This window comes from Balaenoptera acutorostrata, chromosome 6, assembly GCF_949987535.1.
Source record: "Balaenoptera acutorostrata chromosome 6, mBalAcu1.1, whole genome shotgun sequence".
Classification (NCBI taxonomy): domain Eukaryota; kingdom Metazoa; phylum Chordata; class Mammalia; order Artiodactyla; family Balaenopteridae; genus Balaenoptera; species Balaenoptera acutorostrata.
This window is the reverse complement of record NC_080069.1, coordinates 102164411-102236499: the sequence shown is the minus strand read 5'-3', so window position 1 is coordinate 102236499 and position 72089 is coordinate 102164411. Positions and strand designations below refer to the sequence as shown.

Sequence of the window (72089 nt, the reverse complement as noted above, 5' to 3'; positions counted from 1 at the left end):
TGCTGCAACTAAATGATCCCCCGTGCCCCAACTTGGACCTGGTGCAGCCAAATAAATAATTTTTTTTTTAAGCATCTTTGTTAGGTTCTTTAACACTGGAACTACCTGGGTTAACTCAAGGTTACAGTAAAGATGTTCAGGGAAAACAGGAAAAAGGCAACAGTCACAGCGTCACCTGGACTTGCCTGGGGCTACTGCAATATCTTCGGGATGGGAGGCAGCCCTGGCTGGTCAAGAGCAGGCATTCTTCCCTCTGATACTGTCATCCTCAGGGTTCAAATACTTTTCATCTCTTTTCTTTGACTGCAGATTAATTGGCTCTGTCTTGATCTGCTTTGAGGCTGATTAGCTGGGCCTATCGCCCTCCTACATGGGGAGGCTTATGCAGTAGAGCTTTTACCCCAGGCCACTTCACAGGCCACTGACTAGCTATAGATGGTGCCCAGGGAGGATGGTGAGGTCACATGGCACTAAGCACGCACAAGGAGGCCCTCTGAAGGAAGTGATGGGCATGCGGGGCCCTGTGGCCAGCAAGCGTCTTGCATGGCTTATCGAGCACCGTGCTGGGCATCCCAACCAGCAGGAGCTCATTAAACAGCTGCTGAAACATGAAAAACACTTAACCTGAGATTCTCAGTTGCTTGTGTGGCTATGACTCAAAGTCCCCACTAGAGGGCAGGAAACTTCAATTTAAGATGATGGATTTTTTTTTAAACAGGTGAATAAACTGGATAAATTATAATAATTATTAGAATAATGAATAATCATAGATAACTTTTATTGTATGCATTCTAAGGACCAGAAACTCCCCTAAATACTTTATATGCATTATGTAATTTATTTGTAGTATTCTCTTCACCTAGTTCTTCTCAGAAATTGTAACAACACAATTGTTAGTTAACTTGTTTTTCATTTCTGTCTCTACCACTGGATTGGAAATTCCATGAAGATAAGGTGTCCTTAGTTTACTCTTCTATACTGATTAGTGAGTCTGAAACATTGTAGTTGATAAGTGCTTTTTGAAGGAATATTGAATGAATTGAATCTTGCCCTCAAAACCAAAGGTGGGGGCTGTTATTATTATAGTACATGGTGTTTTGTCATTAGTAAAATTTTTTAATTTTATAATATCTCTTTTAAGGTATTTAAAGTTAATTATTAAGTGATTGTCCCATAGTGTTCCTTCAATAGCCTTTGTATGTTATATTTTGGGGGAATAATGTTCTTTTATAGGGAATGATAGGCATTGTCAAAATTAAAATCCATAACATCCTCCTTTAGAAGAACTTGTACTATTAATTTATTATCTTGATTAAAGGTGTTGTAATTATCTGGACCAATTTGTGAATCTGCATTCAACAAGCTTTTATAGTGCAGACTTCATGCCAGGTACTGGTCCAAGGACTACATCTTTACAAAGGTGCTGTTATTAGCCCCATGTACAGATGGGAAAACGGAGCACAGAAAGATTAAGAAATGAGATTTCACAACTATTAAATGGCAGAGTCAGGATTCAAACCCAGGTACTCTGGATGTAGACTCCAGGCACATAATCACTACACTGCGTCTACAATTCACTTAATGATTTTATACAATCATTACATAAAGTGGTAATTGCATAGGTAATGTTGGGGCCCAGAGTGGACCACCCCAAAATATGCTACAGTGGCATAATGATTATTTTTAATTAAAGTTATTTAAGGGGCTTCCCTGGTGGCGCAGTGGTTGAGAATCTGCCTGCCAATGCAGGGGACACGGGTTTGAGCCCTGGTCTGGGAAGATCCCACATGCCGCGGAGCAACTAGGCCCGTGAGCCACAGTTACTGAGCCTGCGCGTCTGGAGCCTGTGCTCCGCAACAAGAGAGGCCGCGATAGTGAGAGGCCCGCGCACCGCGATGAAGAGTGGCTCCCACTTGCCGCAACTAGAGAAAGCTCTCGCACAGAAACGAAGACCCAACACAGCCATAAATAAGAAATAAATAAATAAAATAAAATTAATTTAAAAAAAATAAAAATAAAAAAAACAAATCTTTAAGAAAAAAAAAAAGTTATTTAAGAAATGGTCAATGCAAGAGGGACACTCTGACCCTCCTCTCAGTCACCCTGAAAGCAGGAAATAAATCTCTCATGTGAAAGGTATACTCCCTGCATCTGGAGGTAGAAAGATACCTTTCTCACCAGAGACAGGAATTCAGGCCAAGAAGCCTGTATAAACAAACCCTGTTACTTCTTTAATTTAGTACCCGAAGCCCAAACTCTGTTTAGTTTATTCACTAATTGAGCACCCAAAACCTAAATTTCTTTGTCCTGTCAATTCCTCACAAATTTATTGTTTCTTTGTCTAAAAAGTATAAAAGGTGCCTGCTTTGCCACTTCTTAGGTCCCATTTCTATGAGACCTCTGTCCACACTAATTTCTTCCTTTTTCTCCTGGTAATCTGTCTTGTGTCAATTTTATTATTAATTCAGCCACAAGAGCTCAAGAGGTGTAGAGGGAGAAATGCACCCCCCACCAACAGTAATAATTCTGATAGGCCACATCAAAACAAATTTAGGAAAACTTTTGTGCATTTTTCACAATGAACTTTTAATCCATTTGAAATAATAGTGTTGGGAAAAGAAGGACAAAGACGTCAGAAAATGTCCTTGCCTCCCCAAATCATTTTCTAGACAGGTAGTTATTTTGTCATTACATGATGAAGAATTATAAACTATAGTCTGCTTTCCAAAAAACCACACAAACCAACTAACATGCAAAGATCAGCCTGCTGTAGGGCAGAGCTCTTGACATATCAACAGAAAAGCCAAATGCAGCACAGGCAGGCGAGGTGCTACCCTTGCCTTGTGAACCCGCATGGCTGGCCTTTCCCGGTGTTCCCCGGACCCCCAGGGGCAGAAGGCCTGCCCCAAACGCCAGCACATGCCCGCGCCCCCTTCGGCCACATGCCTGCGGGGCGAGGCAGGGATTCCAGTGCCAGGAGCCCAGTTAGAAGAAGTGACACATTTCCTCACTGCCCTCCTGTTCTCTTTGTGAACAACAAAATGTGTTTTCCAAGAAGTTAAATGAAACTAAGGATCCAGTTGGTGGCCACTGAACAGAGAGAAGAGGGAACAGCAAGTGCACAGTCTCTAAAGTGGAAAAGAATTAAATGTGGTTGAGGACCTGAAAGATGTCCGGTGTAGCTGAAGTACAGTGAACTGGAGGGACTAAGGGGTCAGCAGAGGCCATGCCGTGTGGCTCACAGGGTCTTGGTGCTCCAGCCTGGTGTCAGGCCTGTGCCTCTGAGGTGGGAGAGCTGAGTTCAGGACACTGGAGCACCAGAGACCTCCCAGCTCCACGTAATATCAATCGGCAAGAGCTCTCCCAGAGAGCTCCATCTCAACACTAAGATCCAACTCCACCCAACGGCCAGCAAGCTCCAGTGCTGGATGCCCCATGCCAAACAACTAGTAAGACAGGAACACAACCCCACCCATTAGCAGAGAGGCTGCCTAAAATCATATTAAGTTCACAGACACCCCAAAACACACCACCAGATGTGGCCCTGCCCACCAGAAAGACAAGATCCAGCCCCCCAAACCAGAAGACAGGCACCAGACCCCTCCACCAGGAAGCCTACACAACCCACTGAACCAACCTCACCCACTGAGGGCAGACACAAAAAACAACGGGAACTAAGAACCTGCAGTCTGCGAAAAGGAGACCCCAAACACGGTAAGTAAAACAAAATGAGAAGACAGAGAAATATGCAGCAGATAAAGGAGCAAAGTAAAAACCCACCAGACCAAACAAATGAAGAGGAAATAGGCAGTCTACCTGAAAAAGAATTCAGAGTAGTGATACTAAAGATGATCCAAAATCTTGGAAATAGAAAGGAGAAAATACAAGAAACGTTTAACAAGGACCTAGAAGAACTAAAGAGCAAACAATGATGAACAACACAATAAATGAAATTAAAAATTCTCTAGAAGAAATCAATACCAGAATAACTGAAGCAGAAGAACGGATAAGTGACCTAGAAGATAAAATAGTGGAAATAACTACTGCACAACAGAAAAGAAAAAAGAATGAAAAGAATTGAGGACAGTCTCAGAGACTTCTGGGACAACATTACATGCACCAGCATTGGAATTATAGGGGTCCCAGAAGAAGAAGAGAAAAAGAAAGGTTCTGAGAAAATATATGAAGAGATTATAGTTGAAAACTTCCCTAACATAGGAAAGGAAATAGTCAATCAAGTCCAGAAAGTGCAGAGAGTCCCATACAGGATAAATCCAAGGAGAAACACACCAAGACACATATTAATCAAACTATCAAAAATTAAATACAAAGAAAAAATATTAAAGGCAGCAAGGGAAAAGCAACAAATAACATACAAGGGAATCCCCATAAGGTTAACAGATGATCTTTCAGCAGAAACTCTGCAAGTCAGAAGGGAGTGGCAGGACATATTTAAAGTGATGAAGGAGAAAAACCTACAACCAAGATTACTCTACCCAGCAAGGATCTCATTCAGATTCAATGGAAAAATTAAAACCTTTACAGACAAGCAAAAGTTAAGAGAATTCAGCACCACCAAACCAGCTTTACAACAAATACTAAAGGAACTTCTCTAGGCAGGAAACACAAGAGAAGGAAAAGACCTACAATAACAAACCCAAAACAATTAAGAAAATGGTAATAGGAACATACATATCAATAATTACCTTAAATGTAAATGGATTAAATGCTCCAACCAAGAGACATAGGCTGGCTGAATGGATGCAAAAACAAGACCCGTATATATAGACCTGTATATAGACCCGTATATAGACCCGTTGTCTACAAGAGACCCACTTCAGATCTAGGGACATACAGACTGAAAGTGAGGGGATGGAAAAAGATATTCCATGCAAATGGAAATCAAAAAAAAGCTGGAGTAGCAATTCTCATATCAGACAAAATAGACTTTAAAATAAAGACTATTACAAGAGACAAAGAAGGACACTACATAATGATCAAGGGATCAACCCAAGAAGAAGATATAACAATGGTAAATATTTATGCACCCAACATAAGAGCACCTCAATACATAAGGCAAATGTTAACAGCCATAAAAGGGGAAATTGACAGTAACGCAATAATAGGAGGGGACTTTAACACCCCACTTTCACCAATGGACAGGCCATCAAAAATGAAAATGAATAAGGAAACACAAGCTTTAAATGACACATTATAAGATGGACTTAATTGATTTTTATAGGACATTCCATCCAAAAACAACAGAATACACTTTCTTCTCAAGTGCTCATGGAACATTCTCCAGGATAGACCATATCTTGGGTTACAAATCAAGCCTTGGTAAATTTAAGAAAATTGAAATCATATCAGGTATGTTTTCCAACCACAACACTATGAGACTAGATATCAATTACAGGAAAAAAACTGTAAAAAATACAAACACATGGAGGCTAAACAATACACTACTAAATAACCAAGAGATCACTGAAGAAATCAAAGAGGAAATCAAAAAATACCTAGTAAAAAATGACAATGAAAACACGATGATGCAAAACCCATGGGATGCAGCAAAAGCAGTTCTAAGAGGGAAGTTTATAGCAATACACTCTTACCTCAAGAAACAAGAAAAATCTCAAATAAACAACCTAACCTTACACCTAAAGCAACTAGAGAAAGAAGAACCAAAAAACCCAAAGTTAGCAGAAGGAAAGAAATCATAAAGATCAGATCAGAAATAAATGAAAAAGAAATGACGGAAACAATAGCACAGATCAATAAAACTAAAAGCTGGTTCTTTGAGAAGATAAACAAAATTGATAAACCATTAGCCAGAGTCATCAAGAAAAAAAGGGAGAAGACTCAAATCAATAGAATTAGAAATGATAAAGAAGTAACAACTGACACTGCAAAAATACAAAGGATCATGAGTGATTACTAGAAGCAACTACATGCCAATAAAATGGACAACCTGGAAGAAATGGACAAATTCTTAGAAAAGCACAATCTTCCGAGACTGAACCGGGAAGAAATAGAAAATATAAACAGACCAATCACAAGCACTGAAATTGAAACTGTGATTAAAAATCTTCCAACAAGCAAAAGCCCAGGACCAGATGGCTTCAGAGGCGAATTCTATCAAACATTTAGAGAAGATCTAACACCTATCCTTCTCAAACTCTTCCAAAATATAGCAGAGGGAGGAACACTCCCAAACTCATTCTATGGGGTCACCATCACCCTGATACCAAAACCAGACAAAGATGTCACAAAAAAAGAAAACTACAAGCCAATATCACTGATGAACATAGATGCAAAAATCCTCAACAAAAGACTAGCCAACAGAATCCAACAGCACATTAATGATTTTTTTTTTTTAACTTTTTGGGGTTTATTTATTTATTTATTTATTTATGGCTGTGTTGAGTCTTCGTTTCTGTGCAAGGGCCCTCTCCAGCTGCGGCAAGCGGGGGCCACTTTTCATCGCGGTGCGCGGGCCTGTCATTATCACGGCCCAACAGCACATTAAAAGGATCATAGACCATGATCAAGTGGGGTTTATCCCAGGAATGCAAGGATTCTTCAATATACGCAAATCAATTAATGTGATACACCATGTTAACAAATTGAAGGATAAAAACCATATGATAATCTCAATAGATGTAGAAAAAGCTTTCAACAAAATTCAACACCCATTTATGATAAAAAAAATCCTCCAGAAAGTAGGCATAGAGGGAACCTACCTCAACATAATAAAGGCCATATATGACAAACCCACAGCCAACATCGTTCTCAGTGGTGAAAAACTGAAAGCATTTCCTCTAAGATCAGGAACAAGACAAGGTTGCCCACTCTCACCACTATTATTCAACATAGTTTTGGAAGTTTTAGCCACAGCAATCAGAGGAGAAGAAGAAATAAAAGGAATCCAAATCGGAAAAGAAGAAGTAAAACTGTCACTGTTTGCAGATGACATGATACTATATGTAGAGAATCCTAAAGATGCTACCAGATAACTACTAGAGCTAATCAATGAATTTGTTAGAGTAGCAGGATACAAAATTAATGCACAGAAATCTCTTGCATTCCTATACACTAACAATGAAAAATCTGAAAGAGAAATTAAGGAACACTCCCATTTACCACTGCAACAAAAACAATAAAATACCTAGGAATAAACCTACCTAAGGAGACAAAAGACCTGTATGCAGAAAACTATAAGACACTGACGAAAGAAATTAAAGACGATACAAACAGGTGGAGAGATATACCATGTTCTTGGATTGGAAGAATCAACATTGTGAAAATGACTATACTACCCAAAGCAATCTACAGATTCAGTGCAATCCCTATCAAACTACCAATGGCATTTTTCACAGAACTAGAACAAAAAATTTCACAATTTGTATGGAAACACAAAAGACCCTGAATAGCCAAAGCAATCTTGAGAAAGAAAAACAGAGCTGGAGGAATCAGGCTCCTGACTTCAGACTATACTACAAAGCTACAGTAATCAAGACAGTATGGTACTGGCACAAAAACAGAAATAGATATCAATGGAACAGGATAGAAAGCCCAGAGATAAACCTACACACATATTGTCACCTTATCTTTGATAAAGGAGGCAAGAGTATACAATGGAGAAAAGATAGCCTCTTCAATAAGTGGCGCTGGGAAAACTGGACAGCTACATGTAAAAGAATGAAATTAGAACACTTCTAACACCATACACAAAAATAAACTGAAAATGGATTAAAGATCTAAATGTAAGGGCAGACACTATAAAACTCTTAGAGGAAAACAGGGGCAGAACATGCTATGACATAAATCACAGCCAGCCCAGGCATAGCTTGTGTTGTTTTTAAAGTTCACCTTAAAATGCTTCCTTCAGAACCTGTACTTCTAGAAGAAATGACAAAGTTGTCATCACAGCTGGAAGAAAACTGGATCCATTTACAGTCACTCTTCAATCAAAGCATGTGTGTTTTCAATTACATTAAAAGTGCTTTGTTGTAAAAATAAACTTAGGTGACTAAATAAAGACTTTTATAATAAAGAGGTTGAGTTTAACTTATAACCTTGTTTTCCAAGTTTCAATGTGAAAAGAAAATAAATGCCAGCACTACCAATTAGTTAGTCATTCTCCACTTTAAATGCTAAATACTTTCCTGAAATAAAATTATACCTATTTTTTGTTTTAAAGGCATAAAGAATATTCTCAAATGATTTATTTTCTGAGTCTCTTCACATCAGTTACTTGGATATGACTTGTTTTGAATTGTCATCACCAAGCTTGTGTTTTTTGAATATTTGTAACATATGAGGTGCACTGGGTGTTTCACATAGAATACTGCTGAACTAAACTGAAGATAAAACCAATACATAAAATAGTTATAAAAATGCCTTCATGTTATGAGGTAAAAAGGCATGTTTCCTTCCTTGGTGGCCTTTGATGAAAACATAGTTAGAGCCGGAAGTTGTGTCAGACAGTGCAGCCCTCTTGCTTTGCAGAAGAGGAAGCTGCTGAGGTCTGCTCAGGATCTTGGGGACAGATGCAGATTTTCTAACACTGGCCTAGTTAGTCCTCTCTCCATTGTAGCCTTTCTAAAGGAACTTATTCTTTTATTCTTTTATATGAGAGGTGCTTTCACAAGGCAACTTGCTATAGGAGGCAGTTGCTAAGATAGGTGAGGGAAGTTCCAAATTCCACTGAAGATACCCTTCAAAGGTTTTTCTTCCCCACTGATGACCTTTTCATTTGGGAAGAAACTGCTGACTATACTTTTCTGTCATAACCATTGTGAAGCCAGATAGCTCTGGCACTTTTTTTTTCTCATCATCATTGTTTTTGTGGTTCAAGATTTCAATATGTGAGTTAAAAATAAGCAATCCTCAAAAGCACACTGTTCTAAACACTTGTCAGTACACTCAAAGGTAGTGTCGGGGGACTTCCCTAGTGGCGCAGTGGTTAAGAATCCGCCTGCCAATGCAGGGGACATGGGTTCGAGCCCTGGTCCGGGAAGATCCCACATGCGCAGAGCAACTAAGCCCGTGCGCCACAACTACTGAGCCTGCGCTCTTGAGCCCATGAGCCACAACTACTGAAGCCCGTGAGCCACAACTACTGAAGCCTGCATGCCTAGAGCCCGTGCTCCGCAACGAGAAGCCACTGCAATGAGAAGCCCGCGCACTGCAACGAGGAGTAGCCCCCGCTTGCTGCAATTAGAGAAAGCCCGCACGCAGCAACGAAGACCCAATGCAGAAAAAAAAAAAAAAAAAAAAGTAGTGTCGGGCTTCCCTGGTGGTGCAGTGGTTGGGAGTCCACCTGCTAATGCAGGGGACGCAGGTTCGAGCCCTGGTCTGGGAGGATCCCACATGCCGCAGAGCACTGGGCACGTGCACCACGGCTGCTGAGCCTGTGTGCCACAACTACTGAAGCCCGCACACCCGGAGTCCATGCTCTGCAACAAGAGAAGCCCGCACGCAGCAGCGAAGACCCAACGCAGCCAAAAATAAATAAATTTATTTAAAAACAGAGGTGCTCAATAAATATGTTTTTAAAAAAGTAGCGTCATTCATAAAATTCAGCTGGTTGCATTTGAATGCCAATACCATTCTAATTAGGATGTAGCTTTACAGAATAATCTTCAGAAGGAATAGTCCTCACAAGCAGTTGATCAACGATAACTTTAACTATCAAAGTGTTGTTGTTTAATGGTGAAAGGTAGAATTAGTAAACTGCTGAAGAAATAAGCCAATCTGGTTTTGTACTTTGTTCTTTTAGAAATGTATATAAACTTAATAAAGCCATTGACTTAAATGTTAACAATGACTTAGGTTCTAACTTTAAAAACTGTATTTCCCCTTCCCCCAAATACTATATTCTAAAGATATGGCAAAATTTCAGTATACAATTATGTACTTTGTGAAGATTGTAAATATCTAAAACAATAAGAGTTCTAAACTGAAAGTGTATTGCTGTGACAAATCTTGAACTGAGCTTTCTCTTTCAGGAGAGAATACAGGAGTTGAGTGTATTGTTTTTATTGGAGATAGTTTTAGACAGTATTAAAGCATCATTTCAACAGGTTAAAAAAAAAAAAATGCAACACAGTTTCAGCCAGGGAAGTTTTGCAATGAAAACAACATGCTACAACCATATGACTCAGCGATTCTACTCCTAGGTAGAGTACCCAAAGGGACTGAAAAGAGCTATTCAAAGAAAAACCTGTACACTGATATTCATAGCAATACTATTCAAAATAGTGCTATTCACAGTAGCCAAAATGTCCATCAAAGGATGAATGGATAAACAAAAGTGATGTATTCATACAATGGAATATTGTTCAACCATAAAAGCAATGAAGTGCTGATACAGGCTACAACATAGATGAACTTTGAAAACGTTATGCTGAATGAAAGAAGCCAGGCACCATACATATTGTATGGTTCCATTTTCATGAAATATCCAGAAGAGGAGAATCCTTAGAGACAGAAAGCAGTTTAGTGATTGGGAGGAAATAGGGATATAGGGGAAGGGAGAGTAACTCAGTGGGTATGGGGTTTCTGTTTGGGGTGATGAAATGTTTTGTAACTAGATAGAGGTAATGGTTGTACAACACTGTGAATGTACTAAATGCCACTGAATTGTTCATTTTTAAAAAGTTTAAAATATGAGTTTTATGTTATGTGAGTTTTACCTCAATAAAAAATACAAATTAAAAAATAAATTTTACCAGTACTTGAAGACTGTAAAATAGTCCAGTGAATATTTTGGTGAACCCTACCAAGACGTCTACATTCTTTTGGTTAAAATATAACCTAGCATCAAAGCACTATCATTTGTTTCAACTGCTCTTTGTATTTACTAAAAAGACAGCAAAGATTAAAAAAAAACTCCCAGAGGGATATAAATACTCAGATACTGACAAGATGTCTTTGAACACTGTAATAATCTAGTGTGATGAACTGTGCCCCAGTGGTCTATGGAATAATGAATGCAAAAGATATCTTGGGTGAAAAGAGAGTCTGAATTATGCAACATACATTTAAAAAGCATTCTTTGTATTTTCTTGAGTCTTGAAATTGCTTAGTCATTTAGGAATAATGATGGGTGGCTCATACTGTGGATTGCTTTTCTCAACATCCATTTCAGTCCTCTGTTATCTTACAAAGCCTGGGAAGCTTTGAAACAACTACATTTCCAAGATTTCCTTGCAGCTAGGATTCTCTTCACCTAGTATAGGTGCTTTGGGTTCCACCAATCAGATGCATTTTCAAGAATTTTTATTGGCAGAGAGGCAGAATGCATGCATCCATTTTGTAAGTGTGGTTCATGGAAGAGATGGTGTGACTTGAAGTCTAGAAGTTGTCCTGGCAGCTTCCTAATTTAGCAGGTGTTTTCCCAATTCAGTAGTTTGAGCAACAGTGATAACATATTCAGAGTCAGGATTGTTCTGGTTATCTATTGCTGTGTCATGAACCATCCCCAAACTTAGTGAATTAAAACAACTACTTAATATTATTACTCATGCATTTACTGGGCTCAGGTAAGCAATTCTCCATTGGGGTCTCTCATGAAATTACATTTAGATGTTGGCTGGGCTGCAGTTATCTGAAGGCTCAACTCGGCTGGATGTCCAGGGGGCTCACTCACATGGCTGGCAGTTGATACTGGCTATTGGCTGGGAGTTCACCTGGCAATGTTGACTGAAGCACCTACATGCAGCTTATGCAGCTTCTCCATGTTGCTCGGGATGCCCACAGCATGGTCTTTGGGCTTAGAGAAGGAGCACCCAAGGGCAAGCATTCCAAAAAGCAGGAAGCCAAAGTCACCAGAAGCTAAGGGTTATGACAAGAACAGGCATAGCATCACTTCTACCACACTCTGTTGGTCAAATGATGTCACACAACCAATCCAGGTTCGTGAGGGTGAAGATACAGACTCCATCTCTTGATGAGGGAGTGGCAAACTCAATTGCAAAAGAGCATGTAGGATGGAAGATATTGTTTATGCCGTCCTTGGAAAACATAATTTGTTACAAGGGTAGAGTGGTTTGGAGGGCTAAAATTACTCTTTCTGCTTTTCTAGCCATCTTATAAGCACCCAATTCCTCATGTGAAATCTCTTTCTGCTTGACTTAGCCAGAGTGGGATCTGTTGACTACAACTGGATCCTGACAATACTGGAGGGCAGGACTTCACTGTTCCCAGGCAAATGACATTCCAATGTATTACTCTGTATACAACTGAAATAGAGCAATGATGGTCTGAGGTTTGAGTGTGTGGAATTGGAAAGTCTTGATCTTGGCTCAGCCACTTACCAGTAAGTCATTTACCGTCACCAAGCCTCAAGTTCCCCATCTGGAAAATGGAAATGATGACGATAATAACATGGCACCTAACCACATATAATTACTGTGCAGATTAAATGAATCCAGGTGCAATACTGCCACAAAGCCTAGTCTGTGGAGAGGATGCTAGGCGAAGTTTGTTTTGGTTGTTTACTCAGCTCATACTGCCTCCCTGTCTTTGGGAATTGGTTTACCTGCAAACACAGTGAAGTTAAGTAGCTGGCCCAAAGGCACACTGCCAAGAGTAGGGAAGATAGGATACAAACCCACATAGTCTGGCTCCATAGTCTATGCTCCTAACTCTTAAGCCTTCTCTTAAACGGAAAATTGAAGTTGATTGCAAGTTAGCTAGGAAAGAAGCAGGTGCTGCAAATGGTGAGCATGCCATGAAAATGGGGACGGAGATGAGGGTAAGCAAAGGAGTATTTTAGAAGATGGAGAGAGCAAAGCTCTCAGCACATAGCAAAGCTCCAAAGAGGAACAGACGTCGGGGGCATTCAAGAAAATGAGAGAAGGCTAACATGGCAAGAGAACTTTCTCCCCTTGTTCACACTGTGGCCCACCTAGAAGATGATACTCTTTGTATGGGCCATTGGAGTAAGTGGATGAGCTCTTTGTGGCTGGAGGCACCTGCCCTGGGGTCTGTGGGTCTCAATCTTGGGCACACCTGTAATGTATTTGTAGGAAATCTGGTCTAGAATGTAGGGAGCAAGAGGAAAGTCAACCAGGAGACTGGTGTGGTGAGACAGACCCAGGACATGCACAACCTCATAGGCCATGAGAAAGACTTGAATGTTAGTTTGAGGGCGCTGGGAAGCCACTGAAGGATTTTAACTAGGGGGAAGGTGTAAGTCAATTTGCCTTGGGCCTTCAGGAGAACACTGATCACTGAGAAGAGAACAGATGGGAGAGCACGGTATAGAAGCAGGGAGCCAGTTAGGAGGCTGTTGCAGTGGTCTTGGAGAAAGAAACGAGGACAACTGAGACCAAGATTGTGCCGGGGGGTGGGGTGGGGGGGTGCAGACAAGCGTATGGGTTTGGGATATATTTCAGAGCTGGAACTACCTGGGCTAGAGATGAATTCAATATAAAAGGTGAAGGAGAAAGGATAATAATGTTGCCTCTCTCACATTGTTCTCAAGGGGGATTAAATTTGATTACATACAAGTTCTTCAAAAAGTTAAACATAGATTTACCATATGATCTAGCAATTCCTCTCCTAGATATATATCCAAAAGAATTGAAAGCAAGGATTCACACAAATACTTGTGTACCCATTTTCATAGCAGTATTATTCACAATAGCCAAAATATGGAAACAAGCCAAATGTCTATCAATGGACAAATGGATAAACAAAATGTGTTATATTCATACCATAGAATATTATTCATCCATAAAAAGGAATGACGTACTGATACATGCTCCAACATGGATGAACCTTGAAAACATCATGCTAAGAGAAGTAATCCAGACACAAAGGGAAAAATATTGTATGATTCCACTTACAGGAAGTACCCAAAGTAGGCAAATTCATAGAGACAAAGTAGAATAGAGGTTACCAGGAACTGGGGGTTGGGGGGTGGAAAGGAATGAAGGGTTATTATTGTTTAACGGGTATGGAGTTTCTGTTTGGGACAATGAAGGATTCTGAAAATAAATAGAGGTGATGGTTGTACAACACTGTGAATCTCCTCAATGCCACTGAATTGTACTCTTAAAATGGTTCAAATGGTGAATTTCATGTTATGTATATTTTACCACAAAAATTAATTGATTAGGTACATGGAGTGATTAGCACATACCTGGCCCACAGTTGTCTGGGCTCAATGAATGAGACTATTGTTTTCACAGGTCTGGCACATACTTGCCTTTTTCAGAGAGGAATCTCTCTCATTCCATAAGGCCGAGAACCTTGAACTTAGGAGTCTGTCTGCCCTGGAGCACTCTTCGACATCCTGAGTCCTTTCCCATCACACCTGGGTCTCCTGTGGACACTGTCCACATGGAACCCCAAGTCACAGTCTACTTAACAGGATGAGGCCCCTCCTCACTGGAACCAGCAAGAAGACATCCCAGGAAGGCCTCCCATCCCTCACCATCTTGCCCTTTTGGTCTTTCTAAGGCTACATCAATAAGCTGTAGAGGTGGGATAATTTCAGAGTGAAATTATTACAGAGAAGAGGAAAAGCTAAAGATCAGGGTAACTTAAGCTTTCCCTGGAGTCTCCAGTGGAAAGAACTCAAAACTTAAGTCCTTCACCAGGACAGGATCCACTCCTGTTGATCACCCACCCCCACATATACCTGGCTCTCCTGGCCTTTGGCTCACAAACTATCTCCCATACTGGCTTCTTCAAGTCTCTGAATCTCCGCCCACCAATGATTGGCCTTTATAGTGCCTCCGGTCTGAGTGATTCTCTCTGGAATAGTGCCCTAGTGATTAAGTGACACCTTTGTCATCCAAGTCTTATAGAAGAGCTGGGTCCCTTGAACAAGAGTGGACTTGGATCCTCTAGGTCTAATTTCCTTTACTATAAGCTCCCATGAGAGCTGCAGGGAAAGTGGTTCCTTTCTTTACTGACCCTGTTAGATTAAACACATGCTTACCTCTCAACACAGACTTTCATTTTCAGGTTCAGTACAGTTTAAACCATATGGAAAAAGGAAAATATTTCTTCAAATAACAGGGCATCTCATCCCTTTCTGGTGTCTTGAACCCTGAGCAAACTTATTTCTTACACTATTATTACTGTTATTGCAACATAGGGAAAGGGAAGTTTATTCAATAAGTGGTATTGTGCAACTGGACAATTATTTGGAGGAAAAATAGCTAGATTCATGCTTTATCTGAAACTCTCACACTAAAATCAATTCCAAATAGATTAAAGAGTTGGGTATTAAAAGAGAGAGAGGAACTAAAGAAGGAATTTAAGCTTCCAAAAGGCAGGCAACCAACAGTTGGTAGCCTCTCCTAATTCTCATCGAAATACCTACAAAGCTACAACCATAGAGAGGGATAACTATCAATATTAAAAGATGAAGATTGATAAATAAATGCCAAATATAGTAGAAATTGAGTCCAATTTGATGGCAGGTGCAACTGCACTAGAATGGAGGGGTCCCTATTGTCTTCAGCTCATGCTAGAGAGGCCCCCTGATAAAAAAAGGATGAAGAAGCTTGGGCTATTTCCCACCATTTGTCTCTCACCCAGAGACCCAGGGACTCAGAAATCTGGGCAGCTGGCTTTCTAGAGCAGTGGAGAACGTTAGACACATACCAATCTCCAGATACCACCCCAGACTACGTGAATCAGAATATTTAGGGGAGGCACTCAAGCATGGGTGTTTCTTTTAAAACTCCCAAGGTGGGACTTCCCTGGTGGTGCAGTGGTTAAGAATCCGCCTGCTAACGCAGGGGACATGGGTTCGAGCTCTGGTCTGGGAAGATCCCACAGGTCGCAGAGCAACTAAGCCTGTGCACCACAACTACTGAGCCTGCGCCCTCGAGCCCACGAGCCACAACTACTGAGCTTGCGTGCCACAACTACTGAAGCCCACGCGCCTAGAGCCCATGCTCTACAAGAGAAGCCACGGCAATGAGAAGCCCATGCACCACAACGAAGAGTAGCCCCCACTTGCCGCAAGTAGAGAAAGCCCACGCCGAGCAACGAAAACCCAACACAGCCCAAAAATAAATTAATTTAAAAATAATAAATAAATAAATAAATAAAACTCCCAAGGTGGTCTGAATGTGTAGCCAGATTGAGAACCAGTCTTTTGCGTATATTTCTCAGATACTATTCTATAGGGCAGGAAGGTAATCAAGAGATTCTGTCTCCCCCTTTTTGGCCAGTCTGGCTCTTTTGCGACATTTCTTTCCTTCCTTACAGTCTGGGATGCCCCTCTTCACCGTTTCTCCTCCTATCATTTTGATTTCACTTCTTCTGTTCTCAACATTACCTTCTTACTTCTGCCTGCCCCTTAAATATTGGTCTTCCTAGAGCTTGGTATCTTGAAATATCCTCCTAAACTGGAAATTTCTTTCAATTCTAAGACTTCAGCTGCCACATATGGACTGAAGACTTCAATTCTTATACAGTAGGGTGAACATTTTCACCTTCATAACCCTCTTCCTGGAGTATATACCCTCCCACTGATGGAGCCCTACCTAACCCAAGCCAGAATAACTGCAGAGGTCTTGAGGAGGTGGGGGAAAGAGAGTGAGACTTTTTTTTTTTAATAGTGGCACAGAAGTTATGTTAAAAAGTAGTCTTGTAGAAGCCCCACTAGCCTAGACCATTCATCCCCTCTCTCAGTAGTTAGAACATAATGATGGACCAGATGCCAAGAGAAAGAAGTTAGATGCTGGGACAAGAGAGGAGAAAGAAGAAAGTAGAAGTGCGTGGAGGAGACCTCTCTTCTAACCATTAAACATGAACAAGCTACTGGGGACTGAAAAGGGAAAAGAAAGCAACTTTGGACCATCTCTCAATTCTCTATATGCGTGACTGTCTAATGATAAAACTTTTCCAGTAATGACCTGTATCATTTTCACAAACAATGACATCTGCCTCCCTCTACCAAGCTTCTAACTCCATCCTGATGACCCAACAATCATAGGTACCTCAAACATAACATCTAAAATAAATCCCTCCTCCTCTCCCTTGCCCCAATCTGCTTCTCTCCTGTGCCATCTCTGTGACTGGAACTACCATTTCTCTACCTGATATGGGTTAAATTGTGTCCCCCCCCGCCGAAAATCCATATGTTGAAGTCCTAACCCTAGTACCTCATATGTGACCTTGTTTGGAAATAGGATCATTGCAGATATAAATAGTTGACTTAAGATGAGGTCATTAGAGTGGATCCGAATCCAGTATGACTAGTGTCCTTATAAAAACGGGAAATTTGAGCACAGAGACATGCAAATGGCGAGAACACCATGTGAATATAAAGGCAAAGATCAGGTGATGATTTTACAAGCCAGGAAAAGCCAAAGGTTGCTAGCAAACCACCAGAAACAAAGTGAGAGGCATGGAACACATTCCCTCTGCAATGCCCAGAAGGAACCAACCTTGCTGACACCTTGATCTTGGACTTACAGCCTTCAGAACTCTAAGACAATGAATTTCTGTTGTTTAAGCCAACCAATTTGTGGTACCTTATTACAGCAGCACATGCCACCCAACAAAGTATACAGCATATATGTATACGGCGTATACCACCCAACAGACTTTCACCCTCCATCTCTCATCCAATGTCCTATGGCTAAGTACCATCCAGTTATTCTCCAAAATGTCTCCTAAATTCAGCTACTACTGTTTCCACTGCCTCTGTAGATATTTTGGGTAATTGGGTAATTATGTTAGAAGAAGATAGAAAACTTAATCCGCCAAATGGAGCTAGAACAGGCCGAAGCTGGTGTAAGAGAGAGGGTTTAGGATTCAAAGCGGTTATAGACATGGTGGGGCTAGCAAGCAGAGGGGGAGAGCGCACGTAGCTGTGGGTAAGATAAACACCAGCTTAACTGGTTGGAAAATGCTGAGACCACAGAGCCTACGTCAAATGTCAAAGAGGTGGGGTTGGCTAGAGGCCAGGGTTCCCCTGGCTCTGTCCCCGCAGTGACTTTGGGGGTGGGCTTTCTCCTGAGTTGCACACTGGGTGGTGAGTGGAGGTCTCAGGGGTACCTTTGCTACTGGGTCTCCCTCTGCCCGGATGCTGGTGCATATTCCTGAGGCTCCAGCTCCTTTTCCAACTGCCAACCAAACAGGCAGCTTTGCTGACAAGCACCCAGGTTCCAGTCCAAGGGGTGTGAACCAAGGCGGGCACTTGGCATCCCCCAGCACTAGCTCCAGCTCTGCCAGGAAACAGGAGGCTTCACTGTAGCTCCTGGAGTCGTATTCTACACTTTAGGATCAAGCAGTGAAGGACCTGGAATAGGACACTCCTTGGACCCCGAAAGGACTCTGAGAAGCCGTGCTGGTCCTTCTCTCTGTCCCCTGCTCCGCCCCTCACTCCCTGCCCATCGATTTCTCACTTTCATTCACTCCCTGCCCCCTTCCTCCTCCTGCTGCCCCCCCACCCCGTGCTCATTCTTCTCTCACCCCATTCATCCCCAGCGGCTATCACCTCCTTCCTCCATTCTTCATCCCCTCTTTGCATCCCTTCCTTCCCTCCTCCCCCTCCAACTTTTCCTTCTCCTTACCGCCCGCTCCCACCCTTCTCCTTCCCCCAATTTCCCGCTCTCCCTCCCTTGCTCTTCTCCTGATCGTTCCACCTTCCTCCTCACTTCTCTCTCCCCCTTCCTCTCCCTGAGCCCTACCACCTCCCCCCCAGCCCCACCCATCAGTGTTTGCTTTGCTCCCGGATCCGGATCCAGATGAAGGAGTTGCCCTGCCCGTGCCCTGCCCTGCCCCACTTCTGGCAGCTGGGGTCTCCCTTCATGGCCGACGGCTCTGGGACTCAGGCCCCAGGGAAAGGGGCCCTGCTCAGCATCCAGCTCCTGCGAGCCCGGTATGAAGGCCTGAGACGGCAACAGAAGGCCCAGGCCCACGTGGTGGTGCTCCCGAAAGGTAGGGCTGGGCAGGTGCTGGGGGCAGAAGGGAAGACACGAGGGCCTGGCTGTGGGCAGAATGGGCGGCTGAGATGTGGGCAGCGCAGGGCCAGGGCTCTGCTGGCCTCCTGGTGGGGAAGAGCAGGGAGGCGGACTGGCCAGAGGCAGGGTCAGAACAGGGAGGCCGGTGCAGGGCCGTTCTGCTGGGGCCTCAAGCAGGCAGCTGGCAGGCAGCGCGCTGTTCCTGGCCTCTGCTCTTAGGTTCTGATCTTGCGCAACTGGTCTGCCTGGTGAGCCGGGCTTGGCCCCTCTGCCAGGCCAGGTGGGGAGATGGGAGCTGTGCTTCCTGGTTGGGTCTCACCCAGGCACCTCTTGCGAACCAGAGAAACTGGTTCCAGGCAGAGAGGACACGTGATGTTCCTGACAGCTTGGGCACGGGCCAGAGGAAACGCAGGGCTCAGGGACCCAGGAGGCACCCAGGCTCACCAAGCGAGCTCTGCACCCCCTCGAACAGCAGCTGGGGGTGGGGAGGCACTGAGACACAGAAGCCCCGCCTCCAGGGGAGAAGCCGCCTCCCTTTGGGAACTCAGATTTATTCCAGGAGGAAGTTAGGAACACAGGGCTCAGGAAGCAAGCGATTGTCAAATCCCAGCCCTTCATCCTCTAACCGGGAGGGCAAGTCAAGAGAGGTAGGAAGACCCCCTGAAAGGTCAAGGCTGTACTCTGGGAATTTCTGTGGCTGTTTATGCAGTTCAGGACTCACTGAGCAGCCCACCCCGCTCTAGGCAAGTCTGGGAAGGAATCAGGGGCCAGAGGGTCCTCACTGTCTGGGACAGGAAGGGCACTGCCTTGGGCTAAAGGCACCCATCTCTCACAACTTGGGCTGTTGCCAATGAGTGGGGTCCATTTGAACTGAACTGGTACAGCCAAATAGCCCCCCTCTCTCTGCAGGGCAGAAGCTGGCAGTTTCCTAAAGCCCTATTCCGTCCTCAAGGGTATTAATTCATTCAGTTACTCAGCAAGCATTAATTAAACTCGTATCAAATGAAAGCAGATTTAACACACCTGTGGTTCAGACTCACACATCCATGTGATGGCTATGCCCCCAAAGACATCTCAAACTCAGCATGCCTCATAGAATTCACCACCCCTGCCCCATCCCTCCCCGCTGCCCCTTTCTCCTGCATCCTATAACTCAAACCTCCCTCCTCCGTCGTCACCACATGATGAGTTACATCATGGACATGAGTTACATCATGAGTTACAACAGGTTAATGCAAGGGGGAGTGCTCAGGCTCTGTTTCCCCAGGGAAGACTTCTCACCGGCAGGCTCAGTCAGAATCTTTCAGGGCATTTCTAGCAGTTTGCAAGTCCACATTCTTGCTCTAACTGTGAGAAGTAGTGTGCTGTCTGATGGAGTGTTCCTGTACTTGGTCTCCAGAGAAGGGCCTGAACCTGAGTGCCAGCTCTGCCACTGACTTGCTCTGTGCAGCTTTGAACAAGTCATGTAAATTACTCTGTGACTCAGCTTCCTCATCTTTCAGTTGGGAATAACTGTAGTCCCCAGAGTAGAGGGTAGTGGTGGGAACTAAATAAATTAATATGTATAAAGCTCCTTAGGGTTTTCTGTGCTAATTGGCTGAGGACCAGATCATTATGTCACACGAGTCTGAGTTAGAAGCACACTTGAAGCACTTGGACCGGGCGTGAGGAATAAGGTGGTTCTCCAGGGAGAAATCAGAGCAAGATTACAAAAATGAGGTGACAGTGATGCTGGGGGAGGGGGCAAAAAAGCAATTCTGCCTGCACATTATCAACAGGCTGGATGGTGGTACCATTCACTGAGATACAGAGTATAGGAGAAAAAGATTTCTGATTAGGAGGAGATGAATTTGTTTGTGAATATGCTGCATTTGAGGGAGTTGTCTGTAAAACTTCCAACCAGCCTGGATCTCAGAAGAGAAATGTGGGCTGGAGATATAGATTTGGGGTCATCAACATATTGGTAGTAGTTGAAGCCATGGGCATGGATAAAATTGTGGAGGACCAATGTGTAAATTGATAAGAGGCTGGGATGACAATTAGAGTTCTATAATACTCAAATATTGAAGGGACAAGCAGAGGAAAAGAAGTCAGGGAAGATAGCAGTCAAAATGGTAGCAGATGAATATTAGCCCGAAAAAGGAAATTCACACATGCTGAATCTTGGATGAACCTTGAGGATATTATGCTAAGTGAAATAAGCCAGTCACAAAAAGACAAGTGCTGTAATGATCTACTCATATGAGGTACCTGGAGTAGTCAAATTCACAGAGACAGAAAGTAGAATGGTGGTTGCCAGGGTGGGGGAGATGAAGAGTTGTTTAATGGGTATAGTGTCAGTTTGGGAAAGATGAAAAAGTTCTGGAGATGGGTTGCGCAACAATGTGAATGGACTTAACCTTATTGAACTGTGCACTTCAAAATGGATAAGACGGTAAATTGTATGTTGTGTGTGTCTTACCGCAGTTCATTTTTCTTAAATGATAGGAGAAAACCAGGAGATATTAATGCCATGGAGCCAAGCAAGTAGAGGGAATTTAGGGATCCTCTGTGTCCAGCATAGCAGAGACTCAGGAAGACAGGGTGGCCATTGACATTGGCTCCCACTAAAACTAGATTTCAGCGTCTTAAGACACTGGGTTGTATCTGGAAGGGCAGGTACTCTGGGAGTTGATTAATGGAAGGAAGCCCTCTGGAATTAGCTTTCTTCATCCTTAGTGTTATGGAATGTATTTAGGTTCTAGAAATGCAGTGGCAGGTGTTCTGGATTCCTAGCACTAGAGTTCAAGGGCTTCCTTCTGGCTTTATTCCTTCAACACCATCTCTCCACTCACACCATGTACTCTGTCACCTAGGGGCCTCCAGCAGGGACAAATGTCAGAATGCTCAAGGGAGCTTCACTGCATTTCAGAGGGAATTCCAGGCTGGCCACAGGTCTCCTTTCTATAGGAAAATGGCTTTCAGTCATTTCTCCAACCCTCAATGCCACCAAGACTTGACAAGAAACTATCATGTTCCACAAGGTGGTAAAAAGATGTCCCTGAGAAGGAAGAAAGACATCGGTCTGCCTTCTCATCCCTGAAGCCAGTTCAGGGAAGCAGTAGGTGCTGCAAACACGTTCCCAGAACAGTGGCTATGGTTCCGAAAGATAAAGACCAGCCCTCCAAAAGGAGCTGCCTCAAAACACAGTTCCCCTTTCCTCTGCCTTGGGTGCTACACCATTATCAGAATCCCACAACACAAAACCCTGTAAGTTAAGAATAACCCTTTCCACTGGCCAGTGTATGTGAATCACACATGTGGGTGAACACATATTGTGCCCTTGGTCCCCGTTATTCTTTTAGTCTGAAATACGAGTTCCCTAGTTCTTCCTAGGGTTCACTCCCTCACTGCAGTCAAAAACTGAAGTGTCCTATTAAATTCTATCACACTCGAATGTTTTTTCCCATAGCATTGATTACCACCAGAAACTTTATTATAGTATGTTTATTTGCTTATTCTTTTTCTAATCCACTAGACCACATCATGAAGAGGTAGATTTTGTCTCAGTGTTCATTATTGTATTCCCAAGACCTAGAATAAATAATGCCTGGCACATTATAAGGGCCTAATATTTGTTGAATAAATGAATAATTGTGCATGAATGTGTGTGTGCATGTGTGTGTGTATGTGTGTGTGTGTGTTAGAGAGAGATAATGCAGTGCATTGGGTACCTGGCCTCCTTGATGTATTTGGCATGGCCTTCCTTCAGTGTGAAAGCTCTGAGACCCCCAGAATGAGAGCCACCCATGTACTTTGCAGTGGTGACCCTGCTGGTGCCTTGCTTTCTCAGGAGGGAACATGCCTGCTCCTGCTGAGGCCATGGTCAGTGCTGTTTGGATTAACAAGGAGAGAAGGCATTCACTGTCCCTAGAAGAGGCGGATCCTGAGGCAGAGGAGATGCTGGAGGAGGCTGACAGAGGCTGCCTCCAGGCCCCCGAGTCTCCGTGGCACACGCACCTAGAGATGCACCGCTCGGTCCAAACCTTCCACCCGGAAACCAGTCATCAAGTAAAGCCCAAGGACAAGTTCATGGGGTCTGAGCAAAGGCTCCCAGGCTTGTTTGAAGACACTCAGATGACTCAGCAAGGAAGCACGATCCCAGAGGCAGCCCAGCATGAATGTCAAGTGGGCAATACCCAAACAAAGGCAGTGGGATCTGGCTTAAACATTGGCACTCAGGGCCCTCCTACCATAAAGAAGCCACACAGGTCTGGAAAACCAGCTCACTATCCATTTCCCCAGAGGAAAACTCCCAGGATCTCCCAGGCGGCCCGGAACCTGGGCTTATATGGCCCAGCCTGAAGCTTTCTACTCAAAGGTCTCAACCTTGAGGCCATCTATGGCCTCATCTAAGAACTTAGGAGGCAGAGGCACAGCTAGGGCCTCTACCTCGAGCAGAACTGGACTACATCAATCGTCGGGGCTGTGGAACATGAACTTTGCAGTGGGCACGTAGTCTTGTCCTTCAAAAAAATAAAGAGAGATTGCCCAGACCAGACTGCTCACAGCTCAGGATGAAAGAGTGCTGTCTGATCAGTGCAGCCCCATTCTGCTTATATAAGAAGACATTGCTATGGACATCGACTCAGTCCTTAGAACTAGAGAATTTTGAAACATAAAACAGAGACCCTAGCCAGTGGATGCCTTTGCAGTGCCCTAGAGTCGACAGGCGAGGGCAATCTTGTTTTCAGTAACTTCTGAGGATGTCTTACATGTTCTGGAGAAGAGAGTCTCTGAGAATTTCCTTTTTCTGGTCGCTATGCCTGGAGGCCAGCTCACTTACAAGTCTCTACATTCATTGGTAGTGACCACACCATTTTAGCTTGAGCCTCCCAAAGTATGGTCACCCTGGGTAAAAAGGGTCAAAACAATGCCACCTACTGTTCTGTGTGTTTAAGTGTCTTTAGGAAGGGTTGGTCATCTCTCCCCTCTCATTGAGACTGCACATTCCAGTCTCATTATAGATTTATTTCCTTTCATCCTTCTCTCTCCGTCCTTTCCTTCCTTCCTTCCTCCCTCCCTCCCTTCCTTTTTTCCTATTTGCTCTCTTCTTCCCTTCTTCAATCTCTCTCTCTCTCCAAATTAAACACTGCCCATCATTGAAGATATATAGTAATAGAAGCCTGAAAGAAGAAGATAAAGAAATGTTCCTGCTTGGAAAGTATGTGTTCCTCAAAAACTGCTCCCTTTTCAGCCAAATTTGAATCATTCAGATCCTTCCTGGTATATTTTTAACCAAAGACAAAGTGAAGCAGGTATTACTTGGGTGGTGGGGAAGAAATTATCTTTCCTGGTTAATGTTTAAGTTTAATAAACACACCTAAAGTGACTTTTCCTCATGCCAGATTCTCTCTCTGTAAAGTTTTACCCACATCTTCCTTTTGTCCCCATGGTGATCCAGTCTTGCCCACCCACATCGAGAGATGTTACCTAGGAGTGTCATTTCCTGCCAAAATATGTATGTGCCTTCTCCTTGGGCCACCCCGAACTTCCCTCCAATTTGGGGATTCATTGTGATTCCTTTTGTGAATAATTAACAAGAGCTAGTTGTTAATTTTTTTTTAATAGTCTAATGAAAAACAAGGAAATTTTCTGAAAAAACTTTTCCTTGGCTTTTGTTTTAAAGAGGCTTCCCACAAGTAACTCCTCTTTCTACAGTGTATCAATCAGGATAGGCTATGTTTTGCTGAGTAACAAACAACTCCCAAACCTCACACAGAAGTTTTTTTTTTTCCCACTCATGAAAATTCCACTGTGGACTTGGGCAAACTTCCAGGGCAGCTCTCCTACATTATTACTAACAATTCAAGCTGCTTCAATCTTGTGGCACCACCACATCAATACTGGTTTCCCTAATCACTGTAGCAGAAGAAAGTGCATTAAAAGTCACATACTGGCTCTCAAATCACTTTGCTTATGTTTCATTGTCCAAAGCAAGTAACACGGGCATATCTCCACGTCAAGGGTATGAGAAAGTGCATTCATTTCATGTGCCCACAAGGAGAGAAGGAATGGAAATATGGATGAGCAGAACTAATAGCTAACACAGGTAGAGAGGGGCAAGGTCATAGTACAATATTAGATTTTATTCTGAATACAATAAGTAGCCATTAAGGGATTTACATATGAGACCAAAATGATTGGATTTGCAGTTTAACCAGATGACTCTGGTTGTTCTATGGAGAATGAGTGGATGGTCATGTTAAGAGGCAATGTCAGGGGAAATTACGGCCAGGGGAAGTTCAGTGGGAAAGATGTTGTTAGCTCAAGCAAGAGTAGGAGCAGAATGGTGCTTTGTGAACACCTAGAGGGGTGGGATAGGGAGGGTGGGAGGGAGACGCAAGAGGGAGGAGATATGGGGATATATGTATATGTATAGCTGATTCACTTTGTTATAAAACAGAAACTAACACACCACTGCAAAGCAATTATACTCCAATAAAGATGTTTAAAAAAAAAAAAAGAACGGGAACAGAAGAAGGGGAAAAAAGTAGATACATTTGATATATGTATACTTTGGAGATAGAAACAATACGATTTACTGAAGGAAAATTACAAGTTCAGTTTGAAGGATACTGAGTTTGAGGTGCTCAGAGACACATCAATAAAGATATCAAATAGGCAAGTGGATAAATGAGACTAGAGTTCTGGGCTAGACATAAGAATTGAAGTGTCATGAGTATGTAGAGGTACTTAGAATGAGAAAGGATGGATTCACCTATGCAGAGAGTAGAGAGAAGACTGGGTCCAGAATGAGTCCTGAAAACTCCCTATTTACTTAGTTGAAAAATCTCTAAGGATTTTTCTAATCCTTACTCAGAAGAGGTGGGGTCAGGGAGGAGGAGACAGTGAAGGACACTGAAGAGGAGTGACCAGGAGAGAAGGGGAGCCCGGGATGTGGAGTCTCAGACCTCAGAGGCAAGAGACAGTGCAAGACTTTGCCCAGGTCACTCCCCTAACTGCAAACCTTCTACAAATCCCCATTTTCTAGAGTCCACATTCTTCTGTCTGGAGGTGCTTTTCCTGAAGCACTGGTTTAAGAGGCCAGAGTCCAAAAGGCAATGCCGGATATGGGAAAACTTTTCAGCCAAGGGCAGGCCAGTTCAAGTCAGAGCCAACTCACAGCTACCAAGGCTGAGAGTGTCTTTGCCCCAGAGGCATGGCCTTCTCCTAGGATGGGGTCATTCTCGTGCCTGGGGTGGAGCTGAGGATTAAGTGTTCCCTGTGGTAGAGCTTGAAGGGAGAAGGGCAAGAGGAAGGCTGGTTTTGAATCTTTCCACTCCCTTCCCACAAGGCTGCTTCTGCCAGGAGCATTAGACCAGAGCAATCTGTTTCTCAACCACACTCACATGCTTCTCCCAACCCACGGGTGGTCAAACCTGTGGGGCAAAGGGCTCAGATTATGTCTGGGCTGTCACGCCACCCACTCTGATTTTGTCCCCCCTGACAGTCAGGACTGGAGCTAACCTTCTTTTCCCACACTCTCCCCAGGGTTGGCAGAAGGTTTTCCTAAACTAGAGAATAACCAGATCACATTGTAAATCCTGCCTCTGGCAGCTTACCTTAGGGTCACCCAGCCTTCCAGCCCACAGTGAGGACTCGCCCACAGGGCTGCCGTCTTGCTGGGCTTGGAGATAGGTGCATCTGGGCTCCAATCTCAGCACTGCCATTGGTAAACCTGACCTGAGCTGAGTCACTTAACTCTCAGAGCCACAGATTCCCCAGCTGTAAAATGAGGCGATAATAGCCCCTGGGGTGTGGGGCTGAGGAAGGGAGGATCCTTCTCATTAGCTGTCAATTCTTTTTTTTTTTTAATATTTATTTATTTGGCTGCACCGGGTCTTCGTTGTGGCACGCGGGACCTTTAATTGCGCATGTGGGCTCTTAGCTGCATCATGTGAATCTAGTTCCCTGACCAGGTTTGGAACCCAGGGCCTCCTGCGTTGGGAGCGAGGAGTCTTAACCACTGGACCACCAGGGAAGTCCCTGGCTGTCAATTCTAATCCATCCCTGCTAGGGGGCAGGCTCCCCTCATGCCAGCTCAGCCTGATTCCCTAACTTATCAGGTACTCCCCATCATTAAAGCTCTTTCATCCCAGTTCTTAAGACTTGAAACGACTCGAATTTAAAAGTGTCTTGCATATTCAAGTCAGATCCCACCAACCTCCCCACCCCCAAGCACAGCCTTGATTTATACCTTTAAGATTAGAGGAAGGGGGGCTTCCCTGGTGGCGCAGTGGTTAAGAATCCGCCTGCCAATGCAGGGGACACGGGTTCGAGCCCTGGTCCAGGAAGATCCCACATGCCGCAGAGCAACCAAGCCCGTGTGCTACAACTACTGAGCCTGCATGCCTAGAGCCCACGAGCCACAACTACTGGGCCCACACGCCTAGAGCCCGTGCTCTGCAACAAGAGAAGCCACCACAGTGAGAAGCCTGCGCACCACAACAAAGAGTAGCCCCGGCTCGCCGCAACTAGAGAAAGCCCACGCACAGCAACAAAGACCCAACACAGCCGAAAAAAAAAAAAAAAATTAGAGGGATGGGCGTGGTCTTCTTGCTCACACACCCCTCCCCCTTCTGTGCGGCACCCCCTTTTGGCTTTAGGCTAGAAGGACACAGAGAGCTTGTGTGGACTGGCTGTGGCGTAGTTTTGGTCTCTTTGGCCTTGACCGTTCACACCGACCTCGCTGAGGGTCTGCAGGCTCGGTGTGGACAGGCGGCGTCCCCCACGGGCTCCTGCAGACGAGAAACTCCACTGCAGTAGTTCCCTTTGCCTTGGGGGTCCCTTGTGAGAATGGTTATGCCTGGCTGTGCAGACAGCCGTCCCCCACAATTGCATCAGAGGCCCATCTCTCTTCATCCATAGCCACCGTCTCATCTGCCCTCTGCTGGCCCAACTTAGGCCTGTGGACAGCGACGGGGGTATTTTCTGCACCTATGTGCCGTGATTACCCTTAACACCTTATCTTCCTGGTGGTTCTATACTGACATTTTCCCACTGAGGTCTCTCCTCATCTCTTGGGGCAAGCCTACTTGCCAAGCAATCATCCAATTGGGGGATAATGTGTTGCCCCGCCCCCTTTCTTGCAAATACTACCAACTTAAAAAAAAAACCTCTTTGACCTTCCTGCCTCTCCTTCTTGTGTTCACCTCGTGGATAGGGGAAGAGGGAATGGCCTCTATACAAATATTGAATGTCTTGTCAAAGATCAACAAAGCGGGACACTACTTAAAGTGGTAAGCACAGATTTTCATCACTAGCATACTACTGCAATAGGGAGCTGAAAACTTCCATTTGTACAGAGGTGACTGTGTGTTTTAAAGGGAGAATGGGGGAGTAGGGAGGGAGGCAAGTAGGGACTCAGAAGTCAGGGAGATGAAAATTACAGAAAGTAGGAAAGGTGGGATTGGTCCATGTGAAACCCATCGGGTTTGCTAACTGGTACTTATCAAAATTAGGTTCCTACCCTCCCACAGAGACTAGGAGACAGGGAGCCTATCTTCCTTCAGGTGTTGGCTGGAACAAAATAGTAAATTCTTTTGGCATTGTTGTGATTTCGCAGGCAGGCACTTTAAGAGGGGGCTTGGGTCATCCTGGGGATGTTGCCTTGACCTATTAGAAACCGTGTTCATGTTGGCTCTAGTCTTCTAGGTTGAGGGCTAGTCAGAGAGAAAGGACTCAGAGGAGCCTAGCTAGAGTTTGGTCAAGGAGAGAATATCAGTCCCAAGGGCAGCCTCCTGCCAGCCTTGTATCCCTGAAGAAAAAGGGTCATGCCCATTCCGTCAAGATAGCATTTGTCTCCCAGCCATCTCCAGCTTCTCAAATGTGGGCGGACATCAGAATCACCTGGAGGGCTTGTTAAACCACTGATGGCTGATCCCCATCCCCTCAGCTTCCCACTCAGCAGTTGTGAAGGGGCGGGGCAAGAATGTGCATTTCTAACGGGGTCCCGGGTGATGCCGATGTTGCTGGTCTGGGGAACACACTTTGAGAACCACTGCTCTTGGGACTGTGGCTGACCTACAGACCCGGCAGTTCTTAAAATGTGGGGTTCTTTGTGCCTCTGGTTTTCAGCTGTGGGTTACTGACACCATTTGGGGGAAAAGAAGGACTCCATGGGCACCGCACCTCTCCTATTGTAGTAGCTATTCAATAATCTACAACCCCCATCCCTACCTCACCTCCGGGCTGTACTAGACTGAGGGGGGCTGTAGGCAGAGACAGGAGACTATCACCATCCTCACTGTGTCTCAGCTAAGTGAGAGGATTCTGCTTCTGCTTTTCAGTAGGAAATTAATCTCACAGTAGACCCGCAGGGGGAAGGGAGAATTCCCCTCCAGAAGCTGAGCTGTCGATTGGGTGCAAAGAAATACCAAAATCCCCAGACACTTTTTAATCCAGAACTTCCCAGTATCTGGATTCCAGACAAACACAGGAAATACGGCATCCTGCCCGAGGGTCCCTCCGGGCCCCCTCCGTAAGCATTCAGGCTCCTCGGAAGGCGCCTCCAGCGCTCCTGCTGCACCAGCTGACCCCAATTTAAGCCACTGGCTAGGAAGAGGGCTTCTTCCATGGTCCCTTGCTCTCCAATCAATTAGGGCTTTGTTAGCACCTCTGTGTGTATATGGAGAGGGGCTCCGCCACTGTGGCCAATGGAGGAGGTTGGTGGAGGGAAGGGCGCTAAGAGTCTAGTTCCTCCCCTCCTTGGGGAGCTAGAGTCAAGTTCTGCCTCTGAATGTCACACCGATCCACCATGTGACAAACAGTGCCTCACAGGGGCATTGCCATGACCACTACCTAAGATGTCTGGTCTCTTTTTCGACCTTATATATTATTTTGAAAAAAAAATTTTTTTAACTTTGTTTTCTTGGGTTTTGAGAGAGGCATCTGAAAATTCTTTCGGCTTCTGGACAAATTAGAAATATTTTCTGGTGGTACCTCTAGGATTAGGTCCTTCCGGAGGGGATCCTTCTTCTTTGGGGTGACTGTCCTATTTAAGAACTCTGCATCTCAACTTGTGAGTGGGGTACCCCAGATTGAAGGCCAACAGTTCTAACACGCTTATATAACTTGCTCAAGGTGACACAGCTAGAAAATTGCAAAAGGAGAAGCAAACTCAGTCAGCCACACTCCAGAGCCACACTCTAAACTCTTAACTCCTATTCAGTTAAACAAGGAAGCCATTAGTCGGAGCTGGCTCTAATGCCTGGTTGGCCTGCGGTAGCAAACCAAAATCTATGCCCATCAATGCCTCAAGGTTACAGAATGAAAGCTAAGGGCAACCAATCACAAGCAGCCAACTAGGCTTTAAGCTATAGCCAATTACCTTACTTTGCTTTGGAGTCTTCCCTATAAAAGTCTCTCCCCAGCTCCTGTTGATGGAGTGTTCCTAACCATTTCCAGCTTGATTGGAATCGATTTTTGCTCAAATAAACGAAGGCACATTAAACATTTTAAGAGTTTATCTTTTAGCACTACTGTGTTAAACCACCTCCTTCTGACTCCTTCCCCTTCACTTATTTCTGTAAGCATCATAGCTGGGAAATCCCCTTCCAGGGCTGATGGTGAAACTAGTGCTTCCATCTGGAGGCCAGAGAGAACTGTTTGACTTTTTCTAAATACTCTTCCTAAAACTAACCTTTCCCCAGCTTTTGAGGCATTGGTTATCCCTACTCTGCAAAAACAGCCCTTTAGGTCACTTCCTTATTGTTGAGAAAGACCCAGTTCACCACCTTCAATTTTTTCCGTCTGCATATAAATTCCTAAAGTCTTTTACCGGCTGCAATTTTGTGTTTGTCCCACAGCTAATGAATAATACGCTGCCTAGAAACAGTGTTCAAGGGACTGAACTTTTAATATTATGTCTTGGCCTTGGATTTGCGGCAATTATATTGTTTTCCCCTCAACTTCCATCCAGAAAGATGATACACCCACCATGTATTAGTAATCCTTTTGTCTCCCCTTTGTCTGTTCTCTGATGAATCCACCCCCTGAATTCCCAAGTCCAGGACGATAATCAAGACTGGACAGCATGTCAGCCCCTTTGTCCTGGCCAAGAAATATTCGGTTGGCCAAAAAGATTCATTTGGGTTTTTCTATAAGATGTTACAGAAAACCCAAACTTTTTTTGGCCAACCCAATAGATGCAGGAAAAAGCTGGTGGTGGCAAAACTGCATCTTCTGCCAACCCAAACTCCAAGTGTTTGTAAGATGAGCCTAAGCCAGCCCTCAAAATCAATATCAAGTCCAGATCCAGGTTAGCAAATCTCCCAGGGCAGGAGCTGCTCCCCTTCCTAAGAAATGCAGGTACTTTTGTGGTTGGCGGGTCCTGAGTGTCAACCAAAAAATAATAATTAATAATAATGCAGGAGCCTGCAAATAAGAAAAGGGTTTATATGGGGGTCTTAAGAATTGCAGTTTGGGGGCTTCCTTGGTGGCACAGTGGTTGAGAATCTGCCTGCCAATGCAGGGGACACGGGTTCGAGCCCTGGTCTGGGAAGATCCCACATGCCATGGAGCAACTGGGCCTGTGAGCCACAATTACTGAGCCTGCGCGTCTGGAGCCTGTGCTCCGCAACAAGAGAGGCCGCGATAGTGAGAGGCCCGCGCACCGCGATGAAGAGTGGCCCCCGCTTGCCACAACTAGAGAAAGCCCTCGCACAGAAATGAAGACCCAATGCAGCCATAAATAAATAAATAAATACTTAAAAAAAAAAAAAAAAAGAATTGCAGTTTGGGAGACTGATTCGGGTAACCCCAAAAGAGTGTTCCAAGGTAGAGAAAGAGGCAGGGGCTTATAAAGGCCAAAAGCCACGAGGTTGTTAAAAGTCACCTGGCAACACATGAAAAGATGCTCAACATGGCTAATTATTAGAAAAATGCAAATCTAAACTACAATGAGGTACCACCTCACACTGGTCAGAATGGCCATCATTTAAAAGTCGACAAATAACAAATGCTGGAGAGGGTGTGGAGGAAACGGAACCCTCCTACACTGTTGGTGGGAATGTAAATTGGTGCAGCCACTATGGAAAACAGTATGGAGGTTCCTCAGAAAACTAAAAATAGAATTACCATATGATCCAGCAATCCCACTCCTGGGCATAAAGCTGGAGAAAACTCTAATTCGAAAAGATACATGCAACCCAATGTTCATAGCAGCAGTATTCACAATAGCCAAGACATGGAAGCAGCTTAAATGTCCATGGACAGGTGAATGGATAAAGATGTGGTACATATATACAATGGAATACTACTCAGCCATAAAAAAGAATGAAATAATGCCATTTGCAGCAACATGGATGGACTTAGAGATTATCATACCAAGTGAAGTAAGTCAGACAAAGACAAATACCATATGATATCACTTATATGTGGCATCTAAAACATGACACAAATGAACCTATCTATGAAACAAACTCACAGACATAGAGAACAGATGTGTAGTTGCTAAGGGGTGTGGGTGTGGGAGGGAAGGACTGGGAGTTTGGGATTAGCAGATGTAAACTATTACGTATAGAATGGATAAACAACAAGGTCCTACTGTATAGCATAGGGAACTATATTCAATATCCTGTGATAAGCCATAATGGAAAAGAATATAAAAAATAATTTATACATATGTATAACAATCACTTTACTGTACAGCAGAAACTAACACAACATTGTAAATCAACTATACATCCAGGGGCTTCCCTGGTGGCGCAGTGGTTGAGAATCTGCCTGCCAATGCAGGGGACACGGGTTCGAGCCCTGGTCTGGGAGGATCCCACATGCCGCGGAGCGACTGGGCCCGTGAGCCACAACTACTGAGCCTGCGCGTCTGGAGCCTGTGCTCCACAACAAGAGAGGCCGCGATAGTGAGAGGCCCGCGCACCGCGATGAGGAGTGGCCCCCGCTCGCCACAGCTGGAGAAAGCCCTTGCACAGAAACGAAGACCCAACACAGCCAAAAATAAATAAATAAATTAATTAATTAAAAAAACTATACATCCAAAAAAAAAAAAAGTTGCCTGGTGAGAATTGTGATTGACTCTGACACAAGTCAGAAAATATTTGTCCGTAAGGAATCACAAGTTGTTTTAGGGTAGGAGTCCTATAAGTAGATAGACTGTCAGGAGTTATTTTAGGGTAAGGGTCTGATATGTACTCTGAGTTTCTGGCAGGTGTTTTGGTTAACTTCATCAGGTCAAAAGGTCAGATTCCATACAGGCTGAGCCATGCAACGGTCACCCACCTTTCATGGCCTCCCAGCTCCATCTTACAGAGCGCTCTTAGCAATACCGACCCCATTTTGATTTTCTTTTTGCATGAGAGAGCCCGACCTCACTCCCTCCCCAGCCATGGGTTCCTGCCCCTGCCTCAGACTCCACCTGCCAGATTCTCCAGAGCCTTGCTCGCCTCTAAAGGGGCTGCCCACAACATGTGTGGCCACGCTCACAACCTGAGGTCTGAGGGAGACTGCCCACCAACGCCCAGGCTCCTCTCTGCTGACCCCTACCGCAGCCTGGCAAGATCCATGGGAAGACCCCTGACCAGCCGACTGCCAAGGAGGTGCATGCCAAGGGCATGCCCAGTCCCCAAAGGGTGTGTGTACCAAGGAGCCTCAAGTGCCAAACCGCACTGAGCTGGACCTTCCATGAGCTGCAAGGCCCCTTTGGGCCCTCTAGCCTGAGGCTCATGCCAAGGTCGGCCCTGTTCTCCAAGACAGTCTTCTCAGCCCTGACTGCACAAGAGAATCATCAGGAAGCTTGGAGAAGATTCCATTAAATTACAATCTCTGGAGTAGGGCCTGAGCATTGGTAGTCTATATTTTGCTTTTTGACCAAGGCATAAAATATGAAAAGTATGGGAAGTGCACTAATCTTGTATTTATTTTCATGTATATATACGCTTATTTTCACAGATATAGATATACACACACTTATATAATGTAGACCGATATACATTTCCAGCATTCTAGAAAGTTCACTTTAGCCTCTTCCCAGTAATTACCACAATTTACTTTTTCTTAGCCCTACTTCTTTCCATTTTTGCCATTGTGAATAAAGCTACTAACTTTATTTTTACAGGTCCTTTGGTGGACATTTGTTTTCATTTCTTTGTTCATTTCCTGCCCTCTTTTTTTTTTACATTTGCCTGTCTAGGTAGGTGGGCTTGTCTTGAGGATGACCTTGAAAGCTTCCTCTGGACGTGTGAGGTCAGCATTCAGACCCACTGCCTTAGGACCACTCAGACTGCAAATGGGAGGCACAGACTAAGTTGCTCAAGGGGCAGAGTCTTCTCAGAGGCCGAGCACAGCGGCGCCCATCAGCATCTCCATGGCCTTTCTCCTTTGGGTCCCACTGTTATTCTACCTGACTTTCCAAGGACAGGGAGCAGGGCCGGGGCACAGTCCTCTGTAATAGGCAGCCGATGCCTATTTGAATCTCACCAGCTCTGCGGGTGGAAAGATGAGGAATGATCTGGTCTCTCGGAAAAAGAAAGTTGACCAGAAGGGCCGCGGTTTCTCTTAACACGCAGGCTCAACTGTATCCTCTTGTGGGGTAGAGTTATGGGGAAAGAGAAACCCTTGAACTTCCTCAGTAGGAGCTAGCTGTCTGCCTTTCATTGTACCTGAACCAGAAACACTTGTCACCTCCTGTTGGAGGGCTCTCTGCTCAGGATTCTTCTAGAGAAGAACTAGATACCATAGCGGATGAGGGCGTGCTCAGGGATTACAATGAGGAACGCTTGCAAGGCAAGGGGCTGTGATAGTTTGGGCAAGAAGTTCCTATATTACTCAGCCATCAAAAAGAATGAAATAATGCCATTTGCAGCAACATGGATGGACCTAGAGATTATTATACTAAGTGAAGTAAGTCAAAGAGAAAGACAAATATCATATGATATCAGTTATATGTGGAATCTAAAAAATGATACAGCTGAACTTATTTACAAGACATAAACAGACTCGCAGACATAGAAAACAAACTTATGGTTACCAAAGGGGAAAGGGGGGGGAGGCATAAATTAGGAGTCTGGGATTAACAGATACACACCACTGTATATAGAATAAACAACAGGGACCTACTGTATAGCACAGGGAACTATATTCAATACCTTGTAATAACCTATACTGGAAAAGAATCTGGAAGAGAATATATAGATACGAATCACTTCGCTGTACACCTGAAACTAACACAAAATTGTAAATCAACTATACTTCAAGAAAAAAAGTTTTTTTTTTTAAAAAAGATTTTTTTAAGCATTAATAAAAAAGAGAAAGAAGTTCCTGAAAACCCTCACTGTGGTATTTAGCCAGAGGTGAGATGGGAGGGCAAAAACTTATTTTCAGAGTGTTTTTCGAGACACTTGAAACAAATTTCAGAATGATTAGTTTCAGAGTGGTTTGGGGTCGCCAGTGGCAGCCCAGCCAGTCTCCTCTAATCTAGCTCCGCGGTTCCAGAGCGTGTTCTGGGTATCAGCAGCATCGGTGTCACCTGGGAATGTGTCAGAAACGCAACTTCCCCGGCCCCGCCCTTCCCCACTGACTCAGGGAGTCTGCGGGTGAGGCCAGCAGTCATGTTATAGTGAGTCCTCCAGGTGATTCTGATGCAGGCTCAAGTGAGAGACCCACTAGTCATGATACAGGGAGTCCCCTGCCTCCATGTGTGATCGGTATGGATGGCTCACGCTTGGTAGATTTCCTCTTGTAGATTTTTTTTTTAAGCAAAAATTATCCCTATTAGTGTCCTAAGTATGTGCACAGAGATGTGGAGAATTGCTCACTGGTTCTGGAGAGACTATGCCATTTTGACAAGTTCACTTAGTAACTTTCAGCCCCACTTTCCTATTCTGGTCGAAAGAATGGCAGTCCTATTAGCCTCTGCTGAACAGGGCAAGGGGCGACGGGGAAGAAACGTTGCCCCCCACAAGCCCCATAGGAAGGGCCTAGAGCCCCCCACCCCTGCGTTACAAGAGCCCCCGGGCTGATGGCTGTGAGATCCTGCACTGTGTTCCCTTGCTGAGTCCAGGCTGGTGTGGTGTGATTAGCAAGCAAGCAGTTACAGAGAGAGCACACCTTTTCCAGGCTCTGAACGCCTCCCGCAAGCCAGATTTACAGGAAAGTCACGTGCTTTGTTCTTAAAAGGAACGTTAAGTAACAACATTGAAACGCATTGAACCGCGCGACTCACGGGAAACTGTCACACACAACTTTATGTTTGCCTTCTGCAGCCATGGATGAAATTTATGGCTGGGCCTGTTTCTGTTCTGATCCCTCAGAGAAATGGAAAGCGCTCCTGGCCATTCTATGTCACAAAACACTGAATACACCCGCTCCGGTGTAATTTACAAAACAAACAAAAAGTCTGACTTCGTTCAAAGGTAACACTTCTTCCTCCGCAGCCCTAGGCTGGATGTCCACAGCGGGAGCGGGTGGGAAGCTCCTTGAGCTGCTCTCCCACCTGGGGCTCTAGCTCCTGTCCCAAAATTCCTTCGAGAGTGTCTGTCCTCTCCAGGGTTGGGAGTGGGTAGGGGCTGGGAGGCAGGGAGGTGAGGTAGGACCTTACCTGATTAATACTGTCACGAGACGGGCAGGGACGGAATTAACCGCGGACACTTTCTCTTTCCTGGCTTTGGAGACTCACCTTCTCATCGCCGGGATCTTCCTTTGACCTGGAGAATGATGTATCTCTGCTCCAATGGTTGCTTAGGACCGGTCTGCAGCTCCTCGGCAGGCACGGGTAAACCTCCAGCTTCTTTCTGCCGTTTTTCCCTCTCCCCGCCAGGCAGCCCTCGTGTACGGGATCCAAGAAAACCTCACGCCATCCCTCTTGAATGGGAGGCCCATCTCTGCTCCTGGGGAAACGGGCACCATGCTTTGTGCCCACAGTTCAGGAGGGAGGCCAAACTCACAAAGCAACCTCTCTCTGCTGTGCTCTTAGGGAAGCTGCCTGCTATATAACCTGGAGCCCTTCATAGTTCCCAGGTGTGCTGCATCCCAGTTCCCGTTTCCCCCGCTCTCCAGAGAATGTTTAACAAGCTGTTTGAGGGCTCCTTTAAATCCCTTTTCCCTCAGCTTGAGAAGCAGACTCCCCTACTCTCCCCTCTTCTAATCGCCAACTCCGGATATGGGTACCGTTAAAAGTTAGGTATGAATACAATGGAATACTACTCAGTAATAAAAAAGAATGAAATAATGCCATTTGCAGCAACATGGATGGACCTAGAGATTATCATACTAAGTGCAGTAAGTCAAAGACAAATATCATATGATATAGTTTATATTTGGAATCTAAAAAAAATGATACAAATGAACTTACCTACAAAACAGAAATAGACCCACAGACATAGAAAACAAACTTACAGTTACCAAAGGGGAAAGAGGGGGGAGGAATAAATTAGGAGTTTGGGGTTAACATATACACACTACAATGTATAAAACAGATGATCAAAAAGGACCTACCGTACAGCACAGGGAACTATACTCAATATTTTGTAATAACCTATAAGGGAAAAGAATCTGAAAAAGACTATATAGCTGAATCACTTTGCTGTACACCTGAAACTAACACAACATTGTAAATCAACTATACTTCAATTTTAAAAAAGGAAAAAAATGTTATGTATGAAGGTAAACATAGAATTACCATATGACCCCGCAATTCCAGTCCTAGGTGTGTGCCCAAAACAATTGAAAACAAACTCAAACAAGTACATGTACACACATGTTCAGAGCCGCACTATTCACAAAAGCCAAATGCTGGAAACAGTTCAAATGGCTACCAGTGGATGGATGGATAAACTAAATATGATCTATCCATACAATGTACTATTATTCAGCCTTAAAAAGGAAAGAAGTGCTGATTTATGCTACAGCATGGATGAACCTTGAAAACATTATGCTAAGTGAAAGAAGCCAGTCATAAAAGGTCACATATTATATGATTCCATTTATATGAAATGTCCAGAAGAGGCGAATCCATAGACCAGTGGTCACCAGGGGCTTGGGGAGAACGGGGAGTGACTGTTTAATGATTCTGGGGATGTTTCTGTTTGGGATGATGAAAATGTTTGGAACGAGCCAGAGGTGGTGGCTCTGGAGCACTGTGAGTGTCCCAAGTATCCTGACTTGTTCACTTTAAGATGGTTAATTTTATGTTATGTGAATTTCACCTCAATAAATTATTATTTTTTAAACTGTGTATGCTTGCCCAGCTAACCTTCTGGTTCCCCTTTGACTTCTCTGACTGCCTCCTCTGTCCCATCCACATGGCTCTGTCCTGGGCACTCAGCCCCTTTCGCAGCTGCCTTCCTCCTCAGAGAGCTGGTCCATGGCGTCCCCTCTCACATCTGTACAGGTGGTTGAGTCCCTATGAGAGATCCGGCCCTACTCACCTGAAACCCAGGACCCGTTTTAAATGGGCTCCTGGAATGATATACTTTAGTCTGAAATTGTATACTTTACTCTGAGAGTAGAATCCTCTCTACGCTTTTGCTTCCCAAACTTATTTTTCCTCCACTTTTGATGTAGGCTCAAGTGGACCTGGGCAAAGTCTACGAGTGATGGGACTTGAAAAGTTCTGACATTAGATAACTTGTACTTGCCTCCACCTGCCCAGTCTTCACTTTCCTCTGTCTGCCTGGAGCGGGCTTTGTGCTTTTACCTCTCCCTTGCAAGTAAAGAAGATCACCTGAATTCTTTTTGGTAACATTTACGAAACCCAGAGCGTTACTGTTGAGAACCCTCCTCATTTCCCTTATAATGAGCCTTTGCCTTTCCAAGTCCCCAGACAGATTGCCAAGGACCAAGTGCACCTGGCAAGAAGGTGGTTTAGGTGCCATTAAGATTAGGAGCATGAAGGTGCATCAAGAAGCTATGTGTGTTAATTGCACATTAATTACCTTAATTATTCTATTGCTGAAAGGACTCACAGTTCAATTTATACTCAGACCACCTTGTTAAAGGTCAAGGGCACAATACAGCCACTACAGGAGAGAGAGATGCATCGGAAGGGGTCTGGCGCTCCCAGGCACAGGTTTCTTTGTCCTCCCAGAGCTGAGTGGTACAGGTCTCATGTCACCACCATCAGCATACAGGAAAAGCGCCTGAGAACCAGAAGCCCCAAGTCTACTTGTGGTGGGGGTTTTTTATAGTGAGAGCTGGTCCTCTAAGCACATTCCAGATACATGGCCAGCCTTAAATGTCAAAAGCCCCCAGATTCCACCAATACCAGGTGCATATCATAAACCCAAGTATTATTACTAAGCGCTGCTGGCAGGCTAGGCTGGTCCATCCCTCCCTGAAACAACTCATGAACCTATGGGAAAAGAACATCACTTATCTTGAGTTAATGCATTCTACAGTGTCAGCTAAGGGTCACTGGCATGCTTCAGCAGCTCTGGAGATAAACATGAGGTCATTCCAGACTCGCTGAGATTAACCCAGACTAAACAACATGGCAGCCAGCAGAATCTTCTTCAGGTCAATCCGTATGGCTTGCAACCAAAGTCAGAGAAACCAGTACAAGTAGAAGCAGCTGCATGACCCCGAGAGGCTCCGAAAAGCCCTCCTCAGCTGCCCTTGAGTGAGATGCAGGTCATGTGACTGAGGGATGTCTGAACACTATCAGCTTATTTGTATCCGTGAGTGACTGTTTTTGTGGCTTCATAGCGCAGGCTAAACTCCCCGTTAGTCCCCATTAAGCATGCCAACTCTGCTCCTGTGATGTGCAGGATTTGTGGAACGTGGGTATTCAAGTGATATTTGGGTAGCAAGAGAAGACATGCGTTATCCTTTATGCTAAGATACAGGGGATATCTCGATCCATCCAGAGGACTTTTCAGGACTAATGGACAGTTATTCTATGTTCATCTGTCCCGATAACTATTCTTCTTCCCACAGTTTGTGCAATTGTAAATATAGGAAGAGATAAACCAGATGCGGACTGTGTCATGAGGGAAGATGTGCAAACTTAGTCAAGTTTTAACAGCTTATTCCTTTGGACTTATTGGGTGTGGTCACAGTGGAAACGCTAAACTTACTGGTTTTTTTTAGAATTATTTTTATTTATTTATTTTGGGGCTGTGTTGGGTTTTCGTTGCTGGGCGCAGGCTTTCTCTAGTTGCAGCAAGCAGGGGCTACTCTTCGTTGCCGTGCGTGAGCTTCTCATTGCGGTGGCTTCTCTTGTTGCAGAGCACAGGCTCTAGGTGCGCGGGCTCAGTAGTTGTGGCACATGGGCTTAGTTGCCCCGCGGCATGTGGGATCCTCCCGGACCAGGGCTCAAACCCATGTCCCCTGCATTGGCAGGCAGATTCCCAACCACTGCGCCACCAGGGAAGCCCCTAGAATTACTATTAATTAATCTCTAGAAGCTGGTCTGCTGTCTGTCCTAATTGATGCAGGAAAGCCACAGCTACTGAGGAGCCAGGGAATGGGCACACCTGGGTTTTCAGTAAATGGCTTTGCTGCATCTTACCATTTCCTAAGCCTGGACCATGCCCGTGACAACAGGTCCTGAGGGTGACGAGGAACAGGATGGAAAGAGTTTGACTCTAAAAGAGGCTTAAAACAAACTGCCCCCGGACTTCAAATGCTTCCCCCTTAGACTGTACTGTGAGAGAGGAATAAACTTCTATCTTCTTTTCAGCTGGTGAATTAATTATTGGGTCACTTTGTTGACATCTACCTGTACCCTACCCAATACAGAAACAGACACCTGGAATTGGGGTGATACCATAAAATGTGTGAACAGTAAGAGCCAAGGAAAACAGATGTTTCAGGCTGGAGAGCTGGAGATTATTTCTAGGATGCTCCAGAGCATTTACATAACTCAGTAGGTATTTGTGATAACTCAGAGGGCAGACCACATGCCTATGTGCTCAGGGAAGCAGTTGGGAAGAGCCAAAATTGTAGGGTGTGTTGGCTTTTAGTGACAGTGGCTACTTTTAACAGAGACTGTCCACCTCCCACTCATATCCCCACACCTTTGCCACTTCAGCATACAAGCCCAATTTTCAACTGTCATAGTACCATCTCCCTCTTGATGCTGGTCTGTGCTAAAGATGGGCTCTACTAAGAGAAAGCAGAGCTGGCCCAGGACCATGACTGGAGGTTTGTTTGCTACTGAATCAAGTTGATGAGAAGGAAAGTTTGGGAGGTCAGAGTACAGGCTTTGGCGCAGAATCCTGCCTGGCTTTGAATCCTCCTCTCACCCCTGATCACATCACCCAGAGCCAGTTATTCGAACACTCTGAGTGTGAGTTTCCCCATTCGTAAAATGGAGCTGATACTAATAGTAGGTGCCTCAAAGGAGTGTTGTAAAAACTGAAGGAAATAATCCATGTCAAGTTCTCAGCACAGTGCCTGGTGCAGAGCTAGCCCTTAAGAACTATGGGTCATGCAGTTCCCTGCAAGATTAAACATAGAGTTACCACATGACCCAGAAATTCCACTCCTAGGTTTAAAGAGAATTGACAACATATGTCCACACAAAAGCTTGCCAATTCAAAGGTCCGTCAACTGATGAATGGATAAACAAAATATGGTATATCCATAAAATTGAATATCTTTTGGCAAAAATAAAGGAATGAAATACTAATGCATCCTACAAATGGAGGAATCTCAAAAATCTTATGCTAAGTGAAAGAAGCCATTTACAAAAGAAGACATATTGTATAATATCATTTATTTGAAATGGCCAGAACCGGCAAATCCATAGAGGCAGAAGGCAGAGTAGTCATTGCCTGGTACTGGGGACTGGAGGAGTAGGGGAGGGCGAGGGATTGAGAGTGATGGATAAAAGGGTACAATATTTATTTTGAGGGTGATGAAAGTATTCTAAAATTGGTTGTGGTGATGGTTGCACAACTCTTTAAACATAGTAAGAACCTTTTAATTGTACACTTTAAATGGGAGGACTTTATGGTATATAAATTACATCGTAATAAAACTGTTTAAATAAAAAAAAACTATGGGCCATGAATGGAGGAAGCGTGCAGGTGTATGCTGCCATCTGGTGGCAACCATCAGTTTTCCACTGAAGTGTAAGCGTAAATGAAGAGCCACATTTGACCTCCATGTCTAATTGTGCAAGTGGTGTTTTCATTGTGGGTTTTTTGGAGTAGCTATATGTAGGTCTCAACAGATTCCTGGCTTGTGTGAAGAGTGGGAAACCTCCTCCTGACCCCCTAGGAAGGTTCTTGGCTGGGGAAGCTGCTTTTACTTTAGAACCACTGCCACCTAGTGGCCACATTCCATACTTGCAGGCAAAGGTGAGCATCTTGAACGGAAAACATTGAAAACAGTGAGATGAACTCCACCTTCCCCGTGATCAATGAGGTGATTCTGCAGCCTTCGTGTTCATCTTGGGAAGTTCCTTCCTAAATGTCTCCTCGCAAGCTTCTAGCACCCTCTGACTCTCCACTGATGAGAGTCAGTCTTTCTGGCATTTACTAAACATCTTATCACTTGGATAGTTTTCTCTTGCCCAAAAGAATACAAGTATATGGGTTCCCCAGTGAGAAGGAAAATTAAAAGCATCTAAGACAGTACAGGTGACCACTGGGTGGCCCTATTTAGTAGGCAGATGTGGAAACATTACCTGACCTTGTAAGAGGTTTGTCCCCACAAACCCAATGTTAAGGAAGAGCTCCCCCAATTCCAACTGAAACCATCCTAACAAACCCCATTTTAATTTGTTCTCATATACACAGAGCTTGACACATAGTCTGCACTCAGTAAGTGTTTGCTGACTGAATGCAGGGCTTTAGAGGAAGTGAAGTCTGGAGGTGTGCAGGAGAGGAGTAAATAAGTACTAGGGATGTAACGTACAAATGATACATGGAATTAGCACGCTAGGGATATAACGTACAAATGATACATGGAATTAGCACGCTAGAGATGTAACATACAAATGATACATGGAATTAACAAGCTAAGAGTAGCTCCTGAGTTCTCATCACAAGGAAAAAATAGTTTTTCTCTTTTATCTTGTATCTATAGGAGATGATGGATGTTCAGTAAACTTACTGTGATAATCATTTCACGATGTATGTAAGTCAAATCATTACGCTGTACACCTTAAACTTATACAGTGCTATATGTCAGTTATATCTCAATAACACTGGAAGAAAATAAAATTAAAAAATAAAGGGAGGAAACTCTGAGCACATCTATACCAACCATTCACCAAGCACTTTACACCTAACTTATTTAATTCTCATAGCAACTCCATAAGTCAGAAATCTGATCTAGAGAACGCAAATAATCAAATGTTCCACTGAAAGAGCGGTACGCCCAAACCTGAGTCCCCTGCCTGATCCCAAGGGCTGAACGCTTGTCAGAGAGACACTCACAGTAAAAATGGAATTGCTCAGAGATACTGGGAAATTGTCTGCAACACAAACTGTACTGTATCACACATTTGGCCTTCCCAGCATCTCTTCTTCCCCTTCCTCTGTCACAGACCCTGGCAACAGGGGTGGGCACATGACCTAGGCTGGGTTTTTTGTTTTTGTTTTTGTTTTTGCTATCTAGGACTAATCATGATCATCAGAAGAGATGGTCAGAATCCTGTATCTCCGATGGCCACCTGCTGTGACAGGTTCGTAAGAGCCATTCCAAGCTAAGAAGTCTCTTATTAATTCGGCTCTAGCTCCACACTTCTAGGTCCTCCTGGGCATCTTCTAGTCACAGTAGTTTTGTTCTCCACCAATTATTAAATATTCAGGAATTCTGAGAACCGGTTGTTAAACTGTTGGTATCTTCAAAGCAGCCATCATAGGAATATTTACACCACGGAAATTGACAAACACTTATCAGGACAAATGGGGGAAATGGTCATGGCTTCACCTGCCAGAAATAATTTTGTGGCGTGTTTGGCCTTTTGTCCACTCCGGCTCTTACTCCGTGTGCACCTGTTACAGGTTAGAGCACGCCTCTGGCACCCCCTTGTGGCTTTTCGTCCCTCAGTTAACCTGAAAGGTTTACCATCTGGACACGCCATCAGCCTGAGCATGCAGGCTTCCTCGAGGGCAGAGAGCTAGAGTTCCACAGAAGTAACAACAAAGCCCCTTTGCAAAGCCCCTCCCTCAGTCACCAACACTGTGCTCTGTCTCCTGGGACCAATGAGATGGGTCAGTTCATCCGCTCAAGGACTTTAACTCATTTCACTTTGATGTTACCCCTAAGAGCTTTCTGAAGGCGGTCAGGCCGTGGAGCAAGTACATTCCTCCCCTAGTCTACCCCCTATTCTCAACTCTGGCTACACATTAGAAACACCTGAGGAGCTTCTAAAACCAACCCATGTTCTGACCCTCTTTTAGGTAAAATGACCAGAATATCTAGGGGTGAGGTCCAAGCACCAATATCTTTAAAAAAACCCACCCTGGATGATCCTGATGTGCAGTGCAGCCAGGGTTCGGAACCACTGGACAGTGGATGCTCAAATCCTGCCCTGTATTAGAGTCCTCTGGGGTGCTTTTAATTTCTATTAATGCCTGAGCTCCAGCCCAGACCAATTGAATCCAAAACGTAAAGCTCTCCAGGTGATGCAGATGGAGTCAGAATTGAGAAGTGCTGCTCTAGACCAAATCAGAATGACCTCTCGCTTTGCATCTCATCTTAAATTATGCAACCACGTTATTCAAACAAATTTGCCACTGAGTCCTGACATTGTTATCAGCCTACACGATAAGACCTTCTTCCGATACTCTAAAGAATCCTTTGATCTCACCCTGAAATTAAAGTCTGAACATATATACTTTCTTCTGAATCTGCTCAGCCCTGGTCAGAGGGTCCTCACTCAAGGGTCTGAGTGAAATCCTGGTCCTGCTTCACCAAGACCCACAAAGTAGTGAGTTGCTGTGCTGGGCAAACACTGCCCCCAAGAAATATTCAAAACCAGCCCCAAACCACGTGTGACTGTATCTGCAGCTTATAAATCCTGCATCAATTCCCCCAGTTTTCAAACGTAAGTGGTATGCCCAGACCCTATTCATTACTTACACTCCAGACCAGTGATTCTCAAAGCAAGGTCCTTTGGACCAGAAGCAGCATCTCCAGGAAACTAGTTAGAAAATTCTTGGGCTGCACCCCAGCCCTTCTGAATCAGAAACTCTGGGTATGGGTCCAATTCTGTGTTTAAGAAGCCCTCCAAGTGATGCAGGGGTCCTCTCAAAAGTTTGACAACAGCTCTCCTCAGAGGCAAATCACTGTTACTAGCTGAAGACCACGGCAGAGGCCGAGGCCGAGGTTGTCTAAGTGAGAGGGCAGAGAAAAACCGAAGAAGGGGAAGAAAGATTTGTGATTTTACGTCTCTAGCGGACCAACAGATCCACTCCACTTGTTGCGAGCCCACCACCTGTGGACTTGGAGCAAGTCATCTGGGTAAGTCTACCATCAAGATGAACTGACAGTGAGATTACTGCATCTTGGTGGAATTTTAAAAAAAAGTCTTCATCAGGCAAATGTTCTCTGAGAGAAGGCATCTGAACGCTTGGGTAACACTTAGAAATTGCTGGTGTGGTACCTCTAGGTATTTCCCGAGGCCCCATTCTTTGCCTTAATGTCATCTTGTACATTTCAAACCTTTTGAATTCTTCCCTTTAACTCCCCATTTGTTTTCTGTCCCCCTAGCAGCCCACTTCTGAATTTTGTGTGGGTTGTGTGCAGGGAGGGCTATAGTCACCACCCTCTTGTGACCCAAGGAGCCCATGAGTAAAAGGACCAATGCTCCAAAGGAACCTCATTATCAGTCTCTTTGCCACCAATAAAACCAGGGGAGTTGATGTGGAATCTAAAAAAAAAAAAGGAATGATACAAATGAACTCATATACAAAACAGAAACAGACCCATAGACATAAAAAACATGGCTATGGTTACCAAAGGGGAAAGGGGGGAGGGATAAATTAGGAGTTTGGGATTAACATATACACACGACTATATAGAAAATAAACAACAAAGACCTACTATATAGCACAGGGAATGCTACTCAATATTTTGTAATAATCTATGAGGGAAAAGAATCTGAAAGAAATAGAAATTATGTATAACTGAATCACTTTGCTGTATACCTGAAACTAACACAACATTGTAAATCAACTATGCTTCAATTTAAAAAAAAAAAAAAAAGGAAAAAAAAAAGAAAAAAAACCCCAGGGGAGTTGAACTAGGGGGTGGTGGCCACAGGCCCCCTCCAGCACCCCACTGATACTTGACATCACAGAGCGAAAGGCCTGCATACCTGTCCTCTGCTCAGAGGTTAAGGCCTCACATCGGTGGGTTTTAGGGGAGAGGCTCCTCAGTAAGAATCACCCCTAAATTCTTTCTACTCTGACTACATCAGACCCTGCGTCCCGCTCTCCTGCGTTTACAAAGCCTGAGTGCCCACCAAATCTCAGTCCTTTGTATCCTGACTCACCTAGCGTTGCCTGATGTCCCCCAGGTGTTAGCAGTGACTGATGGAAAGAGGACCAGGACGCTGAATCCACAGCCAATCACAACTCTACTGCTCCTGGTTCCTGGGGGGCACCCCTAGGACAGCAAGCTTTCTTCCTGATTAGCTGGTGAGCTGGTGGCCAAATATTGGCCTGAATGACTCCTCTCATTCCTTTCAACCTGAGGCTGTGTGGCCTCCTTGCTTCCTTTCCCTGGACTCTTCTTCTGGTTCCTTGATTCCCTCATCCCTTTGTTTTTTGCTACAGCTTTCATTGTGGTAAGATTTACATACCATAAAATGTACTCATTCCCAAGTGTACAATTCAGTGATTTTCAGTAAATGTAAAGTTGTGCAACTGTCATCATAATTCAATTTTAGCACATTTTCATCACCCCATTGGCAGTCGCTTCTGGTTCCTTTTTGGCAACAGGGATGCCTCGGTCATCTTCTCCCACCATCTCCTGGGAGAGCTGATCCCAAAGGAAAGAGCCCAGAGGGAGTTCATTCAAATAAACAAACTTCTTTGCTGCTGCCACCAAAACCCAGCTCTCCCCCAAGATTTGAGCCCCTATCACGACCTCGGCCTTGGTCCATGAGAGCCCCTCCTCCTGGAGAGCATAGTGGGAGGAGGTCACCCAGACCCACACACATCATCAGATCTACTGGACCTTGTATGTGAAGTTGCCGATGTGCATTTTTACAGGAAGAGTGGAAGAGCAACACTTGAAGCAGAGTGCCCAGGTTCAAATGCAAGCGCTGCTGTTTACCAGCTCCATGGCAACCGTCTCCTGACATGTCAAATGGAAATCAAAATAGTACACCCCAGGGAATTCCCTGGCAGTCCAGTGGTCAGGACTCAGCGCTCTCACTGCCAGGGGCCCTGGTTCGATCCCTGGTTGCTGGACTAAGATCCCGCAAGCCACGTGGTGCAGCCAAAAAAATCCCAAACCCCCCCCGAAAAACCAAGAGTACACCCCATGGTGTGGTAAGAAATAGATTACATTTGTGGAAATCATGGCAAGTGCCTGTCACATTCTCAGTGCTTCATAAATGTTATCCCTTATTGTTAGAGTTTGATCCAGTTTTCAAAGGGGCCTGTCACCCCACCTCACCCCTTCCCATCAAAATTCAGAACTCTCACCAGAGAGAGATTGGAAGATGATGCCACATGGAAGAACAGGAGAATACGGTTGGGAAGCCTGGGAGGTGTGGGGTGAGGGAAGATTGGAAGAAGTCCTGTAAGTGCAGAGAGATGGAGAAAGAGGCAGCTGGAAAGGAGACCCTAGGAAGAGAGATGGGCGAGCGGGTGGTAAGGAAGAGCAGGAAACTGAAGGTCCGTGCGCAAGTTGAGATGTGGGACGGAGTGGAGCGGCTGGAGACTGCAGGGTTGGGGGGAGGAAGTGGAGGGAGGGCAGGAGAAGTCAGGGAGGAAGCTTTCTGATTCACCTGTGGTCTCAGATGCTCTGTAAAGTCCGAAATTCTCTATTCCTCAGAGGAGAGCCAAATACAGGTGCTGGGAATGGAATAATAAAAATTAGAGCCTAAGAGCCACGTGCAAAGCTTGAGCTTTACTGTTTGTCCTACCGTTTGCCCCACCATCTCTTTGACCTTGGAGTCTACCTACCTCAAGAGGCATGTGTATCATTTCTGTGGGTCCTGTCGGAGTTTCCAGGTCTAGCCGCGGCAGCTGGAGACAACATGGCCAAAGGAGGCATTGGGCACAGCCTGTCAAAGATCTGCCCCGCCAGCTAGTACTGCTTTCTTGGTTCCCAATATGCAAGAAGCAGATGTCGCCCCATGGAATCAGAGGCGAGAGCGCTGGCATGCTACCCTTGGGCTGCTCGGTCCTCCAACCTCCCCCGACAGTCAAACAAGGGGCCCTCATTTATAAAAGCACAACACACACTGGATTTTAATGAGAAAATAATTGTATACTTGCATTGAATGCCTCACAATCACTATAAAACCGAAGCAGGATAATAACATTGAAGTGGTTAACATACACAGGAGAGCCAGATACAGAGTATCATTTTCAAACACAGTATTGCTGTTTTTTGCCCCCTCCTCCAAAAAAGAAAAAAAAAAAAGTCATTTGGGTAAAGAGCAACACAAAATCAAAATTGGCAGCTCACTCACTGAATGCTTAAAATTCAGGAAATTGGTTCTGTTACTACAACTGGATATAGTCACCATCTCTAAACACTTAGGCTATTTTTTTTCAATATAGTTTAATTACATCCATTCTTTAGTTGGAAAAATGTTTAATTATTTGTCTTCTGAGACAAGAGTCAACACTGTCTTAGTGTTCCTTGTTATGCCTTGTGTGTGTGTGTGTGTGTTGTGTATATATGTGGACACTGATCTATATACTGCTTATATGTCACTGTCTAGGGTGGGCGGCATGCATGGGTGTAAAGAGGCAAGGAAACTGCATGTGTCATTCACGTAGGACACAGCCCAGCCTCCTGCCACTGACAGACCCTGTTTCCATAATTTCTGGATGAGAAAGCCAAGGAATGTCAGTAATCAGTTCCAGAGGAAAGTGAACATCTATCAACACTGCGGAATGGAATACTTTCAGGAAAGCTTTTAACATCTACAGAATCTAAACATCTGTTCTAGCTGAGATTAACAAGCTTGTGTGCTATTTGGGGGCAAGGATGAGCATCAGAGGCCAATTTTTGGACAAGCCTCTTCTTCTCGATGGATTAGGCATGGATGACCTTCCGCCAGGGGTCTGCTGCATCTTCACAAAGTTAAAAGGGTTCATTTGGGATCCCAGAGCCTAGCACGGTGCTATGTACAAAGCCATGGCCCAATGTTTCTTAAATGAGTAAAAAACTCAAGAGCGCAGAGAAAATCTGGCTCTGCCAAGGGAACTTTAATTTACATTTTAACAGGATGATACGTGAGTGGAACAAGGAAATGGGCAGCAGTCATCAGAAGGCAGCAGAAGGGAACAAGCAAATGATGGAGACGTAGGGGCCACAGTTAAAACGGTTTTGTGACTGTGAGAGAGTCACGGAAACGCTGCATTTGTTGCCTATCCAAAGTGTGAACCAAAGGATCCCGACTCCATAACTCTACACAATAAGTGTGTCTGGGTCAATCAACTGCAGTCAAAGACCAACTTATCTGCCTCTAAAGCGATTCCAGGAATTGTGTGGCCTCCTAAGCTTTCTTTTCAGCTGCCCATTCTCTTCTCAAATGTAGTTTTAAGGTGGGTACACAGTTTCCTTCAAAACAGAACCAAAAACTTCAGGGAAGTCCTGAGGACTGTTTCCTCTTGCGAAAGATGGGGAGTTCATCTGTATCAAGTCTATGGTCACTACCAGATCCAGAGCTAGTCCAGAAATCAGGAAGCATGTTTCACTTTTTGTGCAACCCACAGAACCATTCTGTTCTCCAGGCATCCTAGCAGCTCCTGCATCCCTGGGCCACACGATGCTGCTGACCCATCTGTTTTCATTCCCGTGCCCGTCTTGGGAACGCTGGAAATCCTCAGACAAAGCACCCTTCCTTCCTGGGTGCCCCCATTTCACCTGTCAGGACTCCTCATCTCATTTTCCTGGGAATGTCTGTCTCCATGCCAGCCTCTCCCACCTGAAAATAAATTCCTAACGGCAGGGATCTTATTTGTTTCATATCCCCAGCGTCTAGCACATTTTGTTGACTATTCGTTCAGAATGTTCAGGAGCATGAACCATATAAGGATGACGCCAATTATCCATCTGTAGAATTTGGCTTCAAATTGCAGGTTCCCTTGGCAGTTTCAAAGGATCCTTGTAAGTTATCAGAGAGTTCCATTTTTTACTTTGTGTCCACCACCTGTTTATGAATAAACTTTCCCCTAACGTTGACACACTAGTCTAATAAAAGAAGCAAAGATAATGTGCATGACATCTACATACAAATTTGGTGGAACTGCTACTTGTCAGAACAACACATTAGCGCTTATGACATAAAGACATAAAAACAAAAATGAATTTTAGTGAGGTCTGACTTACTTATTGCTTTTTTTAAAACCACAGTTTTAAAACAGAGGGGACGGAAAAAAAGAAGGCTGGTCAGTTTTTTTCTCGTGGCCAGAACTGAAAAATTTCTCATCCAGAAATTGAGGGCATTCAATGATTGAATACCCTTATCATATTGCTTTAAATGACAGAAAGAGTAAAGCTGGCATCCTTTAGCGTATACTAAGCGTGAATACAAAGCATGAGAATAAATACGATACTTTCCTAAATGTCAAATTACAAAACTGCTCAAAACTTTGCCATTGTGACTCATGCAAATACCATGTTAGGTCAATTTAATATTACAAATACTGCAACAGCTCGGAGCCTCTATATCCTTTTCATAAAAAAGAAATTCTCACTCACTCCTGACGCTGGCAAACAGCTTTGGAGGAAATAAGTGAACACCCTTGTCCCATGATCATTCTGGAATTTTAATCCTCACACACACACATACACCCTTACTCATGAGCACACATGCGCTTTGCACACATACACAAAGGCATGTGTACACACACACACACGCACGCACACCACCTTTAGGATTTGTAGCTGAACCTAAGCCTGCACTTAAGTTTCTATTCTATATTTTTCTCTGTCTCATCCTGAAAAATACTGGTTGCTCAGAAAAAATAATATCTCTAACTTCCTTATTTTCCCACACTTTCTCCCTCCCTTCTTCTCTCTACCTTTTGTGAGCTTTCTTTACTGTTTCCTTCTGATTGATCCAAAATATCATTCTTCCTACTCCCCTGAAGGTCCACTTTACATATAAAATATAGTTATAAACACCTCTTTATTTCTCATCATCTACCTCTCTAAGGCAGAGTTCACCCTTTTTTCAATTATTACCACTCTAAAAATACCCCTCCCCTCTTGAACCAAGCTGTTCAATGTGTATAGGTTTTATACATGGATATATTCCCCCATCCCATCATAAAAATAGTTGTTGCCCACTAAATATAGTTTTCATATAAAGAAACAGAATTGTGAAAATGTGTTCTCATAAACTGCAGCTCAGTCAATATCATAAGCAGAGAAGATCCTAAAGCTAAAATAATCCATTTGGTTTGGCTTTCTCTCCCCCTTCCTCAACCGCCTAATGCAGAACAGGTTGTGTTTGCAACATGAAGAAATCTTGTCTTCAAAATGTGGGTTGCGATCCTTAATTGCTCCCAATTCAAAACAATTAAACGGAAGAGGCATGGAACCATAGTTGCCTCTTCTGGGCAAATAGAGAGGGAAGCGTTGTTTTACAGCTGCTGGAGTAAATGGGGTTAGTCCAACACCTCTGATGCTATGATGGGTGGAGACCGGTGCAGGCACAGGGAAACATCCTCTGCTGGGTGGACGGCACCAGCTCTGTGGCTTCTCCCAATGGCCACATTACCACTGTTGGCCTCATCACCCAGACTGGCTAGTCTTGGTTCTGCCTGTAGCAACCATGTCAATTTGCTTGTAACTTCTTTGTCCTTTTGGATCAACTGTGGTCCAAACCCAGGGGATTCTTTGAGTTACAAAAAAAAAAAATCCTTTCTCTTTTGACTCCCGGGAGTTCGTGTTTGATGGGTGGACTTCTTTTTTTCACTTGATTTTTCATCATCGTACATTGCAACTTCTGGTCTGCATAAGGATTGCCGAGTTTGTTTGCACTTTAATAAATATTCTATTAAAATGCTTTGATGTGTTGATTTCTTGGTTTCTTGGGAACCCAAGCACCAAAGAAGCTTCCTGGGTGGAAGGAAGTTGATTATTCATTGTCCTCTTCCTCTTGGTTGGCATAGATCCCCGCCTCCCAGCGCAAGGCCAATGCGCTCTTTCTTCGATTAACCCGTGTGGCCTCAAGGACCTGAAGAGAGAGGGAAAAAAATTACGCAGAGTTCATGATTGTTCATTATGAACACAAACCAGCTTCTCTGTTTCCTTCCTCCTTTCCCTCTCTCAACAGCATCTAATGAGGGGGAAAGTGGTAAAGTGTCTGGTACGCCTGGGAGGTAGGAGAGGTGTGAAAGTAAAGGTGGCGGGATGGGAGGTTCTGGGTAGCATTCACCTCAGAGCCAAAGTTCACTTGCTATTTGACCCATCGTATTCAGTACAGAGAGATTTAATTTTCCTGAAGTGTTCTGCAAGTTTCATTGAACTAGACCTGACTCTGCATCAAGTTTTTAGATAACGAAGTGCATCGCTCCATGCTATCGATCAGCGCAGTCTGATGGCAGTGATCTGTATCTGCGCTATCCAATATGGCAGCCACGAGCCACACGTGGCTATTGAGCATTTGAAATATGGCTAGTGTGGCCGAGAAACTAAATATCTGATTTTAATTAATTTTAATTTCAATAGCTTCATGGAAATAGTGACTACCATACTGGACAGCACAGCTACGGACAGTCTTGGTCTCTTCATAAACAAGCAGACGGGAAAGTAATTCCAAACAACTGAACCAGTGTGAATTCATTCCACCAAGCTTTGTGGACCTACATAAGCTGTGATCATATTTATACCACAAAAATCTACTTTGGTATAATTACGCTTGAAAGAGGAATTAAGTGAAAAGAAAAAGAGCTTCTCAGGCCACTAAAAAATGAAATCTGAGCATTTTGATGTAACTTCAGGGCCACAGGTGCTAGTAAAGGAAGAGAAAGGTGACAACATCAAGGACAAATAGGCTCACCACCATTGGGGTGAGGCCACCCTCCCTCCGGATCCCCAGAAGAGTCTGTGGACCCCAGGGGGGATCCTTCGCCAGCCTGCTCCAGCTTGAGTTTGGTCCAGATGACATCCAGATGAATGACATTTAGGTTGCCAACGCAGGAGAAATGGCTCAATTTCATGATACTGCACCGAAAGCAAGCCCCTGCATGCCAACCAGTTAAATGACTGTGGCATTAGCTTAGGATGTGTAGTTTCTGAATTTAAAGTCTAGCACAGCCAACACTGGTTGGTCATACAACCAATAGGCGATGAAGTCTTTGCTTATTCTGAGAACAATCATTCTGGCAAGGGACAGAGATGCTGGCAACTCCAGAGAAGCAAGGAGAAGCAGGTTTACTGGCAGTGATGGGAGCCCAGACATAAGCAAATTCTGGTCAGATTAAAGGTCTGGGCAGGGAGCGGGGCATCTCAACTTGCTTCTCTGCACCTCTGACAAATGCATGGACTTCCCAGAGCTGCAGTGTCTTTGCTCCAGGAAGGCTTCCCCAGTCCTCCTAGCAGGGACGGCTTTGACCGGATGTGTAGGACACAACTCAGTCATGTCTCCTGAAGAAATGTTCACTGGGAAGCACGTAAGCCATGCCCTAAAGTGTTGGTGTGTAAACATATCATGGTCACCTAGTCAACATCTAAGAATAAGAAATCAGTAGGAGGAAAGCATGTCTCCAAGTCTGGTAGAGTTAAACAGTGGAATCTTCTGGTCAAGGCCTGGTAACATGGTACTGGAAGGCAGTGAGGAACTGGAATTGCAAGTCCTGAGCTTTGTTTCCAGCTCTGTGCCTGGAACATGTGCTGTCGTTCATGGCATCTTGAGTCTCAACTTCCTTTATCTGTAAAACGGACACAACACCTGCCCTATTTCACAGGCTCTCTCAGGAAGCAATGCAGCCTCTGAAGTCCAGGCAGGTCTAAGTTTAAATCCTAGTAACTATGTGACCTTGGGAAAGTTTATTACCCTGTGCCTCAGTTTCCTTATATGTAAAAAGGGAATAATAAAAACTACAGTACCGAGGTGGTCTGAGGAATAAATGAGGCGAAGAATTTACCAAAGTTTCCAGGGCATAGCAAATTCTTAAACAATAACTACGTATTTCTCTCATCACGTGAAAGGGCTTTATAAGCAATCAAGTGGTATTCAAACATAAGACGTTTTGACAAGGAGCTCCACATTGTGTAAAACAGTCATATGTTTGCCTTGCAGACTGTACATACAAACTGAAAGGTTTACATAAGAGCTAAAAATAAATCTAAGGTTCTGAAAAAAATAGTCCCCATCAATTTCAGATGTCCCTTGTCTTGTATCTGGGCCCTATTTTAATTCTCAATCATCTTGAAAAAATTTAATTTACTCTGTTCTTTGGGAACCCATTTCAATCCATCTGTCCATCCATCTTATAGCCATTTATTGGGTTCCTACCAAGTGTCGGGCACAGTGCTTCATGTTCAGGATAGAACAGTTTCTTCCCTCCTCCAACTGACCTTTTGAAGATTCAAAAAGCCAAGCCCTCGGGGAAGGTATGTGAATGAGCATTTATTCCACAATTAATTCAGAGTACTGTGTGTGTGAGTGAGTGTGTGTGTGTGTGTGTGTGTGTGTGTGTGTAAAGCTCTAGCAAATCTAGAACTGTTGTTCTAGATTTCTACATATTAACTTTATTTCCTAAAGTCCACTCCTTTTCCTTCTGGGTTAAAAAAAAGCACTTGCCTCTGGGGCTCTGGTAATAGTAAACACTTACATACCAGGTATCATGAACCAGCTACGGTTTTAATCCTCACTACTGTTCTATGGGATTCATACTATGCATTTCACATATGAAGAAGCTGAAGCACAGAGAGGTTTCAATAATCTGAGTAACATCAGTTAGAAGGAGGAAGAGCTAACATCTGAACCCAGAACTCTGGGTGCAGAGTCGATGCTCTGGGCCAGCATGTTCCACGGCTGCTCAGTGGCTGGGGGGGAGTATGGAAGAAGAAGCATCAGAAAGGGCAATAAATACTCTCCATAGGAATGGAGAGAGAAAAACATAAAAAAAAAAAAAATAGAAAGACCTGATTTAAGGTTTTATCGTTTTCACAAATTAATTCAGATTTAGGTCTGGTGGGAGAAAAAGAAAATCAATTCTCTTTGAACAATCCTCTAGTATTAATTTTTCTCTCCGATGCTTAGGGAATTCAAGTGAATCACTTCAGTTTCAGCAGCAATCAACCTAGATAATTTTATCTTGGGATATCAAACAAAAGACAGATATGTTAAATAATATTTATATTAATATTTCATCCCTCATATCTTCCACTGAAGGCAGACAGGGCCCAGTCTTATCTTCCTTGGATGTATTTGACCAGATTTTCTTCAATCTTATGTTGACTCCAAGGGGATGTGGGCTTAGGGTCTAATTCTTAAACCAGCATTTCCTCACTGAGAACCACAATTAGACACTGAGGAAGGTCCATGTAATGATATTTTCAATATTCATTTTACACTTTGTGAAACAAAACTACTGATAATCATCAGCTCACGTCTACAGTTAACCATAATTATTTTGCTAAATATGGAGATGTAAAATATATATTGTGCTATAGGTTAGCACAGCCAGTTTGAAGAGTAGTTTGCCATAGGTAGTGAATGTGAGGATGTGTAAGCCCTATAACCAGTACTTTTACCCCTAGATATATCTAGAGACTTTCTTCCATAGGTCACACAAAGAGCTGTGTAAAATAACATTCATTGACTCATTGTTTGTAATGGCAAAGAAAAGATACAACCTACATTTCCATCACTGGAAGAATGAATAAATAGATATGTATTCATTCAATGGAATACTATATACGGCAATTATAATGAGTGAACTAGAGCCACAAGTATCAACGTGGACACATCTAAAAATGATGCAGACAGAATAAAGAGTACAGGATACTACAATATGATATATTTATAGAAAGTTCTAAAACATGCAAAACCATTAGATATAATTTATGTACATAGACATATGTAGTATAAGGATAAAAACATGCATGGAAACAATCAACACCAAACTCCAGAAAAATTCCCTCTCAAGAGAGAAAGAAATGGGAGCTGGGAGAAGTAACAAGAGGGCTTGAATGGTATATGCAATATTAATTTCTTTTTAAAATATTAAGCAAATATTATGAAATGATAAGAATGCATAAAGCTGGCTAGGGGGCTTTATTATTTTACTCTGCCATATCCTTGACACATTGGAATGCCAGCCCCATGGCATCAGGGACATTGTTCAGGTGACTGCTGTCTCCTCAGAACCCAGAAAGTGCCCGATGTGTAGTAGGATCTCGATAAATTGTTAACCAGGTGAATGAATAAATGATTCTCTACAATTCTGTATATTTACAGTAATTCTTTTAAAATAAAAATAATACAATGCTCTAGAAATAAAAAATATAAAAGCCAGTATGCTTTCTCATAGCATATAAATAAGTCAATATATATGTGGAAAAAATGGGAAAAATAAAAAATATTGTGCTTTTTCATAGCACAGGTTTGTGAAATCTGTGTAAAGGGAAGTTGTAGGGGAAAGGAGGAGGCTTGGGGGGAAATCCAATGCTTAAAGAAGCTTCCAAACCAAAAATACAGGTTTAAAGATGGAGGGGAGGGGGAACTGAGTTGGTTCACAGTAGGATTAAGTTACCCTAAAGTGATGGCACGGAGCTCTCTGGGTTTGTGTTAAGGTAAACAAAGGACTGATCCGAACAGACAGCCCAGTCCTCTTGAGCTGCATGATTTTCTAATCAGACCAGAGTAGATTTGCTATCAGCGCCTGAAGAAACAAACAAACAAAAATCCAAATAGCCCACTGGTTGTACCCTCTAGTCCAAACATCTTCCAGATCCATGAGCAGGACAGAATCTTCTCCAACCCAGAGCACAGCACAGCAAAGCACAGCCGCGTGTACCACTGTTGCATGGACGCTAACATTTCAAGGCAATCACCCCATTCAGAAAAGGCAGGGAGAAAAACCCATGAGGAAATGGCAAACCATGACAACATGCACCTGGGTCAGGCATGCAAGAAGACCAAGACAAACAAGTGGAAAAGTACCTCGGAAGTCACCTTGCAAGACAGTAACTTAGAGGTGTACTGGCAGAGAGGGAAAAACCAGGGTTAGTACATGGCAGAGACACACTCACAAAACACCCCCCAGCTGGGAACTGGCATCGCGCCGGTGAGGGGGGGAGGGGACACAAGAGGGGAAGTAACATCAGGAGACCAGGACGCACCCACACCAAGACTTGCTTCATCTGATATTCGTTTATTTAAAAGTCTGTATCTTTTGCAGCAAGTAGATACCCTATTATTCCTCCATAAAAATATCAGATGAGCCATACTTTGTTAATTCAAGATTTGTTGCTTCCATCTTCTGTGCTTTGAATTAACAAGATTCTTTCCGCCCGGGTTGTAGGCAACCAGCTGCCCACCAGCAAGATCCTTAAGGGTCATTTTGGATTCGTTAGAATCTATTGCCATCTGTGGACAAACAGCCCTTCCCCTGCCTGCAGGCGTCTCTGAACCCCAAAGTAGTCTTGTAGTCTGTTGTCCCATGAAAAGAAGACCCTAACCACAGACAGGGGATGGTTTGAATGCGAGGTTTGCAGAGGTAGATTCTCTGAAGCTGATCTAAGGATGGCACTGCCAAGGGAGACCAAGCAGCCTCCCTCATCACTACCCTGGGGGTCCTAAGTAAGTTCCTGAAAGTGGAGTGATTAAGTAGGAACTAAAATGATCCTTTAGTTCCTATAAAGGAAACTAAAAGTCACTACAAGAAAAGCTCAGAGAAAAAATGCCCCGGCTGTGGGTAATGAGTGAGAAGGACTGACTTTGGACAGCCTCCTCCAGAATAGTGGTCATGACCTTGCATTTACACTGCGCAACTTTAGAGGCACTGATTGGTTTCTGGCATGGTGACCACAGACTGGATAGGGGCGATCATATGTCTGTGATCACTGACTGCTTCTTGGGTATTGCACTTAAAAATCACAGCTCTGTAATGATCAGACTGATGACCGGGGGCTGATAAATGTGGAGCGCTCCTCTCCTCTGCACCTTCCCAGGGCATGTGGGAGAACCCGAGAGAGCTGGGGGCACAAAGCATCACTGATGTTGGCTGGGCTTCCCATACAGCCTGCGGTGGCGGGGGTGGGCACTGGAGCCAGACGGGCTTCCTCCACCCACCCAGTGAGAGTTGGGCTAGAACTCCCAAAGGGTGTCCTGGTCTAGAAGGAAGTGTGTGCCAGGAATTCTTGGAAAAGCAGTGACTGCCAGCCCCCAGCTTGGACTTAACCCAGGAACCAAAGAGGCCTTCTTTTATTCCAAGACAGGCAGGGAAGGCTGAAAGCCCTCTCAGTAACTATTCTGGGGGTAAAAGAGAAAGAAAGAGAACACAGGAAAAACCCACCTAGATTCTGTGCGAGGAGGAAGGATGGGGCTCAATGTCCAGGAGGCTGTAATCTGGACTCAGCCCAGCATCCCCTCAACTGAGAAAGGGAAAGCAAATCTACCAAACAAGTTCAAGAGCACCACTGACTCAAGAACTCATTGTCTTCTGAGGCTCAGGTCAGGCTGCGGGGGGTAGGGGGGGACTGGCCAGAAAAACAGTGTTGCCTCAGTATCCTTCCTTTGCAAGGTACCAAGAAACCCTACAGGAAACTATGATTCATCAGGCCATTATGAGTTGCATGACTGACCAGAGATGGCAGCAGGCCCAGATAAGGGGACATTTCCACTTAAGATAACATTTCCAGATAAAAGAAACCTACACTAAGAGCAGGACGGTTGCATCTGGGTGGGCAGTGTGTGTGTTGCACAAAAACACCAGGCTGGGGGAATGGATGGGGTTGAAGCTCAGACCCCCGACTCCCCTCACCGACCGTGTAGCTGGTGCAGGACTGCATCCACACAGAGTTCTGAAAAAGGGTGCCTTTTGCTAATTCTCACAAAGGCCCTGTATAGGCTGGGAAACAGCCCAGGGTAAGGCGTGTGGGTGGAGGTTAGCAATCCTCCTGCCTCCAGGGTAGCCAAGGGGTCCCTTAAGAGGTAGAACCTGGCTCAGCCTGCAGCATGGAGACACTCATCAGTGACCACACCATGCAGAACAAGGAAGCCAGCCCCGGCGGATGAAGACTGTCGCTACTCAAGGGTTATCCTGCTCAAGGCCTGAGCTGGGAACAAGGATGGCCGTTTGGGGGTAACCTTTTCAGAAAAGGGGCTTTTTCTGGTTCCTTGTCATTGACTTTGTCACCAACTGCAAAAGGAAGCACAACATCCACAGCTGACTTCATATGACTACTATAGTGACTCCTGGGCAGATATTCCCAGAGAGAGATTCATGATTTAATGTTCCATCTTCCGTCATTCTCTGAGCCCTCACTTGGCTTTCAGCAGGAGAGAGGCCAGCTAAGAACATGAAAAAGACCACTAAATACTGCACGGTTGTCCCCACCCCACCTCCTGGCAGGGACCCCGTGAGCCAGAGGCCTCCCTCCTGTCCTGCAGGTGATATTTTATCGAGTGGGAAAGTGGAAGGGTCCTGAACTGGGGACAGGACTCCAGACACCATCGCTGCTCTGGGGCGGAGGCATGCTGTACCTGTTCTGATGGTGAGGATCAGCTTTTATTCCCAGATAGGTTGGTGAAAGCTACTCATGGAAACTGCGGGCACAGCTTCATTTGCCTTCCCTCTCTTTCTCCTTCTCTCCTTCACGCTCACTGACGTCATTGTACCCAGCGCATCACTATGCATACATCCCAATTACCCCACGTTGTTTTGAAGTCTACCTTCTCCTTGGGAAGTACAGCAAATAAGAATGCTTCTCATTCAATTCAGAAAGAGCTTGCTGCTTCCTATGGGTGAACACGTGGTTGGGTCCTGATCACGCGTGAGGGACTCATAAATGCTGCCAACTGACTTTTTGGAAGGAATATTGGCAGGTGGAAGTGCTGGGTGACACTGGACCCAGGTGGGCCAAGGGAGGTTCATAGCAGGTGGAGGATCTAAGAAGCCACAACTTGCCCTGAGGATAGTGTATGTGGATGAAGCCAGGAGAACAGAACTACCAGCTTTTGGAACAGGGAAGCCAGTTACACAACTCAAGCTTCAAGCCATCCATGTGTTCCCTATGGCTATCCTTCTGCTATGAGAGACCATTAAAGAAGGGGCCACAGGTCAGCTAGGAAAAGAGATGAAGGCTTGTTTATTCCTAAAGGTAAACGTCAACATATTCTCCAGTGATTGATGACGACACAACAGAAAGATCCCCTGAATCAAAAGAACTAAGATAGGTTAATAGGCGGCTCTGAAATGAAGTCTCACTGACGAGCATATATTTGCTTTAGAAGCAACTGAAGTATGTTTTTTTATGGGCTTTTGTTTTTTCCAGATTTGGGTCTCTTAAAAGAGGATATAGTGGGTTGGATAGATTTTTTTTTTTCTGTTCCTAAGAATTTTCAACAGCAACAAACTTGGTTCTCTTGTAATATCCACAACAGTGCAGAACACTTGGCCTTGAATTTGAGATCTGGGGATATTAACAGCTTGATTAGTTTAGTAGGTTTCTTTCTTACCCGACATGTTAATTTACTTGAGAAAAACAGAGACAGGAGGCTATCACTTCACTGTGTAAGTGAAGGGCAACCAGTATGTTAAAAGGCTGATTCTAAGCAGCTTCCTTCAAGAAAAGGGGAAATCCGACCTAGTTGACGTTCGCCAGGTGGCTTCCTGAGTGTCAGTTGGTCAGCCTCTGCCTATGAAATGAGTAACTTCACTTCTGGGTATGGTGTTTTCCCCTAACACCTGCACTTCAACACAAAAGGCATGCACAAGAGATACAGAGAGTGTGCTTCCAAATCACTCAGCTGGGTCACTGGCAAAGTGGTCCATTGGTTCTTCCCCATCTACACATCCCAGCTAACTTCCACCAAAGCTGCCGATGTGTGGTGTGGAATCATTGAAGAAAAGCCCCTTATAGCCCTAAGCTTCAAGGTGGTCACAGACTCCAGAAAATACCTAAAAAGGGCTGAAAAGAAGAGCCAGATAAAGTGACTTCATGGACAGAAAAGGTCCTACAGGCTCAGAGAAGGAGCCCCAGCAATTGAAACCTCAGCAGCAGCCATCAAGGGCCAGGCCCATCCCACTGTACAATACAGGGAACAGCCCAGAAATATTCCAGCCCAACACAGGAGCTGGGCCAGTATTCCAAGCAATTTAGGTACAAACCCAAGTGAGAGGAGGCTGATACACACCAAGTGGGTCATTCAGCTGCCATAGGCGTGTTTGCTTGCTTTCTTTACCACTAAGTGTTCAGTATCTGGCTTCAACTCCAGAAAACCTTTAACTCAGCCAACTTGGATATGAGAAGCAGTGAATCAGCATGGAATTCCTACTGTGAGCCCCATCGCATTCAAGTTTAAGGTGAACAAATAATTTAGCATCCAAACTGGGGCACTTTTAAGAGGGAAAGGAGATGCTATTAATAATTACGCCAGGACAACAGGCATAAACCAGGACTGTCCTGGGTCAACTGGGGAGTATCCTCAACCGACCCAAGCTATTTGGGGGGAGGAGGTAGTTACCTCAATCAATGCTAACGGATTCCAAGGAGGTTGGCACGGACCCCTGAGGCTGATCCCCAGGCTCCTGGCTGTGCAGGCTGTGGGCAGCACTGGCTCTTAAGCCGCTTACCGGAGAAAGAAACCACACAGCAGATGACTTCCTTTGTGGTTGGTGGGAATGTCATGTGCAAAGTTCTCAGGGCTGAGGGTAGCAGGGTAACTATGCGGTTTTAACTGTCATTTTAAGTGGCTCTCTCCTGCCAGACCATACACACCGGCTTGGTAACAGCCCAAAACATACTTAGTCTTCCGAGCACTGTGTACCATTTACAGGGATCGCCCAGAGCAGACATTGAAGGAATAGCATCGTCATAGTTCTCTAGAGAAATAACACCTCTACAGAACAGGCGAGCGATGGCTGAGATCAGCTCCCCGGTGCCTGCGGGTGATTTCAGGGAGCTTGTGTCATTCTTCCCGCATTGCCCCTGCGTGGTGTCTTTCTACGCACACACCCCACACCTCACGCACTAGCCATAGCAGTAGACTCAAACTAGAACTTGGCAGCAAAAAGACCCACTCTTTGCATGATCAAAGTTTTTGAGAACAAGGCAAAACCCCCAACCCAACTGCAGGCATGTTAAACCAGACATTTGAAAATTGGTGTTAGAACCACAGTGCTGGCCAGACAACCGCACACACATCCATGCCTGAACCAGAGTACCGTACGCTGTACTGAAGTTCACCCTTGGACACGGGAAAGAGGAAAGGAGGAGAAACTTACACTACTATCATCCATTCTCTCGCGCCTTTTAGATTTGTGTGTCTCATAGTCTTCCATGAGGGTCTGCATCAGATTCTTGGGCCGCTGTGATCCGGCAGCCTCTTCGGGGGCTAAGTCAGGCTGCAAGCTGGGACCTTCAGGTGTGGGGGATGGAGGAGGTTGGACTTTCTCTATTTTCCCTGAAACAACACGAAGAGAACACCCTTTCTAAGCTTGTCTGGTCACGACTGCTTTCGAAAAGAAGAGAAGAACACTGGCAAAAAAGCAACCTCTGACATACTGAGTGGTACCAGAATGATGGTTAAGTGCAGGCCATTTTATTACAGGGATCAATGTGCTTAAGGATTAATGTCACAAACCCATCCAACAAAGACCTCAAGGAAACCGGTTTTAAAGTCAGTCAGACCAAAGAGGGCTCTCAGGCATTTTGCAGATATATGCCAGACAGACAGACAAACAGACAGACAGACAGATGCTGGCTCCAGTTGTTTTGGGGACAAGTATTCTATCACAGATCATACAATCAGACTGTCAGAGGTGGCGGTGCCTTTGAACCTTAAAGACCCATTTCTTACAGATAAGGAAAACTTAGGCTCAGCAAAGGGAAGGCTGTGCTGGGCCACCAGGAGCTGGCGATGGTATCCAGGTCTCCTGGTTTCCTTCCCAGGCTCTTTCTTCTCTATCAGAGGTCGCCAATGGTCAGATGACCAGCCCGGGTTTTTTGTATGGACAACACATGTTGTAAAACCTCTGAATGAGAACTAAGCTGTTCTTCCCAGGTCACTCCAGTCTTGCATTGGCCAGCTTCATTCTTTACCTTACCTGCCACGGTCCTGAAAGCATTTAGGTTTGAGATCCCGGATCTTAAGGAAGGAATGCCAAACAGCAGCTTCAACGTTGTAGAAAAGGGGTGCGTCAGACTTGAGAAAGGTGAGGTTTTAGTTTTTGAGATGCCATACAGGTATTCTCAGGATGAGGCAATTGGGTCCACAGTCATGGTGGTGTGGTGATGCCAGGCACTGTCACTAAGACCACCTGCATCCCACCCTCTTGGGAAATGCCTTCTGGCCCATGAAGGAGTGGGTTATATTGCCAGAGCCCCAAACGCACCTCTGAGAAGTACCTTCAGGTGCAACAGTCATGATTTTTCCAACTATGCCCCTTGTGGGAGACACAGCTAGGGTCTGCGAACAAGGAATGTGGAGAAAACACACAAAATAAATGGATATTTCAAGCACAAAAGTTCAGAAACCGCCAGGCGAGGTTAAAGACCCGTTTGACCTCCTCCAGACCCAAGATGAAGGCAACTCATCTTTCTTTGCCTCACTCCCCCCCAGACGGCCTGATGGAGCTGGAATCACAAGTGAAGCCTGGGGTCCATGTCTCTGTGTGGGTGGCTATAGGACTTTACTGGGCATAGCTCCTTTGATGGGAGCTGGGAAGCCCCCCGGAGTTCAGGAAGCCTGAGTTTTAATTTCTGCTCTTCCTCATGAACCAGCCATGAGGTTGGCTGTAGACAATCATGTAATGTTCCCCCTTTAATCTTGAGCTGATCACTTAAGTTCTCGAAGTTTCAACTTCCTTAGCTAGAAAATGAGAATTTGGGGAGAAGTTGTCTTGGAAGTCCATTCTAACTCAAACATTTTGCTATTCTATCAAATACATTTGGCAAGAAGATCAACCTTTATTGATTAAAAAAAAAAGTATATGGCCAGCACATTTGGCAATTAGGTGGGGAAGTAGTTTTTTTTTTTTTTTTTTTTTTTTTTTATTTTTATTTTTGGCTGTGTTGGGTCTTCGTTTCTGTGAGAGGGCTTTCTCTAGTTGCGCCGAGCGGGGGCCACTCTTCATCGCGGTGCGCGGGCCTCTCACTATCGCGGTCTCTCTTGTTGTGGAGCACAGGCTCCAGATGCGCAGGCTCAGTAGTTGTGGCTCACGGGCTTAGTTGCTCTGCAGCATGTGGGATCTTCCCAGACCAGGGCTCGAACCCGTGTCCCCTGCATTGGCAGGCAGATTCTTAACCACTGTGCCACCAGGGAAGCCCGGGAAGTAGTTTTTAATACACAGACACTACATCTGTAGACCCACCATTACATTAGTTAACTTAGTGAAAGTCATTGCTTTGACCTCAATTACCCAGATCATTGATAAAAAGTCTTTCGATATTAACAGTAAGGTTACAAATATTTTAAGGTCTTCAATCTTCAAATTCTCTAGAAACTGTTTCTATTTTTTATTATGGAAATTAGGGAATGCTATCATGACACCTATGGACCCATCAACTATATTAAACATTTATCAAGATTTTACCACCCTTGCTCCATCTATCCTGCCTGCCTGCCTTCCTCCCACCCTCCTGTACTAAAATATTTAAAGCAATCTCAGACCTCAGGCAATATTACCCCTGAATACGTAGTATGTATCTCTAAAAATTCTGACTGACTTTTATTTTTAACTTTTATTTATTTATTTATTTGTTGGCTGCGTTGGGTCTTCATTGCTGCACATGGGCTTTCTCTAGTTGCGGTGAGCAGGGGCTACTCTTCGTTGAGGTGTGCTTGGGCTTCTCAATGCGGTGGCTTCTCGTTGCAGAGCAGGGGCTCTAGAGCACAGGCTCAGTAGTTGTGGCGCACGGGCTTAGTTGCTCCGCGGCATGTGGGATCGTCCCGGACCAGGGCTCGAACCCGTGTCCCCTGCATTGGCAGGTGGATTCTTAACCACTGCCCCACCAGGGAAGTCCCTGGTTGACTTTTAAAATGAAGCTTTGAGAAACAACACAGCAGCGGTGAGCATGCAGTTCTAGAGCCAGCCTGCTTGGGTTTGAGTTCATTAGTTAGCAGCCAAATACCCTTGGGGCAAGTTAGTTGCCTTTTTTTTTTGAAGTTTTTCTATCTCAGTTTCCTAATCTGTAAAATTGGTATGTTGATAGAAGTACCTACCTCATACGGTTGGTACAAGAACTAAATTAATATTTATAAAGTTAATATTTAGAATGGCAAGCATCCAATGAGTCTAGCTAGTATTTATTTGGAATCTCAAAGAATAATATGTCTACGAAGTAAGAATGAGCAATTTCATGGGAAATTCTGCATAAAATTTTCACAACTCTTCTAAGACTAGAAATAGATACCACATGACCAGGTTGGTCACTTTCTAACTGACCTCTCAAGTGTCCAAATCATCTCCCACTAGCCAATCCTCCAGCATTAAAACTTCTAGAAAGCATAGTCCATATTCACTGCCTCTAACTTCACCCTTTCACATATACCACCCCTGCCTCATAATACTTTGTTTATACTTCTGGGAAAGCCTTTTTCACATATTGACTGTATCAATCTGGTTGTTTAAGCTTTTCTTCTCAATAAAGCTGTAAAGTCACCTGAAGATAGGGACCATTTCAATCGGCTATGAATCCCCCTAACTCATTTGAATGTAAACTCCATTAGAGCAGGACCTTGTCTGTCCTGGTCAATGCTGAATCCCACAAGGCAGGAGTTCATGGCTATTGAATGAACCAGCAAGTCCATTATGAAATATACAGAGCAGCCACTTATTAAATGCTTGTGGATTGGGACAGAATTCCCAATACAGAATCTGAGGAAAGTGTTTAAACGTCTTCACCAAAGCACATGAAATAAAACAATCTTGGTCTACAGAACCACAGACGCGATGACTTTGGAGTAATAACAAACACATTTATATGGCATTTCATTGATAGGCTTCAAGTCATTTTATCCTTACAACAACCCTGGGATGTAGTCAGGGTGAATGTCATGACATCTCTGAACAATTTAGACCACGGAGGCTCAGATGCTTAACATCAATCCAAATTACATGAGTTAGTAACAATCAGAGTTAGGTCTGGAGCCCAAATTGTGTTGACTGTTGCTAAATTATATAATTGGGTGTGTGCTGAAAGAGAATCGTAAAGAGGGTGAAAAGTTACCATAAAGAAGTGGACATTTCCTGCTCATTTCTTAGTATGCCAGCAAAATGAAACCCATCCCTGGAGCAAGTTTTGCCGGTTACAGCCACTAGAGGTCACATGAGTAGCAGGAACCAAAGACTAGCTTAGCGGGTCTGGAGCAGTGTCTTCCAAAGAGAAGGTGGCTGAGAGGTCTTGGAGAGAACAGAAGGGTTCAGATAACCAAGGCCACATCAGAGCCTCAGGAGAAGCTGTCACAGGTCTCCAGAGGAAGGGAGCCCCAACCCCAGACTTCTGGTCTGGTTGACATCTGGGGAAGTCGGCTTGGCTGGGCTTCTCTACTGTGATCTCCAAGCATCCTGCCTTCAGTATGGTTCCCACCATGACTGGAATTCTCACGCCATCTTAGTAATCACACAGGCCATCAAAAACCTGGAGAGGGACCTAGCTTGCAGCCTAATCAAGTTTTCCCTTTGATTAGGATGGTGAAAAAACTTCTCGTGCTCTTCCACCAGTAATAGACACTGCAGACACCACCACTGTTTGGGCCTTGGGGATCATGACATAAATGTGATGCAAAGCTTGGGAAGTCTGTCTCATCCTTTATGGCCTTGGAAGGCACCTTGAAATTCCTTGGCCCCGAGGACAAATCTCATTAGAATCCCCAAACAGTGATGGTTATCTTTGGTGTTCATTGGCGTGCATCCAGCACTTCCCCAGTTCCCCCAGGTTCCATTCCCACTTGTCCCATCAAAACTTGTTCTCATATAAGTCTATTCATCTGGTGAATGATTGAATAGCTGACGGTAGCTGAAAGTGGCCTCTATTTTCAATGATAAACATCCTGCTATCTAGTTTCTCACCTGGGCTGAACACTTTACAAAATAGCTCTCTTGAAGGACCCCAGAAACAACATGTACAGTAAGTGTCATGCAGACCTCAAGGCAGACCTGTGTTGGTCTTGGCCAAGGGCTGGTCCCTGACATTTACAGAGCAGGGAGCAGGGGCAACGTGAGCTTAACTGACATAGGAACCAACAGAAGAAAGCTAGACTGGAATTCAAAGTGGAGGGTAGAAAACATTCTCAAGTTTACTTCATACATATGATTTTGTCCAAACTATTCCATCTAGAGTAATTTTAGACTTAAGCATTTAAAGGTGTTTGAGGATAAGCAGCTTCACTTGGCTGGGATGATTCCAAAGCCGTGTTTCTAAAATCACATCCGATTACCTTAGCTTTGTAAGATACTGCTCAATGCTGCAAACGGTCAAAAAGTCATTGGTCAAATAAGTTTGAGAAACACTCGACTAAAGAAAGCTTTAATGATAAAACGAGACAGATTTCCTTACCAGGGGACTTCTCTTAAGGTTTTAGTGCTGATATGATTGTGAATCTCTAGTTTAGGAATGGGGGGTGCAGCATTTCTCAAATTTATTTAACCACAGAACCTCATTTCATAGAATTCCTATTAATATCTCGAGGAAAACTGTTTGGAAAATACTATTCTCTAGTGTATACTAGTTAACCACTAACTACTAATTTATGGGCACAAGTTCAACTAATAAGTATGGGCACAAAGCTTATGTACAAGAACTTTCACCATTGTTCGTTTGTTTGCTTATAACTACATATGTGGAAACAACAAAGGCATCTGACTATAGGAGAATGGTTAAATTAGTTATGGCTTATTCAGATGATGGAGTATTATTTAGCCATTATAAGTCATGTTTTAGTCTCTCAAATTTAGAGGAATAGTTATGGACATGGGAAAATATTCAAAATACATTAAGAGAAAAAGCAGGTTACAAAAGCAGAAATATTGCAGGGGTTTAGGAGTGCAGGCTCCAGAGTTGGACTGCTTGGGTTCAAATCCTAACTCACTACTTATTAGCTGCATAAAAGAAAACAAAAGTGCACACATGACACATGGTAAAACTTAGTCAGGATAAGATGAACAGTCTTGTGGTTGGTAGAATAATGGCTTCCACAAAGATGTCCAAACCCTAATCCCCCAAACCTGTGAATATTTACCTTACATGGCAAAAGGACTTTGCGGGTGTGATTAAGTTAAAGACTGTGAGATGGGAACACTATCCAAGATTATCCAGTTGGGCTTGATGTAATCACAAGGGTCCTCATAAAAGAGATGCAGGAGGGTCAGAGAGAGAGACAGAGAGAGAGAGAGAGAGAGAGATTTGAAGATACTATACTATTGGCTTTGGATATGGAGGAAGGGGCCACAAGCCAAGTAACGTAGATGGCCTCTAGAACTGGAAAAGGGAGGGAAATGGATTCTCCCCAAGAGCCTCTAGAAGAAACACAGCCCTGCCAATATCTTGATTTTAGCACAGAAGGACACTATTTTAGTCTGTTTGAACTGTCATAACAAAATACCATGGGTTGGGTGGCTTAAACAACAGAAATTATTTTCTCACAGTTCTGAAGGCTGGAAGTGTGAGATCAGCATGGGTACCAGCATGGTCAGGTTCTGGTGAGAGCTTTCTTCCTATCATGCAGATGGCTACCTTCCTGCTGTGTCCACACATCACAGAGAGAGAATGAGGTCTCTGGTGCCTTTTCTTATAAGGGCACTAATCCCATCAGGAGGGCCCCACTCTCATGACATCATCTAACCCTTACTATCTCCCAAAGGCCTCATCTCCAAATACCATCACATTGGGGGTTAGGCGTTCAACAACATACTGAATTTGGGAGGGGACACAATTCAGTCCATAGCTGACACATTTCAGATTTCTGACCTCGAGAACTATAAGATAATAAATTTGTGTTGTTTTAAGCCACTATATTTGTGGTGATTTGTTACAGCAGCAATAGGAAACTAATACACATGTAGACCCAATGTTATCTTCCAGGCACATGTGTGCATGAGAAAAACTAGGCAGGGAGTAGTTAGGATTATGAATCACTTTGCCTTTTATCTTTATTCTTTACTTTCCAAGTTTTTTTCTACAATAAGCATGAATTAATTTTAAATTATAAAACAAACCAGAATTTTTTTCTTTTAAGTATTACCACACATGCTAAGAAAAGCAGATAAAGCTGGGGCTTTAACCTTCATGGACCAGGCAGATCCGGAAGCCTTTCTGTCTCACCAGGCAGCACACACAGGCCCAGGGGAGCTACTGAGCTGACACTTCCTGGGGCCTCAGAGAAGCACTGGTCACATTCACTGGTGACTCTCACAGGCAGACTAAGGAGAAGAGTGGGGGAAGCAGAATTTCACTCCAAATTAGTAAATGCTGTCTCCCATGATTAGTGGAAGAAAAAACTAGGAAACATGAATTTGTGTTTCCTGTTTGTTTATTATAAGTAGTTAAGCCACGCCTTGTCCAGAGAGAAAAAGCCACGCCTTGACTGCGTTTCTGGATTCTCCAAACAAGATGGATTTCCCTGTGCTGATGGGGGCAGAGAGAAGAACCCGCAATTCCTCCCACCCAAGGGAACTAGAGCGAGGGCTGCATGTCCTCAGTACACAGCTGCTGCCATCCATGACAGCCCACACCCTCCCTCTATAAGAAGAGGACTAACTTCTAAAAAGCCAAGAGGGTGGATTCCCATAGTTAAGAAAATTATTTTGGTCAAACATTAGGATTTTGGTGATTATTATATTCTATACACATGGCGTCTGACGTCTTAAAAATCAAAGATCCTTTGTTTCTACATTTTTCAAAAGAAAAGAAAAAGCCATCACCCACTCTTATTTAAAAACCAAACCGAACAAAGACGCCCACCAGATAACATGCCTTGGCCCAAGCCTCCTTCAATGATCTCCTTTCTTCACGGAGCCTTGGGGTGAGCTTGCAAACATCTAAACGACTCACTCGCAGATCACCAGAAAGAAAGGAGCTCAGACTTGCATTTTAAATTCCATTTCCTCCCAGTACAAGGGAATATCCTGCCTGTCAGATCCGGAGTCCATGGGCTTGTATGGTTCCAGCTATGACCCACACACCAAGAGCTAGTCCCTGGTCCTTTCATCTCCTCCTTTGAAGGCCCCAGGGGTGGGAGAATGCAATGATACGAATCTTCAGATTATAAGCCTAGCTCAGAAATGAGAAATACCCTTGTCTGGTGACACAAGTCTGAGAAACTTCCAAATATTATTACTTCAGGGTATGGTGGGGTGTTGGATGAGTTGTCGATATTGGATCATTCCTCTGAACAGAACTGGAAAATGAAAACTGGAGAAGGAAAGAGTTTTGCATCTGCAGGGGAAGCATAGTTTAAGACTAAAAAAAGAGAAAAATTTAATTAAAACAGTAAGGATGAAACTCATGGTAAGTAGCAATTGCCCCGCCAAGATCTTTTGGTTAAACACATTTCTACCAACACAGTGAGCTTCGCTCTATGAACATTATCCCCCCCTCCCCAAAAAAGAAAATATTTTCATGGTAATTTGTAATTTCACTGTCACCCTACATGCTTAATAATGGCCTTTGTTTTTTGAAATCACAGCTGACTCCTGAAAGCTAATTCTTGAACTCTGATTTTATATGAGAAACTTTAATTCTAAAGAAGTAACTATGAATAAATCTCAGCTAGGACTAGAAAGCAATTTTATAAAGCATGTTGTGTCATTTACATCAGGGTTCCAGTAGCTGCAGAAGAATAACTCATAAGTAACTCTGCTAAGGTTTTCTAGGTCTTTTCTTAGAACAAAAACTGCAATAACGGGACTTCCCTGGTAGCGCGGTGGTTAAGAATCTGTCTGCTAATGCAGGGGACATAGTTCTAGCCCTGGTCCGGGAAGATCCCACATGCTGCGGAGCAACTAAGCCCATGCACCACAACTACTGAGCCTGTGCTCTACAGCCTGTGAGCCACAACTACTGAGCCCTCGTGCCACGACTACTGAAGTCCGCGCGCCTAGAGCCTGTGCTCCGCAACAAGAGAAGCCACCACACTGAGAAGCCCACGCACTGCAAGGAAGAGTAGGCCCCACTCGCCACAACTAGAGAAAGCCCGTGCGCAGCAACAAAGACCCAATGCAGCCAAAAATAAATTAATGAATTAAAAAAAAACCTGCAATAACAACTCTTATTGGAACCCTTTTGTGCACCAGGCACTGACTGTACTAACTTACTGATGAGGTTGGTACTATTTTATTCCCGTTTTACTGATGAAGAAACTGAGGTTTAGAGAGGTGAAGTAAGTTAGTTACACAGCTAACAAGCAGTGGTGTCAGGATTCGAACTTTAGATATGAATCCAGAAAAATGACTGTCACATTTAAGCACATGTGTAATTCTCCTTGACCAGCTTTGGTATGAATTTATATTTGAGTAATGAGAAATAAAAGACAGAGAGACTGAGAATACCTGTGATGTCAGATGCATATAACTTTTGGGGAAACCTTTGAACTTTACATTCAATGTCATGAGAAATAAAATACCATTACATGTAACATGAATGTGTTCTTTGGTGCTCTAATGGCCTGTCCTGCACCCTCTTCCCACCACCACCCCCAGTCCTCCACCCCGTAAGTAGTAAGTAGCTTATTTACAAAGATGAAATGGCTCTGAAACACCAATCTCCCTAGGGAAGCTCACAGCAAGTTGCCATAGTTAGTAAGAGACTGTCATATCCTGCCCTAAACTCCAGCAGTCACGGGGGCCATCCTGCTCCCAGGCCTGGTTTAGATTAGCT

At 44.3% G+C, this 72089-nt stretch overlaps 2 protein-coding genes across 8 annotated transcripts in view; one reads left to right on the top strand and one right to left on the bottom strand.

Moving 5' to 3' along the window:
* The first annotated feature begins 18728 nt into the window (after nucleotides 1-18728).
* On the top strand, nucleotides 18729-23288 carry C6H9orf152 (chromosome 6 C9orf152 homolog). The gene is made up of 2 exons (XM_007178305.1): nucleotides 18729-18921; nucleotides 22777-23288. The coding sequence occupies exons 1-2, from the start codon at nucleotides 18729-18731 to the stop codon at nucleotides 23286-23288; spliced, it is 705 nt and encodes a 234-aa protein (XP_007178367.1).
* A 25032-nt stretch (nucleotides 23289-48320) lies between these two features.
* Nucleotides 48321-72089, bottom strand: part of PALM2AKAP2 (PALM2 and AKAP2 fusion) — a 506958-nt gene continuing 483189 nt past the window's right edge. For 6 of the 7 annotated variants that reach the window (XM_057548010.1, XM_007178230.3, XM_057548011.1 and 3 more), the window contains 2 exons: nucleotides 62498-62676; nucleotides 48321-52272 (listed from right to left, as the gene is read on the bottom strand). In XM_057548010.1, the coding sequence (XP_057403993.1) occupies nucleotides 52174-52272; nucleotides 62498-62676 (278 nt within the window). In that variant the 3' untranslated portion in view covers nucleotides 48321-52173. The remainder of the gene's footprint in view (nucleotides 52273-62497; nucleotides 62677-72089) is intronic. The other variant, XM_007178232.3, reaches the window with a different exon arrangement.

Coding starts and splice junctions, on each gene's coding strand:
- C6H9orf152 (XM_007178305.1), top strand. CDS start 18,729: ATGAAGGAGTTGCCCTGCCCGTGCCCTGCCCTGCCCCACTTCTGGCAG. Junction 18,922..22,776: donor CGTGGTGGTGCTCCCGAAAG/GTAGGGCTGGGC, acceptor TTGCTTTCTCAG/GAGGGAACATGCCTGCTCCT.